This window comes from Microchirus variegatus, assembly GCF_963457635.1.
Source record: "Microchirus variegatus genome assembly, chromosome: 6".
Taxonomy (NCBI): domain Eukaryota; kingdom Metazoa; phylum Chordata; class Actinopteri; order Pleuronectiformes; family Soleidae; genus Microchirus; species Microchirus variegatus.
Window position 1 is genome coordinate 25,813,089 of NC_139807.1, and position 56,793 is coordinate 25,869,881.

General features: G+C 40.3%; 3 protein-coding genes across 3 annotated transcripts; 1 reads left to right on the forward strand and 2 right to left on the reverse strand.

Moving 5' to 3' along the window:
• Positions 1-1,440: 1,440 nt before the first annotated feature.
• galns (galactosamine (N-acetyl)-6-sulfatase) lies at positions 1,441-33,933 on the reverse strand (the record flags this gene model as incomplete). Its single annotated transcript, XM_083890932.1, has 14 exons — positions 1,441-1,527; positions 4,273-4,390; positions 14,394-14,515; positions 18,761-18,863; positions 20,204-20,346; positions 28,407-28,510; positions 28,583-28,722; positions 28,838-28,965; positions 29,876-29,942; positions 30,665-30,811; positions 31,723-31,825; positions 31,909-31,983; positions 33,445-33,568; positions 33,826-33,933. 14 exons carry the CDS (start codon positions 33,931-33,933, stop codon positions 1,441-1,443), a joined length of 1,569 nt encoding a protein of 522 aa, XP_083747058.1.
• A 504-nt stretch (positions 33,934-34,437) lies between these two features.
• trappc2l (trafficking protein particle complex subunit 2L) lies at positions 34,438-36,196 on the forward strand. The gene is made up of 5 exons (XM_083891644.1): positions 34,438-34,513; positions 34,785-34,957; positions 35,702-35,789; positions 35,915-35,994; positions 36,074-36,196. Exons 1-5 carry the CDS (start codon positions 34,481-34,483, stop codon positions 36,117-36,119), a joined length of 420 nt encoding a protein of 139 aa, XP_083747770.1. The 5' UTR covers positions 34,438-34,480; the 3' UTR covers positions 36,120-36,196.
• A 133-nt stretch (positions 36,197-36,329) lies between these two features.
• Positions 36,330-43,572, reverse strand: pabpn1l (PABPN1 like, cytoplasmic). The gene is made up of 6 exons (XM_083890779.1): positions 43,309-43,572; positions 41,535-41,661; positions 39,461-39,528; positions 39,263-39,369; positions 38,226-38,313; positions 36,330-36,989 (listed from the first exon to the last, which is right to left on the reverse strand). The coding sequence occupies exons 1-6, from the start codon at positions 43,381-43,383 to the stop codon at positions 36,645-36,647; spliced, it is 810 nt and encodes a 269-aa protein (XP_083746905.1). The 5' UTR covers positions 43,384-43,572; the 3' UTR covers positions 36,330-36,644.
• Positions 43,573-56,793: the final 13,221 nt, after the last annotated feature.

Here is a 56,793-nt window from a genome sequence, read left to right on the forward strand (position 1 = left end):
GTTACGTAAACACCGGTTCTCCTGAACAGCAGATCCTCCTGCTCTGGGCACTAGTTGTTAAAATTGTTAAAACAATGTTTTGATAATGAGTAGCAGTGCATCCACCGTTCCAGAGGGGGGAGCTGCGCTTCTGAGAGCAGGTGTGCTGAATATGTCACTTTCCGGGTATTGGCCAATCACAAGACAGTTGGGAAGGCTCTACGCTGGCTGGCCAATCACAACACACTCTGTCTTCTGGGTGTGAGATTTATGTCTGAAATATCGCGGCTCAGGCGTCAGAAAAGAGTCTTTCTATCGGCTCGTTTCCAGCAACTAGGAGGTTTTTGACCATAAAAACAAGTTAATGTATGTAAGAAGACCTCCATAACTAACATATTATGTGCAACAGGACCACTCTATGTGACTTTTAATTTATTGTTCTTTGTTGTCCTTGTTCTTTTGAGTTGAATGTTTATTATATTTTGTTATGTTTAATGTACGGCGTGCAAAGAGTCAAATTCCTTGTATGTGGGCTCATACTTGGCCGATAAAGCTGATTCTGATTCTGGTAAAGATGCTGCCTACACTTTACGGAAACAAGTTTCCTCAAGTAGTTTTTACGTATCTATTTTAAAGTCTGGAGCATTTTTGTCTTTCACTCATTCTCACTCTTTTTTCACTTGAGTCTATTTTTATTTCACATCAGTAAGACGAGAAATGAGAATTTGGCCGAATATTTCTGGAAATTTGTTGAACCAAATTTGGAAGAACTGCAATAAAGTCGTATGTCCTTGTTTACATTAACCATCTTAAAACAGAGGCTATAACAATGTGCAGTATAGAGAGTTAATCTAATGACATCATTTGTTGTCTCATTTTCACCAACTATATAAACACACCTAAGCGAAAAGTACTCAAATGTTTTCAAATCAGGCTGAATTTGTTACACAAAAACAGAATAGAAAAAAAAAAACAGTTTTCATTGCTTGAAATTGTGAAAAACATTTATTCTGATTCTGACAGTGGAAATAAAAACCATAAAAACCATAAATAACATTACATTTGAGAGACTTTTAAAGTCAACAGACTCTCAAAAAGTCTATGCATGCCACTGAAATAATAATAATAACAAAGGGGAAATGTCACCGGTGCACCTGCGGCACAGCTCCGTGCCACACGAGCAGGAAGAGGTAAACGAGAGAAAGCCCTCAGAGAGAGAGAGAGAGAGAGAACGTCCAGTTTCCAACAACACTCGATCTGTAACTTTTTACCCACATTTCAATCCAATGACACAGTAACATTGACCTGAATGATTATGTAACAAAAACTCACTGTTAAAAATCCAGATCTGACAACCTACAACACCCTCAGAAAACTTCATCTTTAGTCCAGTCCTTTAGTTTTTGAGTGAGGACAAAAACAACACCTTAGCAGAATAAAAGATCAGGGTGTTTGTATGCGTCAGTGTGGCCACGAGCACTTCCAGGGCGAGGACTTGGGCGCTTTGAGACACTTCCCTAACTTCTCACATCCGGCTGGAGCCCAGTTCTGCAACAGAGGAGCAGCCACACGGTCACAGTAAGCAAATATATATGTAAAACTTACAAAATGTGTACATTAGCATTGAAATAATCTCATAAAATTGAAATTAAAATATTTTGTTTCTTGCACTGATGAACCATTATTAGTAAAATGCTCAATGTTGATCAGTATCTCATTACTTAGAACACTTTTAGAAATTTACAAATAAACACAATAAATGTAAATGAAAAATAAAATGTGAATCATGTGTTATATTAGACCTTTTTTTTTTTTATAATATTAAATGTCTAAGGCTTTGTCTAATGTGGGTATGTAAATTAGAATATATTTACATAAGATGAGGTTCACCTGCAATACCACCTACACCCACTAGTGGGCATCAAAACACTGGGAGGCGCTGCCATTATTTGGCTTCATCTGCCCTGTTCTTAATGTACGACTGGTTTCCAAGTCTTCCCTTCTTCTTCTTTTTTTCAAAAAATAACAATAATTATCATCTAAAATAAAGTCATTTATTGATTAATGACCCATCTATTGAAGGGAAAATGGCATATTGAACAATATCTGTGCTTGTTTCACTATTAAAAAAGTAAACTCTCTTATTAGGTGGTGGTATTATAAAGATAACTTTGCTCCGTACAATATACAGTCTAATACATTGGTTCTCAAAGTGCGGCCCGGGGGCCAACAGCGGCCCGCAGAAACATTTCTGGCGGTCCGCAATGAATTAGAGTTAATCCAGGAGCTACTCAGCTTGTTAAATGTGTATTGGACATTAATGGATACAGACCAATAAGTGTAAACTGTAGAACTGCAATCTGGTCATTAAAATTATTACAAATGGGATTTCTTTCTGTTTTTTTTTTGTTTGTTTTTTTTTCCTTTGGCGGCCCTCAGTCCAACGTTGGGTTCCTAAATTGGCCCTCAGGTATCACAACTTTGAGAACCCCTGGTCTAATATATTTGAATATTGCATTTTATTTAAATGCCGATTATTTGGAAGGAAAAGTCACGAGATGTCAGACTGTTCTGAAAACCACAACAGCTGCCACATTCACAGACAACAACAATGCTCATTAATTCATTACATTAACTGCATGTTAATTGCACCCACCCCCACAAACTGATTAGATTGCTAACAGGCATTTCATGTTTGGGACTCACATTAACACAGAAGAAGACAAACAGGAGATTTTCTTTTCTTTTGGGTTTCAAATGAACTTTGACACAAGCTTTATTTATAGCTGCAGTTCACCTTTGAGCCACACGAGAACGCTCATTCAATAGACATAATATGTCCAAGAGCTGGTTTGTACATAAAAGTTTTTAACTCTATTGTATATTATACAATAGAGTTAAAAAAGGATAACTAACTTAAAACTGAATTGTGTGTTTATAAAACCAACTAATATTGTTGTGATAATGTGCTTAGTTTTCGTCTTTGTGAATTTTTTTGCACAAAATCCTTTTGGGTTCAGGAAGTGTTGAAAGGTTTTATTTAATTCATAAGGAAATGTTTTCAATTAGTTTGTGTTAACAATGTGGGACATACGGCTACAGTATGTAAGTTAAACACCACTTTATTTATCTAGTTAATTGGGTTGAGTTGGTTCATCTAAGTGCTCACAAACAATGTGATGTGTCTCACGAGGGTTATTTATTATTTTTATTATTATTATTATTATTATTATTATTATTATTATTATTATTATGTATTATGTTCATGTGTCTGTTGGCTGTTTGAATTTGACCTTCTTTACCTTTAAACTGCATCCAACCTCAGCACTGTGATGACATTTTGCACTTCTTTCTTCTGTCATCTGTCCTAATAAATGGCATCTACTCCATATTACAAAAAACAAAAACGAACAACTAAATCGCTCTTAAAACAAATAAAAACAAACTCATTTCAAAAACAAAGAGTCAAAACTAAACACAAACTAAAACTAATGAGAAGTCCCAAAAAAATGGGACTGATATTACAATATTGCAAACAGACTGATCATTATTTAAATGGCCTTAAAGATGTGTTTCCTGTGTTCGCCACAAGGGGGCAGTGCTGTGACACAAATAAACCCGGAGCTGTGACGCTCACAGGGCTCTGAGCACAGAGGAGACAAAGCCACTCAGTTCAATTCAGCTGTTTAAAATAATCCAGGAAAACAAGATCCATGAAATAATACAGTATGATTCACATGATGACGCACGTCGGTGATAAAAAAAAAATAGAAAAAATGGAGCATCACACAGGAGAGCTGAAACTACTTTAAAATTGTTTTTTTTTGTTTTGTTTTTCTTTCCCATTTATATAACACGTAAAATATTACACCCTAATGAAGCCATTTCCATTTCAGAGAACTGTAATTATTGTTTTTTTCTTTTTAGGTTTTATCAATAACATGGTTTTGGAGTACGGCTGAACAATTAATTGCTGCAATTTTATCGCAGGAGGCAAAATAATTTGTTAAAGGCAAAATGTGTGTGAAAATATCATTTCAGATTTAATTATCGTCTTCATCTGTTTAATTCTATTTCTACAGACTGAAGAGAACATCTTTGTTTCTCAAAGATCTGCACAAATATCACAAAATAACAAAAACATTTTCAATGTGTTTTTCGATTGAAAATGAGAATTTCCTGTCAAAATAATTGCAATTAGATATTCATTCAAACCCCTTCAGCCCTGTTTTGGATTTAACATATATATATATATATATATTTATGTGTGTGTTTATGGTCTGTAAATCTCACCATCACTGCCGTGTCACACATGTTGAGCTGTGGAACACCAGGCACCAGCGTGTTCTTATGTCGCTCCACGACGACAGAGATCCTGCTCAGCGCGTCGCTGTACTCCTCAGACAAAACTCTGCAACACAGACGCTCACTTTGATTATCTATTATCTGCCTTAATTAAAAAAAAAAAAAAACACATTTGAGATTGAATTCACGATTGAGGAGACATCCTTAGATGTCCTGGCTTTATCTGACCAACGTCCAAAAGCAATTACATTTTTATCTGACAGTGACAAAGAACAACAACGCAATCTCACACTTAATAACTGACATTGAAACAAGCCTGAAATAAAAGGAACCATCTATTTCTCTGTCAGTCAGACTCTCCACCGACTCACTCAATTCTTCAAAAACAGACGTCGCAATTTTAATAAACACCTGGATTAAACATTAGTAAAGTTGACTTTGATGACACTGAATGTACTGTTTTCACCACGTGTTACTACATATTAAAATATACCGTATTACTTCTATAGTTGGAAAAATATGTTTTAAATTTGTTTGTTTCTTTAAAATGTTGGTATAAATGAACGTATATAACATTCAATAAAATCTAATTTGTATAGCTCCAAAGGCAAGGGAAGCAAGGTAAAGACGTGGCGACCTGTCCAGGGTGAACCCCCATGAATGAATGAATGAACGTATGTGGGCACAACTGCCTGCATTCATGTGTATTTGAGCACATTGAGGCTATCAGAGGTGGAAAGTAACTAAATACATTTACTCAAGTTACTGTATTGAATACTTTTTTTTGTGTATTTTGTATTTTTTAAGTCATATTTCTACTACCCTCACACCCCACGCAAAGTAACTAAGTAACTTTTACTTAAAGTACATTTGAAATGAACTACTTTTTACTTCTACTTGAGTACATTTTCAGATGAGTACTTTTACTTCTACTTGAGTAATATTTCATCAAAGTATTGGTACTTTTACTTGAGTACAATAATTTAGTACTTTTTCCACCTCTGGAGGCTATTAGCAGTAGTATTATTGTCATTATTATTATGCTATAAATAAAGTTCATATCTGTATACTTTTTCTCTCTCCACCTCTCCTCTGTCCCCCATTTTTCTTTTCACCACAACCCGTCTAGGCAGATGGCCACGCCATCTTTTGAGTCTGGTCTCCACTGATGCTTAGTTTTTTTTGCTCATTTTGTGAAATGTTGGGTTTCTCTGCTCTCTATAATTGTTAAGGTTTCTGCCTTAATAAAGTGACTTTGTTACTTAATTAATTAAACTATTTAGCAGGTCTCAGCCTCTCTTCTAGATGTCACTATAAACTACTTACTTCCCCTTTAAATGAATCACTAATAAAGGTTAGTTTCAAAAAGTAAAAACGTAGAAAAGAATCAATCGTGAAGTACTGAATGAACACAAAATCACATTGACTACATGTCAGTGAGCTAGATTTTCAACTAATGTGGAATATAAATGGATAAATGGATGTCTCCCTTGAGTAAATTAAAAAAGAGTCCTGAGTCAGAGAAACTATGAAGCGTTAAAGGGATAGTTCGGAATTTTGGACATAAGACCTATTTTCCAACTCAGCCGGTGTGATGGAGACGTCTGGAGACGTTTTCAAGAAATTTCATTCAGTTCTTCTCGTTGCCGAGTTCGCTGGTGCTACGGCTAGCGCAAGTCAATGGTACCTGGTACCTAACCCTAGCATGGCATTAGATGCCATGCTAGCAGGTAGATATCTGTGTTGATAGAATAATATTTGAAACAAAACTAACCTCGCATCGCATGAATTTTTGAGGGACTACTTTCTCAGCAGCAGCGGAATCAGTCCGCCGCTGCCGGAAGTATCACGCTGCTGCTGCTGAGACATAACCTCTTCAAATTGCAAGGTTGGTTTTATTTCAAACATTCCATCAACACAGATATGTACATCGATAGTCTGCCGTTACAATTAATTTGCGTCGGCTGCGCTGTGGAGTCGGTATGAGTGTTTCTAATGCCATGCAAGCAGGTACCATTGACTTGCGCTAGCCATAGCACCAGCGAACTCTGCAACTAGAAGAAATGAATGATATTTCTTGAAAACGTCTCCAGACGTCTCCATCACACCGGCTGAGTTGGAAAATAGGTCTTATGTCCAAAATACCGAACTATCCCTTTAAGTTAACTTCAAACTCAAAACGAGTTGGTCCATGGAGTTAATGAAAAACATACATTCATACAATCAGGCGATTGCACACTGATATAGACAAGTACAAGTATGTTATTTTCAATTTCTGTCAAGTAAAATAATAAATAATCTCATCTAAGGATAAAGCAGTAGAAAGTGGATGGATGGTTACATACTGGACCTTTAATGTTTAAGGCTACATGGCTGCAGCTTTTCAACCATTCCAACAACAACAAACAGCGTGTCCAATCACTCGGTCACTCTTTGGTGAAGCGCACTCAGCAGCGTGAACCGTGCAACCTCCATCACATCCCCTGTCTCTCAATTACTGCTGTTGGACACCAGTGAGCACGAGCACCTCTGTGCATTATTATATTCAGTGTGTAAAACACTGGGGCCCTCAAGGCTTTCAAAGGAACGCTGCTCTCAATAGGACCTGTAGGGTTAATGGGCTGTGTGTCCAATGCCCGTGTGTGTGTGTGTGTGTGTGTGTGTGTGTGTGTGTGTGTGTTGTGGGAGCAGGCGTTTGGTGGCGTGACACACAGATAGACAAATATCAGCAGTGCAATTACACCCTTGATACACTCTCTGGCAGCACCTGTGCCAGCCTTCCGTCCTCCCTCCGCTGCAGAGTGGGCCCTCTGATTGGCCCCTCGGGAACATGTGCATGTGTGTGAGGTGAAGTGTCAATTAGAGTAATAACCCCAGGCTCTGTCCAGCTCACACCTACCCTCCCTCTGAGATCTCCCACAGGGCAGCAAGGCTTCCTCCATCAGCCAACACCTGCTCCTTTTTTTCCCCGATACTCTCACTCTTTACTCCCCCTCACCCCCCCTCACCCGCAATTACTCCATTGCCACTGCTACTGGCTGCAATTAAGATGGGTTTCAATCACGGTACGGTTGGGTTTGGTACAGTCTGGTAAAGACCTGCATCAGACTCATGTTTCAACTGAGAACAGCACCTTTACTTGGTAGACGGGATGTGGCCCGCGTAACATGATGTCAACAATGAACAAAGACAATAATGTGGCTGTTTTGGGTTGTATTGTATTCATTGGTCTGAAAAAGCCTGGAATCGCGACCTAAGGATCCCGTCTCCTGAACAACAGATCTTCCTGCTCCAGGTACTAGTCCGGTTGCGTACATTGAACCACAAAAGAAGAATAACGTCCGTTGTGGAGGTGTTTCACGAGCGACAGTGTCTTCTGACTCTGGGTCTGACTCCTGGTCAAAGTCATAAAAGGGACTGTGGCGGGGAGTCGTGAAGAAGCTATTTTTAAACACTATTAAAACAATGTTTTGATAATGAGGAGCAGTGCAGCCACCGTTCCAGAGGGGGGAGCTGCGCTTCTGAGAGCTGGTGTGCTGAATATGTCACTTCCGGGTACTGGCTAATCACAAGACAGTTGGGAAAGCTCTACGTTGGCTGGCCAATCACAACACAGTCTGTCTTCTGGGGGTGAGAGTTCAGTCTGAAACAGCGCGGCTGATGAGAGCTTCAGTGAGGAGAGATTTCTATCGGCTCGTTTCCAGCAACTAGGAGGTTTTTGACCATAAAACAAGTGAATGTATGTAAGTAGACCTCCATAACTCACATAATAATATTATATGAGTTATGGAGGTCAACTTACCATAGGACCACTCTATGGGAGCTTTAAAGTATAAGAACATGTTTATACCCAGTGTGTGATTATTCCATCTACAGTTAAAAAAAGAAAAAGTCCAGATTAAATTGCTTCCGCTATCTAAAATCTCAAACTCTGCTTTTGGCAACTTTTTTCATTTCCCCCTCCTCATTTATCTGTGCCCGCTGCGATTCATTTTATGATAAGTGATGAAGCATCTTAATGGAAGTAAATGTAAGGGGGACATTTATCAGCCCACGATACAGTAATAACTACATTTTATTCCACACAGGTCTGCAAGCAAAGCACGCCACGCACTGAGAAACTTGCCAAACGACACAAAAGTTTTCCATTGTTTTGTGTTTTTGCGCGGACCTCTAAATCAACAAACTAATAATATCATTTGTTTATGCCTCCTCTGCACAGTCAGCACACCTCATTATCATGATTATAACCCTTAGCTTACTGGTGTAGAGGCAAAAATCTGGAATAATAAGCAGGCTGTATGCAAATTGAGTCTTTTGATTTATAATGTATGGCACCCAAGGGGGATGGGGGCATTTCTCAGGTGTGTCACCACTCTGATTACTGATTCATAACACTATTGCTGGAACACACACACACACACACACACACACACACAGACACACACACACACACACACACACACACACACACACACACACACACACACACACACACACACACACACACACACACACACACACACAGAGCAGCAGAAGGTGGGGGAATTGAGGAGACAATCAAATACATCTGTCCCGCCTCCCCCTCCCCGCACCGTCTTCTCCACCCTGGTGGAAATTGAGCACTTCACTGAGGACTATTGATTGGGGACACAGGAGTGCGGTGGCAGTCAGCATATGAGGCCAGACTGTGTGTGTGTGTGTGTGTGTGCAGCGCTGCCTGCGGTGTCAGGGTCGGCGCTACACTCCGTTTGCTCTGGGGAGCGCGAGCCGAGGTGGGCGGCTGGTGAGAACCGAGGATGTGTTAACCTCGAGGCCTTAGGTCAGGCGGCGGAGGGCGAGTGGTGGGAGGCAGAGAAATGGTGAGTGCAGACCTGAGTGAGGTAGGTAGACACAGAAACCTCTGTGTTTCCTCTCAGACAGATGGACCACCAACACAACGCGGGCCTCACCGTCCTCTAAGGCTACAGCTACACAGTAGTCCATTTTCTTCTAAATGAGCATCATTTCTGCTGCATCCAGTGTTTCTGAGCCCCCAAAATCAGCCATAACTTGACTGAGCTGAATCAGCTGAGACATATTATATCCTATCCTTATATCATTTCTCCAAGTGAACCTAGTTCCCTGGTGTCCTAATGAACATGTCTGTAACATGCTTTGGTCAAAATACCTTAAGGATGAAGCACCATAGCAGTTCAAAACAGTGCCTGTCTCTTTAAATGCAAATGAGACACAGGAAACTACGTCAGCGGCACATTGACGTCATATATAAAATGTCAATCCTCTGAGGCTGGAAGTTTGTGTAGAACTCTGTGCTGCACTGTGCAGCCAAGAATAGAACATACTTCCGCTCTTCTTAAAATGATTAAAAAGTTGAATCTGAATGCATGTGGGCAGTGCAGTGAAAGTAAAAGCGTCTCCTGTGACCACATATGATTGGATTGGATTTCCTACCCCTTTAATCAAGCACACACTGACACAGTCATGACTGTTTTTTTAACAAGTCTGACCGTACAGAAGAGAGACGAGAGGAGCTTTTGTTCAACTCACACATATTTTAATTATCAGGAAAATCATAGGGTGAACAGTGTGGCTGCAATTTATAATAAATGAATGAATGAATGAGCTCTGATTAGTGTAAAAAAAAATAAAAATAAATAATGAAACCAGCAGCGGATTAGCAGACATCAGCTGAGGAGGCGGTCTCTAATCCGTCCTGAGGACAGATTCCAGCTCATTAATGTGGCCACATGTGTCCTATAGAGCTCCTCCAAATGTGGTTTCTGTGATCAGATCTGAGGACGTGTTCACAAGGGATTGGGAGTGTTGTTCACACCTGAACTTTTAAACACAATCTGCACACGATCAGATCACTGGAGATGGATATTAACACCAGGTCTGAACAGGGTAGAGGTTATACTTGGAGTTTCACCTCATAACAGAGATCCCTGCTCTCAATTTTGTCAAATTGTCATCTAGTGGGACAGTAACTTTAGGATTTTATTCAAAATTCATTGTTATTTCGAACATGGATCAAGACTGGGCTGTAATGACCTTTTGTAGTACCCCATAGGATCTGACAGAGGGCGCTCATAAGGTTTCCTACCATATCATCACAAGTGTACAAACTGAGAGACTTTGGCTGACAGAACCTCAGCAGCGACAGCGCCTTGGATAAGGATAAGGTCGACCCACTGCTTTAGTGGAGAGACATGAGGTGACTGCAGGTCATGTTGTCATGTGTGGCTAATATTGTAAATAAAAAGAGGAGCACATAGTTTGAGAGACTTGCGTTTCTAGCACGTAACATCAGAAATTATGTTGGGCCGTGAGAAGTTCAGTGTTTTAATATAGAACTATATAGAAACTCTGACCTCTTTTTTCCCCTTTTTCTCTATGGAGCTAACCCCTACAGTATTGGAATTTCCGTAAACATCCATCTATTCCTCACTGTCGTAACAATTCACAGCCTGTATAATAATCCTTTAACATAGAACCGATGTAGCATTACCACATTTTAGTGACAAAGCTGTCAGAGCTAGCTCCTGTTGTCACTTTATCCACCCCACTCCAATAACTGTATGTTATTGTTACCCTAATGCTAGCAGCATTGTAAACAAAGCATCAATTACTAAAAATTGTTAATAAAGTAATGAAAACTGGGACTTTTGTGGATTATTGCCTGGCCAGAAATTTATATGAAAAATGTTGTTTTCAAATGAAGTAGCAGTAGCAGTAGCAGTGTGGATGTAGCCAAACTGTACCAATCACATTTCGTCTGAAACCCTGGTGGCTCTGGGCCACTGGTCAATAAAAAACACAAAAGACAAAACAAAGTGAAAGTAAAAACAACCTTGTGTTTGTTGCCAAATGCTCCCTTACATAATATAATTATAAAATGCATCTACAGTGAGGGGGATGTATAGGTGTGCATGTGTGTGTGTGTGTGTGTGTGTGTGTGCTATATCACGGCCCGCGACAGTGGTGAAGGTATGTGTGCAGACAGGCCCTACATCATCTTAAGTGGCTCTTTAGGTGTCGACAGAGATTAATGACAGCCATGCAGCGAGTCCAGCTGGGGGACCGAGGAGCACACGGACAAAACGCACATATAAACGCATGTGTGTACTCACACAGACACACAGACACACACACACACACACACACACGCATACATAGAATCGTCCCAGTGGATGCAGAGGGACAGAGGCCGAGAAAGAAGAATGAATGGTTCAGATGTGAGTGGACAGAAGAAGAAGAGGAGTGACGAAGGTCAAGCAGCAGTGTGCTGAGGTGACCTTGGAGACAAACTCAATGACCCCTTGAGAAGGGAAGGGCAAAGAATAGCTGTCATTTTAATTCTCTCTCTCTGTGCACAGCACATGGCTGCATATCGATTGTTTTTCTCTTTTCTGTTTTTTTTCATCTTCCAAGTGAATAGCAAGGCTAAAAGGTGGGCAAATGAAAAACAACATTAATGTTTTATCATCCAATCTCACTCCTGGAGTAAAAAGCAGTTTGAGCAGCAGAGATGATGCCAGAGTAAAATATGAGCGACGCAGAGCTGTGGGGAGGGAGGTGGGGGGGGGGAGAAGAAGAGAAAGGTCAGACTCGAGAGGATTTTACAGCAGGAGGCAAAGACAAAGCGAAGACCGCGCAATATTCTCTCATCAAGGTGATTCTGAGAACAGCTTAATGTATTAGTCATGGTGTCTGCTTACATATTATAAATATTCTATATTGATTGCTTTTAATAAAGGAGATGGTGATCTATCTTTACTATTTGTGAACAATACAAGTCAAAAAAGTTAAGAACTAGTTTGTATGGTCAAAGGAAAGAATTATTAAAGCAGAACTATGCAGGATTTTTACCTGAATTTAACAGCTTCAGAGTCACTGTGATGGTTAAATGTCTTGCTGCAGGGAGCTGTTTCCACTGCCCCGACTGTCTGTTAGCAGAAAACCACACACACACCCTCCATAAGATCAAGGATTGCGTTATTTTAGACGTTCGTCATGGTGGAGGCGGCAAAAAAGAAGTAGAGAAAACAGTTGTTGGAGGAAGCGAGGAAGAGGAAACGAGTGTCTGACCGAGAGAGTAAACATTAGACCGGATTTTCTCAATGCCAAAAAGGTAAAAACACAGAAGCATGTAAAACTGATGCCGAACCAAAGCATTCTTGCTGATGCACCAATAAGTATCTTTGGGAAAAACTCTATTTTCTCTTATGCATTTATGTTCACCTGTACTAAGGACTGAAGAGATTCAAAGCATTTGTCAGATGTTGTGATAAATGTATGTATGTACACTTTTACTATTATAGCATCGTGCACTTTGTCATAAATGTCTTTCCCCCAAGTGTAATTGTTGTAATGTGCATTATTGTGACATTTTTAGGGCTGTAATCAACCAAAGAAACTCTTGGTCGACTAAAGCCCTGAAATTTCGACTAAAAATCGACTAATCAGGGGTGCTTTACGGGTGCGGCTCTTTTTAAATTAAAAGAGGCTCTTATTTTGAAAACACCTGCAGCCGCGGCTGGAGTTCAACAGAGTCTGACAGCTCTGACAGCATTACGTGCAGCTGCGCAATACCATAGCCCGTGACATCCGAAAATAAGTAGTAATATCAGCACAATAACATTGAAATATGCTCATAATTCTGATATATTCATACTCAAAACGGACGGAGCAACCTTAGCTTACCGTTTTTAAATGATATGCCATGTTTGTAGTAGAGCTGTTTTGTAGTAAAGCAAACTGCAAAGTTTGCGTTTCACTTTTCTTTTTTTTTTTTCATCTACTTTTGAAAAATGCTGCCATACTGCTGATGTCTTTGACATGGATGCGACTGGAGGACTGACTGTAGCCTAACATGAAAAGCTCAAAATTCACGTCTAATTAAACGCTTATCTGTCTGTCGCATGGATGTATAATATGAACTGGATAGAGCTCCGTCCCCTCTGCCTTGAAGACAATTTTTACATGGTGGCCACTGTGGGTACTGCAACCCCATAAAAGCCCAAAAGCAATTTTCCCATTGACCGCAATAGTAAAAGAGACGCCTGTAAAAGTGTCCACAGGACACCTCAAGACATGGACACAGGCTTTTATAGATCTTTATATGGTAGTGACACTACTGCGCATGCTCTATGGGCCCCATAACCTGGAAATAAACGCAGAAGTCAAAAAAAGCGCTGGGTGAGCAGCTTCATAGGAATGAACGGAAGCGAAGGGGCGGTGCTCTATCCAGTTCATGTGATATATCCATGGTCTGTCGCTCATGAGCCACGGAGCTACAACAACCCAAGTAGGACTAAACCAAAATAGTGGAAAACAAGGGGGGTGTTCTCTGAAGACACGATGTTACCTGTGAAACACGGGTGCCCTAAAACACCCCCATTAGCACTTGGTACTTTCCTCCTTATGAAATTCACCATAAAAAAAAAAAAAAAAAAAAAAATGAGTCGACCAATCATAATTTTGGTCGATCCAGAGCGTGTCAACCAATTAGTCGACCAGTCGACTTTGACTTTACAGCCCTAGACATTTTATTATGCAAACATAGGGAAGAAATTACCGGCCTCCAAAAAATTGACATCAACATCAGCTATAGAAAAACCCACATTGGTGTCGACCTCGATAACTAAAAACTTCTGTTTGTACGTCGTCTCTTGTTTAACAGTGTTCTCAGTCCAGCCTTTGCTGTCTGCATCTTCTGCCACCTCTCTCCACACAGAGCTCCATTAAACAGCACCCGCTCTCAATTTAGACATGGACAATTCATCTTGCAATTATAAGCTGTAGTGGTGCAGCGCAGGGCTGGGGGCCAGATAGTAATCTTTAAGGAGCTGTTTGCAATCACAAAAGAGAAGGGTGTAATCAGGCGCGCGCCGCTTGAGCCGATCAATCCGCCGCTGCCTTCGTTCTTTTTTTCATGCCACTGAATCAGCATTGATCTGATCCACCGTCTGTGTTAGCAGCAGGCAAACAACCTTCCCACTCTCACACCTCACCTATTCATTTTCTAACATCTCCTCTCTTGCTCCTGCTCGATTCCCCTCGCTCCTCTGACCTTCTCTGGAACTTTTAGTTCTCAGGAAACTGACCTGATTGGATGTTTCTCTCCGGGATCCTCTCCCAGATGGAAGATGATTGGCTGCAGCGTGTGCTCCGTCTGATTGTGAGTGGTCACACCTGGGACTTCTTCACCAGGACAGAAGTTGATTCCCTGGAAGAGACGACAGACACGATAATGTAAGGCCAAAAATTTGGGGTCACCTATGCGATGTTTTTTGTGTTTTCCATTTTCCGGCAGCTAACAGCAGTTAGCATTTGGAAAAGCCATCACTTGCCCACTCTTACTGGCATATTTGCCGTCATATATAAAATGTAAATCCTCTGAGGCTGGAAGTTTGTGTAGAACTCTGTGATGCACTGTGCAGCCAAGAATAGAACACTTCGCGGACTTCCGCTCATCCGGATATTATTGCCCTCGCCTGCACTCAGTGGAGCTCCACGAGACAACAATTCCAGGAAATGTCTCATTGTTACGTCACAATGAGACATCTTTTTTCACACTTTGCCTACTCATAGGGCCTCGTGAGTCCCAAATATAAGTATTAAAATGATTAAAAAGTTGACTTTGCATAATATGTCTCCTTTAAAGTCAACCAAAAAGGAGTCAAATCCTTACACATCACATAGTTGAAGCAGAGGAACTGAGAAAACTGAACATCGCATGTTCTGATTCATGCTAATATTTAGCTCCCGGTCAGTTTTTATTCTGTATAACTTCCTGCTTTTGTCGTGAAAAGATTAAGGCTTGCATAACACGCTGCTCCAAGCTGAATTTATTTGTATTTATGGACGCTCTCTCATGTTATTTATGTTGCTCCTGTTGCCTCCCTTCATCTCTCTCCACACCTCCTCCCTCACCCCTGCAGATCTGCTCCCTATTTTCAACAAACGCATGCACTTGTGCACACACACACACGCACACGCACACACACACACACACACACACACACACACACACACACACACACACACACACACACACACGTTATGATGAACACGAGTCATATTTGAGAGAGCATTCATCTGTAAGGCTGCTGCTGGTGCCGTCCCCCCCACCGAGATCGCTCAAAAGTGCATCTCAAAATACATATAGAAGAGAGAGAGAGACATAGAAAAAAAAGAAGTGACAGACCTCTGATCCAGACATGTACTTTTATTTTTAAAGCTAAGCTAAAAAAAAAAAAAAACACAACACCACCCCAGAGGAAGAGCAAGAAAGGCCTCGCCGCGAGCACCGTATCTCTGCGACTCTGTCACTTACACCCAAGACATAACAGCGAGAACTCCATATCTGCGCTGACATTAATGCTATAGATACAACAAGGCTGCTTTTCAAACTGGAGCAGAGCAGAGCCACAACCAGCAGATAAGAAGCAAGAGCATCAGGGATAGATTTTTTTGGGGGGGAAAAGGCAATTTCTGTCTATTTTAGAAGAGGAAGAAAAAAAAGAAACAACAACTGTAGGATCTGTAAACTCAGGCTCATTTAAGAATATGCAACTTCCCAACTACACACAACTTTGAATATATTCTCTCACACATTTTGTGATATTCTTTTCTATGTTATGGGTGTGAAATATCCCTTTGACAACTTTCATTGATTCATTAACATATGGACATATGGACCGAGTTTGACACGTGTAGACATTTTTGTTTTCCCAAAATGGCTGACTTCTGGGTGGGTGGAGCTAATAGAAGTACACCGGGAATTTGTTTGGAATCATGAGAGCAACAAGTGTACCAAGTTTGGTTAAAATCGGTGAAAAAACGATGTGCGACTTATTCATAATCGAAAAAAATACAACATTTTGAAGTAAACCTGACAAACTCACCAAATTAGCCCCAATCTGACCATGACCTGACTTCTGGTGGCGCTATAGAGCCCTGGGACTACAAACGGATTCGTGCCCTATTCCATTATCGCATTTTTCAGCAATCCGACCTCCGTGCCAAATTTCAAGAGTTTTTATTCACGTTAACCCCCTCAAAAATGAGCTGGAACAATAGGTTCCCCGCACTTCGTGGCAGGAGCCGTTGGCCCTGGCACATTCATGCTCCAGCCCTGATTAGAGGCACCTTATCCCTCACTCCATCTTAATCTAATGTCACTATAGCAGTGTGTGACATGTACAGTATGTAAAGAAGAGGAAGAGGACGAGAGAGCGAATGATCTGTGTTTTAACGTTTGTGATCATGGTTTTACTTCAAGGGCTGAATATTTTCTCAGGTGGTTCTTTCTCTGGCTCATAAAGCAATAACATATCTACGTGGAACAGCCCCACTTCCTGTACGTAACCACAGTAGGACTAATGGACATCTGCGAAACGAGTCATTTTTCAGTTTCCATTCATTTCCGTGTAAAGCGTTGACAAAGGTCAAAATGTAAAGCTGTTATTGAGCTCCGACTATAACGCCGGTTACTCAGCAATCCCCGACACAAAGCAGCCGCACTCCTGCCAAACTGCGTTTTGCGGTATTAACATCACTACACTGCCTGAAGAGAGTTTGATAAGAGCCATTTAAGCCTGTGATATTTCTCATTTTCCTCATGGCTGAGCTGCACGAACACGGCTGCACAGAGCAATATGTCTTCCACCTGTTAACCTGTAATTTCATTCTTCTTCACAGACACACGCACATCTCGCCCTGTTTATTTTTCATCAAGGTTCACATTGTTTTTTTTTATTACCAAAACTGCACAGCAATGAGGTAAATCACTTTTGATTTCAGCAGGTTTGATTGTGGAGGATTAAGACAGACTTTAAAGCTTCAGTGCGTAACTTTTGTTGTTGTTGTTGATTCTTGTTATTATTCTGTTTGATTTAATGAACAGAAACGATGTAACGCGTTAATGGTGGTTAACGGCATCAACGTTAACGCACATTAACGCATGACGCTTTTCCATGACGACTGACAGTACGCTGGTTATTTGTAGCGCTGCTCTTTTCGTTTAATAAACAGACCGCTCCAGTTCGACTGTAGGGGCGCTAACGGCGCTAAAGGAGCTAACGCAGTTGACAGAGCTAACGGAGCTAACATCTTTTTCCGGTCAGTATCATTGAAACGCACCATGCGTTATCATGCATTAAGGTGCCCAGCATTATTTTATATTTAAAAGTTACACACTGCAGCTTTAAACCATTGGTTCTCAAAGTGCGGCCCGGGGGCCAATGGCGGCCTGCAAAAACATTTCTGGCGGCCCGCAATGAATTACATTTGATAGTTTTAATCCAGGAGGTACTAAGTTTGTTAAATATTTATTGGGCATTACTGGATACAGACCAATAAGTATAAACTGTAGAACTGCAATCTGGTCATTAAAATTATTACAAATGGCATTTCTTTCTGGGTTTTTTTCCTTTTTTTTTCCTTTGGCGGCCCTCAGTCCAACCTTGGGCTCCTTAATTGGCCCTCAGGTATCAAAACTTTGAGAACCCCTGCTTTAAACCCACAACGTTTAGGTTCAATGTAAGTGGATAAAAGATCTTGAATCCTATTTTTGTTAAATTAATTCAGTGTGATTTTGTATCAGGGTAAAAACAGTTAGTCAGTTTTAAAGATTCAACCTTAATGGTTAGTTTTAACAATGCCTCGCTCCCTGCAACATAAACCGAGACACGCAAGCATTATTAACTGTGTGGAGAACCAAACATACATGTCCACGTTCACTCTCTCTCTCTCTCTGTGTGTCTCCCATCCCTTTCATGTACTCACACCAAATCAATAGGCAACTCACAGGCAATCAGATGCCATTATTTGTGAAGTTCCACTTCAGTTCACATGAGTTGATAAAGGAGGCTGCTATTGATTCAGCGGCCCTGAAGGAGAGAGCAATTTAAGCGACTGCTGGGGCATAAAACAAACTGGATCACAGGAAAAAGCAGAGCCACAGAGGGAGGACAGGAGAATAATGTCGAATACAGACAAAGCAGAGAAAAGACAGACAAAACTATCCTGTCTCTCATGGATTCACATTCCTCCCGATGCATTTAATCAGCACCAAAGTCGACGCCATTGTGGTCGAGTGATACTGCCGGCTTCCACCTCTCTTTCAAAATGATACATGACGCCAGATGAATGAGCTGACAGCAGGGAGGGACGCATTGAAAATGGAGAGGAAGAAAATCTCCACTGGAGTTCGAACAAACAAGTCAACTGACTGATGAATGATGTAAGTCGGCTGATGTGGGGGCTCTTCATTAATATTCATTACGCTCTGATGTACACAGCAGTCGACTGATGAGCCACTTTCAAGATAACACCAACAGTGAAAGTGTTTGTGTGTTCGAGTGAGATTAGAGGAATCACAGAGGGCGGATGTGTCGGCACGAATCCACAGCTGAGGAAAAAGAGACGGGACAGAGTTTCCTTGGTAAAAGAAAAAAAAGACACTTACTGATTTGAACTCATTCCAAGAGTTGGTCCAGGTCCAGTAGTGTGCCTTGTATTGTCCAAGCCTCACAGCCATCATCTCATTCCCACGGTAGTAGAAGATAGGCCTGTGGAGGATGAGAGGAAGATGGTATGCTCCGAATGTAGAAATAATGTAAGTGAGTGGAATTTCTAACATTTGACACACTTGGACTATGTGGCCCTTATCGAGAACTCACATGAGGCACAGAAAGGCCTTCAGTCAGGATTCAAACAAGTGACCTTCTTCCTGCGAGGCAACAATGCTAACCGATTACACTTGTCATTAGCAGGCTTATTTTAATTTATTTGCAGTCATAATATTGTCTCCTCATTTCTCTGTATAACCACAGTCAGACATCATTTTGTTCTTGCAAACAGACGTGACATCAATGTGTATTTGTCTACAGATTGTTGTGGGATGCACGGTCCGGTTTCATGTTGTTACCAGGATCCATTTTACTGTCAGGTGTGGGCAGTCATACTTAGTGCTATCAACATGCAAGCTGATCACTGAGGATGGCTATTAAAGGGGACATATTATGCAACTTTTTAATCATGTTAATACTTATATTTGGGACTCTGGAGGACGTATGAGTAGGCAAAGTGTGAAAAAAGATGACTTGAAAAACAAGATGAAGTCATGTTTTTGTGGTCCTCCTCAGTCTAAGTACATGAGATAAAACACACAATGTTGACTTCTGCACTCATTGTTGCGTCACAATGAGACATTCCTGGAATTGTTGTCTTCCAGAGCTCCACGTTGTCCCTAAAAGAACGTGAGAGTGCAGACGAGGGCAATAGTATCCGAAAGAGCGTAAGTCTGCAAAGTGTTCTATTCTTGGCTGCACAGTGCAGCACAGAGTTCTACACAAACTTCCAGCCTCAGAGGATTTATATTTTATATACGACGGCAATGTGCCGGTTCGAGATGGCTTATCCAAATGCTAACTGCTGTTAGCTGCCAGAGCCTCAGTGGCACTGACGTAGTTTCCTGTGTCTCAAACTCCTAAGGTCATCCATCCTTCTTGAACACAATTCAACCGCTCCAATCTTTACTCGTGTGTGGCCCTAACCCCAAGCCTAACCCTAACCCTCGGTCAGACAGACGTTTCCTCTTCCTCGCTTACTCCGACAAAGGCTGCTTCTGCCATGATGAACATTTAAATAATGAAGCTATCACTGCCTTGATCTTATAGCCACTACCTGGTTAGGATGTCTCCAACTCTGGGTCGGCGGCCCTGATCTTGCTAAGGAGACACTGGCACCATCACAGGGTAAAAAAAAATCCTGCATAGTTCTGCTTTAGGGGTATTGGTCCCAAAGTAAAGTATATATTATATCACAAATCTTGAGTAAAATTGTGTGTGTGTGTGTGTGTGTGTGTGTGTGTGTGTGTGTGTGTGTGTGTGTGTGTGTGTGTACCCACCTGTCTAAGACTGTGTGGGAGCTGCTCAGCAGGACTGGTGTGAGGTCCAATCCATCCAAGGTTCTGTTTTCAGGAGGACTGATGTCAGCCAGAGCCAAACTGGTGGTGAACAGGTCCATCACATTGGCCAACTGGAAGCTCACCTGCAAAAACACAAAACACAGGCACCATCTGCAGCATGAGAAACACACACACACACACACACACACACACACACACAAAATAAACCTCTCAAGGAAGGTGTTCATACACGATATAAGACATCCTCCTCTTGTACACTTGACAAACTGATCTCACGTTTATCTTGATGCTTTTTCAACAAATCAAGATTGGACTCTTATACGCTGCATGAATACCACACGGCTCGCTCCTTCACGCTGGATTTCCTTCATGAACAAGGCAACAAGGCACAGTCACGATAGGACGCATGCATGCGTGCACACATGTAGTGGCAGGAGCTGCATTTCTCCACACTCTGTTGTCTAATCTCTGCCTGCAGGTTTATTATAAAACCAAAATGCCTCTATTTCCAAAATGAGTTTTTGGTGAGGAAAGGAAAAAAAAAAAAGAGGAGAGGAAGTGAGGAGAGGATGAGGCCCAGGCAGGCGGCTGGAGCTGGAGCAAGCTGGTGTTTTATCTCCTTCTTCCAGTCCCGCTGAAAAGCTTTATTTTATTTATAAACTTTGAACTATTTTCAGATAAAATGCCATTTTTTCGCTGTCATCCTTGATCTTCCGTTCCATTCTCTCCTGAGCGAGCCTTAGAGGACGACGGCGCGCTCACAATCAGATATCAGCTATCAGGCCTGTGCAGCTGTACCGCCATGTGCTGCTGTGCTCCTATCGGCAGCCAGCACACACACACACACACACACACACACACACAAAATCACATACACAAGCTCTAAAGCAATGAAATGAATTCCATTTTTTTTCTCAGCCGTATCCACAGAACTAGCCACAGAAAAGGCGCTGCAACGCATTCCATGATCTATCTGCACACGCACACATACACTAACAGATTTAGTCCTTCACTTCATTTTATTTAAGTCTCCTTTAGATCGACAGATACACATGCAGGTTTGCACAGCTATTCTTGTTAGGACTGTGCATTAGGACTTCCATAACCGAACCGAACCTAACCTAACCAAAAGTAACAATTAAAATCTTAGCCCTAAACGCAAGTTTATTTGTATAGCACCTTTCAACAACAAGGTAATTCAAAGTGCTTTCCATAAAACATTAAAAAGCATAGAAAGGGGACGTTTATAAGAGCAGGCATAAAACAAGCAGGTAAAATATATATGAAAAACAATAAAAACAATAAAAAAAAATACAAATGCAATAAAAAGATAAAAAAGTCTTGCAGAATTGCAGCAGACCTGCAGTGTTTTGTTTGCAGAGTTTCTGCCTCATTAGGACCAGGTTTTAGTCTCCATGAGGACTTTTTTCCTTACAAGGTCAGTCGTTATGCCAGAAAAAAAGTGTATACACACACATTGTTAAAGAAGGAAGAACAAAAGCACAAACTGACATTTAGTAGTTTAAACAACTCGCACGACCAAGCGCCGAACCTTTCAAACTCTATCTTAAGAGTCGTCGTCTTTTCATTTCCTTCCCTTTATTAGCTCTGCAGTCTAAACTGAACTTCATTGTTTTGCCAACGCTTTGTTCCTCTTCCATTTTTTCGTCTGACTCATCACTCTCTGTTAATGTCACACAGTCTCTCTCTCTCTCTCTCTCTCTCTGTATTGTGAGTGGTGATGCTGGTTATCAGAGGAGGCAGCGCTTCTATCCCTGTCCCTGCCACTCCTGCCCTGTGTGTCTGTTGCCTGATAAAAAGGCAACAAAAGGCACCGTGACACTCGACAACATTGCAGGGGCCGACGAACCCCACCCACCTCGGCGTCTTTGTTCCTCACCCTCATCATCTTCCTCCTCCTCGCCCCTCGGGCAGTGGAGGAATGCTGAATCCGCACCTGTGCTAAGACCACCCATGCTCCTTCATTCCAGTACACAATCCTATTAAAGAGGAGTACTTCACATGGGTCATTTACACTCATCACTGGTCACTTTATAAGGTACACAGGACAACCAATAAAGTGGCAGGAGGTGGTGCACCTGGTGTGGTCTTCTACTTGCATCCTTGAAAAGGATGGTGCCATGGTGGCATCTACTGATGTCAATCTGGTTTGTTTTTTTACTTTTTCCTGACATTTGTCACTAATAAATGTCTATTTTGTAGTGGTGTATAATCTCCAAATGCTTAAAGGAGACATATTATGCAAAATTTTGCACCAGAGATAGCTTAGAAGTTTCCCCTTAAAGAGGCTTTACAGGTGCATTTACCACGGCGACAGGAGAAGGGAACATAGGTTTTTCTGTCCATCATGATCAAACTCTACTATATGCTTGGCAGAGAGATTAGCCTATTTCTCCAAGTTAAGCTAGTTCCCTGGTGTCCTAGTGTCAAAATACCTTAAGGATGAAGCACCACAGCAGTTCAATCACTCTGCCAAAACAGCCCTGTTCAGAACGCTCGCTTTTGAGTGCCTGTCTCTTTAAATATGCAAATGAGACACAGGAAACTACGTCAGCGTCACTGAGGCTCCGGCAGCTAACAGCAGTTAGCATTTGGAAAAGCCGTCATTTGCCGACTCTAGCCGGCACAATGAGTAAATCCTCTGAGGCTGGACGTTTGTGGAGAACTCTGTGCTGCACTGTGCACCGTTTTTTTAGGGACAGAGTGGAGCTCTCCGAGACAACAATTCCAGGAACGTCTCATTAATATATATTAATATAATATATAATATAATATATAAATATATATATTTAAAATGATTAAACGTTGATTATGCATCATATGTCCCCTTTAACATCAATGTCATATTCAAAGTCGCTGAAATCAACTTTCTTCCACATTCTGATACTCAGTTTGATCCTCAGCTAGGTTTCATTGCACAGATGTCCTCAATAAACAGTGAAATTGTCCTTCTTTCACCAACTCCCACCACCCAAATATGCCCCCCCCCCCCCCCCATCTCAATACCAATGGCATTGTTATTTTCTCAGTTGGTATGATAAACCTGCTCAACAAAGGCCTGCATGGCTGTTTTATTGTCTCCATTATTTCACTGCAAAAGCTTACGGACTTTCCAATGCACAGATCAACACAGATTTCAGAGGACTACAAAATAAGGGCGTCCTCCCGACCACAAAGCAGCACAGGGCTGTGACAAATCCACAGCTGCACAGTACAGTAGCTCCAACTAAGCAGCTTTGTCATTACAACCCCAGAGATGCTCGAGGGGAGGATCTGAAGATCGTTGTCCTCACAGCCGATGCCACAACTGTATTCACAAACACACACACACACACAACTATTCTGTGGTTTTCCTGGCACTGGCATTTATTTGCCACTGAGCTTGAAAGTCATTTGGTTGGTTGGTGAAGAATCTGTGTTTTTATGGCAGTTTCCATCCACACAATACAATATACTCATAAAGTCACCATCAGGCATTAAGGAATTGGTTCTGCACGTGTGAAGTGCGATTACTTCATGTTCAGTTATGGAATGATGACTAAAACCATACACAACATAAAAACGTGTAACTAAAACAAACAATAATAATGAGAACATGCATTTTGTTTAATAAGAATAATGACTGCATAAAGCATGTCTCTTATTTTGAAAGCCAGGTTTGAAAGGAAGTGGTGCTGTGTACAGGTGAACTGCTTGGTTACAGATAAAACATAGATAACATAAACATGTGTATTTTATTTGATAAGCAGTACTGTACTACTAAAATGGAAGAACATGAAAAAGTTTAGAAAAGTTTATTTTACAAGAATAACTGCTAGAAACTTAAATGTGCATTATGTAATAAATCTAAAGCAACTGGCCATAAAATCCTCCTTATATGTCACAGAGACTCAGGAATAATGTTCATATAACAAACTGAACTCACCAACAACAACAGTACAGACAAAATATTTGCATTAAAAAAAATATTTTGCAGACTGCGAATCATGTTTATATTTTGAAATCATGTTTTGGCATGTGGCGCTACCTACCGCCGTCTACCAATCATTGCAGTCAGTAGAGTCTCAGCTGCCGAGCAACCACGGGTTGCCAGTTACGTTAGAAAACGAAACCTTAAAAGACCTTGGTATTTTGAATTTGAATGTAGTAACTGTTTTTGGCCACATTCTTACATATGGCACCTTTAATATAACATTTGATGTTAAATCCCTGAACCTGCCATGAATTGCTTTATGAGGAAGTCAATTTCAGCTTTCCGGTACAGATCAAGTTGTGACTGTCACCTAGTTGCTGCCCTCAAACAGACACATTTTCACTTTCAAACTCAGCCTGTTGCTGACATGAAAAAAAACAATTACACTACCGTTCAAAGGTTTGGGGTCACTTAGAAATGTCCTTATTATTGAAGTAAAAAGGAAAAAATTAAATGAATCAGAAATCCACTCTATACATTGTTAATGTGATAAACGACTATTCTAGCTGCAAATGTCTGGTTTTTAATGGAATATGTACATAGGTGTATAGGGGCCCATTTCCAATGTTCTACTGGTACATTGTGTTTGCTAATTGTGTTAGAAGGCTATTGGATGATTAGAAAACCCTTGAAAACCCTTGTGCAATGATGTTAGCACAGCTGAAAACAGTTTTGCTGGTTCTTTGATGAAAGCAAAAATATTATTTTGAATAACTCGACTATATTTTATATTCATTTTGCAACTCTTTGGATGAATAAAAGTGTGATTTTTAATGGAAAACACAAAAAAAATTGTATAGGTGACCCCAAACTTATGAACGGTGTACACAGTTTCAATGTTTATAAAAACAGGTTGTGTTTGTGTGTGTGTGTGCGTGAGCATGAAGACAGTGTAATGCTGGATTTAAGAGCGGATCCGTGTGTGTGTGTGTGTTCATGCTCCACAAATATTGCCAATAACATTATGCTCTTCAATGTTGTGAATGTTATGTGAAACCGTGAAAATGCTCACGGTTTCTGTTGTCCACATTTTACATACATTATAATAGCCCCAACCCCCCCCCCCCCCCCCTTTTTTAAAAAGCATACATCTATGTGGGGGACGTAGGATCAAAAACTCATGTTCGACACACTTTCACATCGACACTGGCTCGTCAAAATGTGGCACAGGTGCAGCAAAGCCTGCAAACTCAACAGCGTTCATGCCAGTGCCAGCGTCTTCAACACTCCTCCTCCTTTTTTCCCTCCCTCTTCTATACCCTCGCATCCCCCTTTTACTTCTTTCCTGCACCCCCCCCCCCCACACCTCCCCTCCACTCTCCTCCCCGCTCCTTTATCCAGAGCGCCTGGCATATTCAGATACTGAAGTCCTCATTACAGCTCAATCCAACCTAAGCAAACACACAAACAGATTAGCCGCTTAAGACGCTCCCAATCCCCCTCTCCCGCGTTATTCTGCTGTGCTATCAGGCCCCAGCACACGCCTGTGAGATGAGCCAGGGGCAAGGCTTACTGCAGACTGCAGCCTCCGCTCGCTCCTCCACCAAATCCCTCTGCGTCACAGCCCCGTGTCACAGCTGCCCCTAATACAATTAAAAGTCATTTGCAGAACGCATGGGCTTAGGGGATCACGTTGTGGGTGGGTGGGGGTGTGTGGGGGGGTTAAATTGGGGTGGGAGAGGGGAAAAATAAAATAGAGAGAGAGACGGAGAGTTGGGGTATTATTAATTCCAGCCCAAAAATATTTGAGGAAACTGGGGAAAAAGACGACGACCTCACACACTGTGTGGCCAAGGTTTATCTTGTTTCAGGAGTTCAGTCTCAGAAACGGAACAAACTGCACCCGTTAACGGGTCACAATAAACTAGAGCTGCAACTAACGATTATTTTTGTAATCTATTAATCTGTAGATTATTTTCTTGATCAATCGTTTGGTCAAGAAAATGTCAGAAAAAAACACCTCGAAATGATGTTCTTGAATGTCTCGATTTGTCCACAAACCAAAATGATTCAGTTTGAATGATTTCTTTGTTATGTGGAGAAAAGAAACGAAGAAATATTCACATTGATCGATAAATAATCGATTAATTCTTTCAGCTCTACAATAAACAATATATATATATATTTTTTTAAATAATCATCAGATTTTTTTAAAGTTTTTGTTGTCAGAAACTTGATTAGTACTGCAAAGATACCTCACCATTGTTAGGTTATCCAAAAAGTTTGTTTGAAAAAGTTTTTTGATGAAATGAAGTTTATACAACACTGCAGTGCAGATTAGTGTCATTCATTTGCCCCTCCCATTTCCAATTTACCACACTCACACGTGTGCATTTTCACCACGACTGAAGTGTATTCTGGCATGTTTAAGCCCTCAAATTGGCTATTTATTTTTAGGAACAACAATAATTATAACTGGGACTGCGCGTAGTCATGATAGAGCCCTCGCATCCAGACGCAAGAGTCCCCACACAAGGTGAGGAGTGCAGTAGTTCCCTGACCGGACTTGTGAATCTGTGAATCCAAAAATGGGCGCAAAAATTCAAAAAGGTCGACTTCCTATTGAGTTGAGGCCATGGTTACAGTCGACTTTTGTGTCTTCCCACCAAGTTTCGGGAAATTCTGTGGAACTCAATGTTTGCCGAAGTCATAGGGCACTTCCTGTTTTGTGGGCGAATGCTTGAAATTCGCCAAAACGGCAAGGGTTGCCATGGCCACACCGTTTTGAATCCACCAAACAGTTCAACAACATTTCATTTTCATTTTTTTATGTCGGTGCGACAAATCGACGAGTTTGTTGATTTATGTAAGGTGCAAATCGCCAAAATGGACGGCAAAATTCTAAATGACTGACTTCCTGTTGAGTTGAGGCCATGGTTACGGTCGACTTTTTTGTTCGTCTTGGTCTATAACATTTTCCCGCCAAGTTTTGTGAAATTCAGTGACATTTTCATCCTTAGGGGGCGCTACAGATCCCTTGAGCAACGCACGGGTTCGGGACCTATGCCATCCTAACCCCCTCAAAAATAACCAGAAAACCACAGATATAATAATAATAATCTGAAGGATAACAATAAGATCCTCGCAAGAACTGCAGCTGTTACGGCCCCAATAAGAAGAATCAATTACAATAGGCTCCATCACACTTGTCTGTTCAGACTCTAATAAACTTTATTTACACTGTAGTTTTTCTAACAAATGTTACAATGCGAGTCAAATCAAACCTAATTAAATATTTCAAGAATGTTTTGCCTGAAGGTTAAGCACTTTTGTAAAACATCTGTTATTAAGCTTGTTGTTAATAAACTGAGAACTCAGATGGAGGGGGGAAAAAAAGAAAATTGGTCAAATATATTGCCCCCTCCCTCCTAAAAATTGCCATCATATATCAGCCATCGCCTGCGCTCCATTCTAAAGGTCGACAGTGGAACTGCAACCCTTATCAGTCGACCTCTACAATTATTTCTTTACTCTCAGTCTGATCCCCCGGAATTGTACATTGCCTTTTAGAGAATATTTCATCTTCTGGTAGCTGCTGATAAGCATTTGAAATGAAAAACATTTTCACACATCTATTTTTTTTTTTTTTTTACACACTGCTCTTCCTTGGCATCACAATTCAGGGGAGAGACAATAATACAAACCTGGCTCTCGAAGACGTTAGGGATTCAGTAAGTGATTATTTTGCATATTTTTGGAAGATGTACAGTACTGTTCAAAGGTTTGGGCTCACCTTAACAATTTTTTGTTAAGGTGTTTTCCATTAAAAGTCACACTTTTAATCATCAAAAGAGTTGCAAAATGAATAGAAAATATAGTCAAGACTTTGACAAGATTAGAAATAATGATTTTTATTCAAAATAATAATTTTGCCCTTTCGTCAAAGAACCAGCAAAACTGTTTTCAGCTGTGCTAACATCATTGCACAAGGGTTTTCAAGGGTTTTCTAATCATCCAATAGCCTTCTAACGCCATTAGCAAACACAATGTATCATTAGAACACTGAAAATGGGCCTCTATATACATAGTCGTTTATCACATTAACAATGTATAGAGTGTATTTCTGATTCATTTAATGTTATATTCGTCGAAAAACAAGTGTTCTTACTTCAAAAATAAGGACAAGTGACCCCGAACCTTTGAACAGTGTTACCACAACCTTTGAAACACTGAGTTATTCTAACTTACCGTGCCCTTTCTTATGTGTCCAGGCCACCAGGCGATGGCCGGCTCCCTCATTCCCCCCTCAAAAGTGGTCTCCTTCCCGCAGAGGAACGGCCCATTGCTGCCACCTGAGGAATAAGCAGCAAATATGACTGTAAAGTGCTTTATTATTATTATTTATTATGCGTGAATTGACATACTTTCACGAGGGCCAGACATTACGGCCGCTCCGTTGTCTGACGTGAAGAAGACAAAGGTATTATTGTCAATTCCCAGAGTCCGCAGCGAGGACAGGATCTGACCCACGCTGTCGTCCAGCTCCATCACCGCATCTCCATATCTGCAGGGAGAAGTCAATCACAGCCGATGGAAAATAATATTCAATAATGTATAACCTCATCAGGGTGAACTGTGTGTGTATAAAAGAGTCGTCAGTAAGGCAGGATGTAGTTTACCGGCCTCGCTGGCTTTTTCCTAGGAAGTCTTTGGAGGCGTAGACAGGGGCGTGAGTGGAGTCGGCTGCCCAGTAGAGGAAGAAGGGTCGCTGAGCCTTAGTCTGACGCTCTATGAATTCAAGACCTTCCTGCAAGAGGTGAGACACTTTAAACACAGATGTCAGGGTGATGCTGACTATTATTATAGAACATTTCAAGTCATTTCAAGATAATCTTTGTTTTTTTGAATAAAGTCACCTCACTGTCAAAGTGCATCAGGGCAAATGGATAATTTCCTCAATTTCAAAATTTCATTAAAATTTTTCCTTAAGAGGTTTGCATAGATTTTCAATGAATCCTTGTTCAGGGTGATGCTGACAAAATCACACTTTCATTTTGTTACTTGATGTTTTGAATGTTTCTTTTACTGGACAATACAATAATAATATTAATAATATTTCTTAGTTTTTTTGATTTATGGAAGGAAATGTTGAAAATATACTGGGTGTAACAAATGTTGTAGTACTGCAAGACCAAGACTCAGACTGAAGCTCCAGTTTCTAGTACTTCGATTCGAGCACTGGCAGCATTTGGACGTTTATTTTTTATTATTTTTTTAAATATGAAATGAAATTATTTGGCATAAGATCCTCTGAAGCTGGAAGTTTGTGTAGAACTCTGTGCTACACTGTGCAGCCAAGAAGAGAACACTTTGTAGACGTCCGCTCTTCCAGATATTATTGCCCTCGCCTGCACTCTCGCGTTTTTTATGGACAAAGTGGAGCTCCACGAGAGAACAATTCCAGAAATGTCTCATTGTGACGTAGCAATGAGTGCGGAAGTCAACATCGTGTGTTTTATCTCCTGTACTTAGACTGAGTAGGACCACAAAAACATGAGTGAGTCATATTTTTCACACTTTTCATAGGGCCTCCAGAGTCCCAAATACAAATATTGTCTTACTCTGACTAAAATCAGACTTTTTAAATGCGTGTAAAGATCTTCTATCATCTTCTATGCAAAGAGCCCTGGAAAAAAAGATGGTGAGCCTCAACTTACCTTCAAAAGCATCTGCGTGAAGTTGGACTCTCCCGTACTCCTGTTAATCGCAAACTCCTCATAGTATCTGAAAAACAAGTGCGTTGACATGATTCAATAAATGGACCTTGGTCTGAATGCCTGCTGTCTGTGCCCTGTTCTTTCTCCTCGACTTCTTCTTCCACAATGACATCAATTGCATCATCGGGGCTTTACAATGTCGCTCCACATTGATCAAAACTACGACTGCAGACAATATCATTAGGACAATGAGAGCAGACGTCTCTCTCCCCGTGGATTGTATTTGTAGAAGCTGTTTGGTGAGAGACATATTTCGGTGGAAGTCTCAGCAGAGCTGAGCAGAGGGAACTTTTATGAGGTGCTGCTGAAGCGTGACACGGCAAACACAGAAGCGGTGACAGGCGTCTCTCTTTTATATGCTTCACTGCCTCCAGGTGTCCTCGCACACAGCCAACGCAACCTGCCGTCTCTAGAGGGCGTACGTATGCCTGTGTGTATATGTGTGTGTGCGCGTGTGTGTCCAGGGCCCAGGTATGCAGCGCTGATTAAACCCATGGCTAAGCGAAAAACACGCCCGGCTGCCAGTTTCAATGACCCTGAATACACATATGGCAGTTTTGGGGAAAAACAAATGGGCGGAAAATGGAATACACAAGCACAGCTGGTACAGAGAGAGGAAGAGGAGGGAAGACACTTGAACAGACAGCCAAAGTATTCCACTGAGTCACAGCGAGAGAAGATGTTTTTTTTCTTTTGTGTCTTTCTGTGAGGGCTTGAGTGTGATACTACCTGCCGACCATCTCTGAATTGTTGTAGACGGGGATGTTGGGTCGCGACTGCTTGCTGTTGTAAGGGCCAAAGTGGCAGTTTGGTGCACCGAACCATTCATCAAAACCTTTTTCCAGAGGAAGGTGCTGTGGTCTGTGGCCCAAATGCCTTTGGGTGACAAAGGAAGAGTATTCATACACTGCAAGAAGGCTTTTAGCCAGCAGGGCGTTCGGGCGTCCTGTACTGAAAATAATAAGAAATTGGGCGCCCTACTTTTAGGCAGGACGCCCTAAAGATGCTATTTTTCCCCCGGTAACCACCGAAATGATGTTGTGATGACACGCGGATATAGCTGGCCGTAGATTTTTGCCAGCTGGCCTGTCTATACCCGCTTAGAGTCTGTCAAAGATCACAGTGGAACAGCACCTATCCCCTGTATTTATCGCGACTGTACTCGATCCTCGTCACAAAGATCATTATGTATGTCATATATGGATGTGGAGATATAACTGCGCATAGAGAAATTATCCATTCTGCGCTTGATACGAAAGGTCCGCTTCCCTCTAAAAAAAATCCTAAAAATCTAAAAGCCTGACTGCAAGGTAACGTAGTCAGGATCTAGTGGTAATTGGGAGGAATTAGGAAATGGCAGAGACACCACAACATGATATTATCACGTTATTGCAATATACGGAATATCTGCAAAATCATATATTGCAATATACTCATACCCTAACCCGACAGCTATAGTGAGAGTGAATACTTGGCATCATCTATTCTAGTGGAATTATATTTTTCTATGCAAATCCACAAAACTAACGTTAATGATCTGTTAAAAAATTATATGCTGAAAAAAATAATTTGAACGAGTCATTTATTGTCGTTAATGAATTGGCTGCCAATGGCGTCTATAGACGTCAATTCAAATACAACCGTTCACTGCCAATGACGTCTGATGAAAGAAGAGAGTCTACTCTTTCTTTTGGTTTTTCTGTGTTTAAAATGAGTTAAGAAGTCAATATTTTCTCAGGTCACGATGAGATGAGAAATGGAATAAAGATCAAAGATAAAGAGCTCACCACTTGCCAACTATCTTGCTGACATAGCCCCTTTTTTTCAGCATCTGGGGTAACAGAATCTCATCCTTAGAGATCCCTCCGACTATCTCCTGGGGTGTGTATGCTATTTAAAAAAAAGTAAACATAATTAGTTATTTAATAACTATTGGTGTAATATCACTGTTTGTATGTGTACTGAGGCAGTACCATTGCGGGCGTGGGCGTTGGTGGTGTAGAACCCGTTTCTGACAGGCAGCCTGCCGGTGAGAAGTGAAGCTCTGGCTGTGGGTGACCCAGGGTGACGCAGGGTGAAACATGACAAAACAAACAAACACACTCATAAAATAAACTAAAACCAATATTTGAAACGATTAAGCAGTCATAGGATACAAAGGTTGTGCAACTGAAAATATGCAAATGTTGCCAGACAATATGATTCTATATCAATTATTATTATTGAAGTCCCGGAATTTCAGTCATTTGCTTTTATTTCAACCAAAAGTAAATTATACAAGGATAGGATATAGAAATTATATTGACGCAAAGTCGCAAACTGCTGCATTTCTGATTCATTGGGGTTTATGTGTATACTTTTTAAAAGATAATTTTGTCATTCTCTGCTTTTTTTAAAGGTCACATAGAGTGGTCCTGTTGCACATATATGTGAGTTATGGAGGTCTACTTACATATATTAAGTTGTTTTTATGGTCAAAATCCTCCTAGTTGATGTAAACGAGCCGATTGAAATCTGTCCTTTCCGAAGCGCTTGTCAGTCGCGCTATTTTTAGCCATAAATCTCGCCCGAGAAGACAGAGTGTGTTGTGATTGGCCAGCCAGCGTAGAGCCTTCCCACCTGTGTTGTGATTGGCCAGGTATCTGGAAGTGACGTAATCTATCACGTCAGCTCTCAGAAGCGCAGCTCCCTCTCTGGAGCGGTGGATGCATTGCTACTCATTATCAAAACATTGTTTTAACAATGTTTAAAAATAGCTTCGTCATGACTCTCCGCCGCAGTCCCTTTATGACTTTAAACCGGAGTCAGACCCAGAGTCAGAAGACACTGTTGCTCGTGAAACACCTCCACAACGGACGTTATTCTTCTTCTGCGGTTCAATGTACGCAACCGGATGTGCCCGGACTACCGCCCGGAGCAGGACGATCGGTTGTTCAGGAGAACCGCTGCTTACGTAACGTTAACGGGATTTTCAGTGATCTCGTTGAGCCCCGAGATTACAATAAAACACAACGTTCTCAGCAATGGCTGAACTGTTTGTTTCGAACCGTCAGGCTTCATAAACAAGGTAATGACGCAGATACACACCAAAAAAAACAGCGATAATAGGAACTTCCGGTCTAGTTCTGCTTTAAATAAATAAATATGAATATTATGGGTAACAGTGTTGCTTTGTGACTGAGAAATGTTGTTCATTTTGAGATTTACATGAAAGGTTGTTTCAGTGAAGTTTGTTGGTGAGATTTATTATTTTGGAAAACCAGCTTCAGTGTTGACTTAAAGTTTCTCTGATGATGTTAGAATTGAATCTAAACAACGATGGCAGAGGTAAAACTCATTTTTGATTCTTTGATTATGGACCTTTTGCATGGTTTTTGCGATTTATACACTGTTTTTTCACCGTTATGCACCTGCGCTCTTCTTTTGGTTACATATTATAGAATTGTAATGTAATCTGTAATTGTTTAATTTCAATAAAAGTTGTCTATAAGGGATTATTACTGACTCACATGGGGAACAGAGAGGGTTGGCAGTGTAGAAATTTGGAAACAGCATTCCCCCAGCAGCCATGGCGTCCAGGTTAGGGGTCTCTTTAGAGGGCTGGCCAAACACCCCCAAGTCCCCCCAACCCATCTGTAGAGCAAAGGCCAGATTATTAACTAATCCAGCATACATATTATGTGCAGGTCCACATACACACTATACAGCCTCACACTTAAATGTTAAATGCTTAGTTAGAGTTACAGCTACTACTCCAAAGACACAGACATGATGATAATATAAGTACTGTTTCAGGAGGGAGAAAATATTAATATTCATAACTCACAACTGAATCAGTGCACTCTTTTCTTTTCCTGTGTTGGACTAAAAAGAAGAAGTAAATGACTCACGTCGTCCATGAGCATGATGATGATGTTTGGAGACGAAACATTTGATGGGTTTTCTGTCAAAGAACCACATATTAGTGTAGTCAACAGGAGCAAAGTTAGAGCAGCCATCCCTCGCAGCAGAGATCCACTTCACTCGATCATATGAGATGAGCCACTACTTATAGGAAGTGGTTTGTTTGTCTTCGTGCGATCCTCAGGCTCAATGTTTGCGCATAAACAGTAGAGCAGGTTTTGCGTTATGCCCGCTTGACTCAATTCGGAATTTATTTTCTTTAACTGTTGTTATTTTGTCAAAATATTATTACCGAACAATTACAAAGCACGACTACATCGTTCAAGTGAAAACACACTTAAGTTTGTCCCTCGACTTTTGGTGCATTCACGAACTTCTGTTAGCTTTTACTTCGCGCTAAACACAATTAAAGTTTGTTAATTAAAAGTAACCATATCGACACTTTAACAGATAAACAATTGAAGCCAAAAGGTTAGCAACGTATAACCACAATGGATTTAGCGGATAATATACATTAAACGGTTTTAATTACGTACAGTTCTATAGCGAAACCAGAAACTGAACTCTATTTTGACTTTTCCAACTGTCTTTGAATGCAACGCGTCACGTGATCGCGTCTGACAGCTCAGAGGAGGAACTAACATGGCGGTGTGCATAGCAGTAATCGCGAAAGAGGTAATGGATGTTGCTTTGAAATGTCTGAGGTTTAATCTGCACTATGTTTTGTCACGTCAAACGTATTTAACACCTTCTTAGAACGGAATCGGTAACAGTTGTCATGTTTGCCTGGCTGTCAGAGAGTTCAGCAGCATGAAATGCACCAAGGCAGCTAACAGCGTTAGCATCTATTGAGGACAGGCTGCTGCCAACATTCGCTGTATTTATGACGATTTAATGGACGTGTTTCGTTGTAACTGAGCTTTCTGCACTCTTTCCCAACCCTCAGAATTACCCGCTGTACATTCGCAGCGTGCCCACTCAAAACGAGCTGAAGTTTCACTACACAGTACACACTTCTCTGGATGTGGTGGAGGAGAAGATCTCAGCTGTGGGCAAATCACTAGGAGACCAGAGAGAGCTGTACCTGGGTCTGCTCTATCCTACTGAAGACTATAAAGTGTATCCTTTGCTTCTGTGTTTATTTATGAGTTAAGTCAGTGAGAGGTGGCAAAATCCCCTTATACCTGTTGTTTTTTGTTAGTTTTTTTGTTAATGAATATTGGAATGCCATTCAAAAGCATTTATTTCTCCATTTCCTCACTCTTACTCCCATATTTTGACAAATGTGCATGAAGAGAATATGAAAATGTGCAACACCATAACAATACCTGGAAATAGGAGTTACAAGAGTCGTTATAATAATAAATAAGGAATTATCTGAATGGATTCAACTTATTTTAGCCAGGACAATCGGTCAGAAGACGAGTCGATTTCATCTATCGTTCAAAATTAGAACAGATATTAATGTTATGAAGAAACCAGGTTCATTACAATATGACAGGAATTGACAAAACTTTCTTAATTTGAGTCAAGTCTTGTCTTAATTTAAGTACTTGACTTGCATTTTTATGAGTCGATCTTAATTTAGAATGTGATCTAAAGTTATCTTATGTCAGTAACTATACATGTGTATATGCATATGTATGTATATATATATATATATATATATACACACATCTATATATATACACTTTTTTTTTTAAGGGTCCGGAATTTCATGCGTAGTTCTATGTTTTTATATATGAAGTGATTTGACCATTACAATAATTCTTTATTTGTGATACTGCCTTCAAGTATCAAATGTGTGAACTAACAGACAGGAAATGACTAACTACCCTCTTCCATCCTTGACTGGTGAACTAGATACGGGTATGTAACAAACTCCAAAGTGAAATTCGTCATTGTGGTGGACTCTTCAAACACATCACTGAGGGACAATGAAATAAGAAGTGTAAGTTACGTCTGTTCACAACAGATGAACAGTTTAACTGTCAGTTTAAACCAGTTGTAAAACCGTTTGCACCGATTGTTGATTCACAGTAATTCACCATTTAACCTGTGATCGTTCTTTTCCAGATGTTCAGAAAATTACACAACTCGTTCACTGACGTGATGTGCAACCCCTTCCACAATCCTGGGGACACCATTCAGTCCAAGTGAGTAAAGTCTTTTTTTTTTAAATCTTTTTAAAGGGTTGTTTTAATCACGGTTATTTAATCATTGTTTGTTCTTCAGGGTCTTTGATGGAATAGTTACGGGGATGATGGTGCAAACTGGATGATGTCCGTTTCTACTCGTTCTCCGCTGTACATAATACTGAACTTTTGTTTACTTGTTGCCTTTAATTGTGAAATGCATAACTAATAAAAATGTATCTGTTGCACATTGCCGCGTGTCATTTCACTACAATGGAATACCAGATATTTGTTTTATTTATTCACTTAACATAGCCCAAAAAAAAAAGTTATACATACGGAGGCATGATACTTAACATTGCAAGCAGCGACACTAAACATTCAGTTTGTAAAAACATCAAGAAATGCGACTGCATCGTGATTTGAGGTCTGTCCATGCATCCACAGCAACTTAACTTCTAATGCCAACAATCTGTGCTCCCAAGCCCTTGTTCTTTACATTGTGTCCAACTCAAGACTGATGCATGGGTAAAACTTCTCCATTCTGTACATACACACACACGCGCGCGCACACACACACACACACACACACACTCCACTCAGTAATGCCTAGAAACAATTGTTAAAATTATTTCCATTAACCCACTCGGGGATGTAGACTGTGGGTAGTGTTAGCGCTGTTGGGGGTAGTGTTGTCCACTCGAAGCTTCCCCCAACTCGTCGGACGGCGGCGTGATGAGCAGAAGACACGGATAACGTTTAGGCATCTGTTCGTGGTAGTCCATGTGTCCCCACTGTCTCTTCGCAACTGAAGGGCCTCCGTAATAAGGGTGGGGTGTTTGATGTTGGGGCCTGGTCGACTGGTACCGGAATCGGCCTCGCGAGCTGTTCTGATACCTGGGGGGACGATAACCTCGGCCTCTTCCTCTGGAGTGTCCTCCTCCCCCTCCTCCTCTGGAGTGTCCTCCCCTGTCTGTGGTGCTGATGCCTGGCATATTGGTCCTTTTTGGCATTACCTGCAAGCCACAGGAAACATGGGTTTTAAGAAAAAGGTCCACTGTGTAACACTTAGGAGGGTTTATTGGCCCGAAATGCAACAAGCCATTGTATTTATATTTGTTAAAGTGTATAATCATTTGGTTTTTGTAGCATAATGCTGCAAGCAAACATGATGACCACCGTGTTGAGATTCTCCAGATGACGTCACGTACTTGCCTGCAGCTGGACTCTGCTCATAATGGAGGAGAAACTTATTTGAGGGTGTGCCCCAGGGTTATTATAGTTAACGAAAATGAAATGAAATCTTTTTTTTTTTTCTCAAAACTTCATTCTGAAATACAGACCACTTAAATTTTACCAGGTGTTAAAGGTTAAAGAATGAAATGAAAGGATTTGATCATCCATATTTGGTGTCACACATTCTTTCATACTTTTCAGTGTCTGCAAGTTATGCACCAGCAATACTGTCTCATGACGAGCAGCTAATCCTGCTAACCCAGGCTCAAGACTGATGCAGGCCAGGCCAGGAATGATGATCCAAATACAAGCATTTTGATTTAGTCTACTCTGCTCGTCATGCTTAAGTATGAAAGTATACACGGTGAAGCTCAAAGTTAAGTCCAGCTTCAGATGGTGTTGTGAAACAACATGACAGGGGTTTCTTCTCTGCAGAGATCCACTCCATAAGAGATAGAGTGCAACAATGTGTCCGATATTATCCATGGTTGATGGTTTGGTGTGAACGCAGCACAAGATGTTGTCACTGTGTTTCTACAGCAGCCTGAAAGGATAAACCAGCCAGAGTGTGCATTTTCTTTTAAAAAGCTTACTGCACAACACTACATTACTGTGGTTAACTGATGTCACTAATTATTAGAGACTGGTCTTTTAGAGAAGCGGATTGAGACGAACATGGCAGACAGAAAAAGGTGCTGGGACTCATTTGTTTTTTTCAAATGATAAAATGATTTACTGGTGAAGTTTCATTTTGTAGCTGAATATCCCTCACCCTTCTCTTGTATACATTAATATGCTTTGTCCATTGGGGGCTACTGTAAAGACATGACCCAGCTCCTGATAAAACTTCAAAGGTGCCCAACTGGTTACTTATGGGCAACCTTTTTAACCACGAGCAGTCAATATTACAGCCTTTACCCGACCATCTCCATGTAACCTCTAGTCTGGTATTAGTGATGATGCTGATGGTCAGTGAGAATCTGACGTTTTAAATCATGTATCGTGATGTGACTCACCTTCAGGACTCTCCCTCTGAACAAGGTCTCATGCAAACCAATGGCACTCTGCACAGAGTCTCTGTCTGAGAACTCGATGTAAGCAAAGCTGTGAAAAGAGGAAGGAGAGAGAAAAAATAAATTCCAACATGTTAACATTATTTTATTCCAACATTGTCCAGTATGGGGTTGGGCAGGGGTTCTCAAAGTTTTGATACCCGAGGGCCAATTTAGGAACCCAACGTTGGACTGAGGGCCACCAAAGGAAAAAAAAAACTGAAAGAAATCCCATTTGTGATCATTTTAATGACCAGATTGCAGTTGTACAGTTTACACCTATTGGTCTGTATCCAGTAATGTCCACTAAACATTTAACAAGCTTAGTACCTCCTGGATTAAAACTATCAACTGTAATTCATTGTGGGCCGTCAGAAATGTTTCTGCGGGCCGCCATTGGCCCCCGGGCCGCTCTTTGAGAACCACTAAGGTTGGGTATAATATCACCAATTTGTGTATGATCGATATTTAGGGGTGTCACGATTCTCCAAATCCTTGATTCAATTTTAAAGGTCACAATCTTTTTTTCCCTCTTTCAGCACCGATGGCTCTGCCACTTTTAGACTCGCCTACTTTGGTCTAGGATCATTGGTTTTATGTCATGATAATAATTTTGAATTTCAATTTTCCACATGGTTGAATAATGTCCATCATTTGATTTGCATCAGTTTAATGATTTATTTGTTATGTGGAGCAGAAACAAGGAAACATTCACATTTAAGAAGCTAAAACAATCAGAAATCTTGTTTAAATCGATTAATCAATTATCAAAATAAGTGACGATTAATTTAGTAATCGAATAATTGTTTCAGCTCTAAGTTAAACCATCACTGTGTTTGTAATGGCTGAAGTAGCTGACATTTTAAAGCTGTAATACAGTGATATTTTTTATTTCAGGCACAATTTAGGGAACCAGCACAGTTCTGAAAGTATCAGTAAACGCATAAATGGCTTTACAGTAAACAATTTAGACAGAAACGTGATGCACAAGCTTAACTCACCCCTTGGGATGGCCAGAGAATCGGTCACACAGGATAGTGACTCTGTTCACGGGTCCACAGCCGTTGAAATGGATTTCCAGCTCATCCGCAGTCGCTCCATAGTCTACCTGGGATTTGTTGGGAGAGCATGTTTAGGTCAGAGCCGTGAAAAACATGCTCAATACGTGTTTGAAGAATATGCATTCAGACACGTCTTACATTTCCTACATAGACTGATCTGTTGTCTGCATCTATTCTCTCTTCAGGAGTCATGTTGTAGAAAGGGCCTGGGGAAAAAAAGAATGTACACAGAGGTTAGTCCAGGTCAAACGAACAGTTTGTTTCTACAGACACCATGTTCAGTTTTCTCAGTTTGTCAATTATGTTTCGTTGTATTTAAACTGAGCTACGGTTGTAGACCATGTTGACTTTCAATCACCGTTTTCTGATTAGGTTTAACAGCTTCTTCTACGATTTCTGGGTCAAAATCGAGGGCTTGAACTATGGGACATGCGTAGAAAACACCTCCTTTACACCTGGCATTAAAATGTGTTGTCTGTAATCAGATGGCACCTGACCACTTAAACATAAATACAGGTGTAAATTAGGGCTGGGCGATACGCCGTCAAATCTATATCACGATATATTGAGCAGCTCACCTCAATAACGATCAATGAAGGAAGTTACCGGAGGAAATGGGAGGAAAAATAGGGCGTCCTGCCTAAAAGTGGAGCGTTTTAAAAAAGGGACATGAACATACCGTTCTAGCTACACACAGCAAAAATGTTTTGTTTTTTTTACATTTTTCTTTAAAACCCAGACTATACAGACATGGGCAAAATGAAGTCTGTTATCGTTGTAAATTTCGGTATCGGTAAATTTTCGGTTTATTGCCCAGGCCTAGTGTACATTATCTGATCTGCCAAACCACTTCAGGAGGTGGTCGGGAGACGCACTGTGACCAGACTGAACAGAAGTGTAAATGTCTCCACTCCACCCAACAACAACTGAGCAGAGGTACTTGGTGGCTCAGAGCACAGCTAGCGTGCACACATCCTTGTTCAGGGTGATGCTGTCTATTATTATTATTATAGAACATTTCAAGTACTTTCAAGATACTTTTGTTGTTTTGAAAAAAAGCACCTCACCGTCATAGTGCATCAGGGCAAATGGACCATTTCCTCAATTTCAAAAAAAGCAATCAGATCTTGATGTGGACACCGGAGACACGTGTTATACCAGGTGTAAATGCATGTGGTGAAGCGTTCAACAACTATCTCATCGCAGAAAACACATTCTAATGCCAGGTGTAAAAGGGGTCCATAGACCAGTTTGGGTCCAGTTGAAGTTGGGTCCAGTTACTTAGTTATTCAACTCTCAACTAATAAATTACACTACCGTTGAAAAGTTTGGGGCCACCTATACAATTTTTGTGTTTTTCATTAAATGTCACACTTTTATTCATCAAAAGAGTTGCAAAATGAATAGAAAATATAGTCAAGACATTGACAAGATTATAAATTATTATTATTATTGTTCAAAATAATCATTTTGCCCTTTGGTCAAAGAACCAGCAAAACTGTTTTCAGCTGTGCCAACATCATTGCACAAGGGTTTTCTAATCATCCAATAGCCTTCTAACGCCATTAGCAAACACAATGTACCACTAGAACACTGGAAATGGGCCGCTATACACCTATGTACATATTCCATTAAAAACCATACGTTTGCAGCTAGAACAGTCGTTTACCACATTAACAATGTATAGAGTGTATTTATGATTCATTTAATGTTATATTCATTGAAAAAAGTGCTTTTCCTTCAAAAATAAGGACATTTCTAAGTGATCCCAAACTTTTGAACGGTACTGTACATTATTTACAATTTAAAGTACAACTAAAACGACTACTTGTGTTGTAAATGTCTGGTTTTAGTGTTTCTTTGTCATGTCAACATACTGGGTGTTTATTTTTTGCATCATTATTGACAGTGCATCTCAAAACTGAGGAGGAACCCAAACATATGGGAAAGGAAGAGTACAATGGAGGAAGAGGAGGAGACGCACAAAGGCAGAAAATGGCCACAGGCAGTAAAGGAGGACCCTTCTGCTTGACCTCACTGAGCAGTGATGAGGCACATGTGAACACTGCTTTGACCACAGGTGTTGACCAGATGGATGCAGTTATCACACCTGCCTATAGGCTCAGTTGCCGCACACTGCTTGGGTTCAGAATCTGTATTTACCCAAACACTGACGCGACACAAGAACAAAAAAACAATGGCGGTGTCTCACCAGGACGAGGGGTACTGGTCATTAGCTGCATCTCCGACACGTCACATCGGTCATCGTCGTCGTGTAATCTCCCCGACTCGTCTTCCATCTCCAGCTCGTGAACCCGGGCTTTAATTGCCGCCAGCTCCTGACACACACAGAGAAAAATCAGAATGAATACAGATTCATTCCAAATAAGATCATCATCATCATCATCTTCACATATACTTCAGACACTGGTATAATTTAATTAGATGAAGATGAAGCGAGAGATTTAGTCATTTCATTTTCTACAAACTCTGGTCAAAATTCCACTCCGATCGTGTACCCTGGTATAATAGAGCTGAAACTAAATTTGTCGTCAACTATTTTGATAATCGATGAATCGGTTTGAAGCTTTTTTCATTCAAAAAAAACAAGATTTCTGATTGTTTTAGCTTCTTAAATGTGAAGATTTTCTTTGTTTCTTTGCTTCACATAACAAAAAAAATCATTAAATTTAATCATTTTGGTTTGTGGACTGTGGAAGATATTCTAGAACACTTAACATTTTATAACATTTAAAAGACCAAATGATTAATTGAGAAAATAACGTACAAATTAACCGAAAATGAAAATAACCATTAGCTGCAGCTCGAGTATAAACAGTATTTCTGATTTTCCTCCAAGTGCCACCAGAGGAAGCTCAGGTACCAAGTCTGCCGCTAACTCCGCACGTTAGCCATTTCTTTGTTAATTTGCCGTCTGTGGCGTAAAACACCAAATACTTTAACACACTGGTCAAGAGAAGTTTAGATTTGTGACCTCCATCGTTTTCTTCTGATGCATAGTTGAAGGCCAATCTGGGCTCAACAGCGCCATCTGCTGGACTTGGTACCTACGTCAAACAGTCTGCTAGGCTTTTAGACTGGTCTCAAACAGGTTTCAAGGTTATTTGAGTTGTGGATTATTTTGAGTACAAAATAATGAGAGGACTATCAAAACAGTCGTTATGCTGCGTTCAGAGAAGTCGAAACAGGGAGGGGAAACGTAGCCTGGGCTAGCGAGTCGATAACGCTCTCCAGGTTTGTTTTTGCACACAGAATCAGTGTAGCAACATTTAAACGAAATGCAGCAGTACGGTGTGTACAACTGTGAAACAAATACAACAGTAATGTCATTAGTGGTGAAAGTAGCAGTGTTTGTACAGAGGCAGCCATCTTGGAATTCCATGTCAGGTTGCTCCTAGTTGGACATTCCGACTACAAATGGAGCACACCATTATTTGCAGCCCCCATTATAGACAGTTTAATATCAATAAGGTGGTCATTTATCAGCCAGGAGTGGTGAATTAGTGTAGTAGGAAACACCGTTTGTGTTTTTATATAAAAACACACAGGCTGTGGTGATGCTTTTAAGGTACAGACACCATGTTCCCATCTTACCGTGGGAAGCACAATGGTTAGCGCCGGCCCTGTGACTACATTCATGGCAGAAGGAGGATTTTATATCTGTTGTTACTGTGCACACAACACGATATCACCATAAACTCGCAGCAACGAGCTCGGTATTCAACCGCGAAGGAGCGGACGTGGAGGGAGCCGGACAGCGTCCATGTTGAACATGTCACTGCGGGACGAGGCTCAGCGACGACGTCGTCGTTTATCTTCTCCACACACGGTTGTTTCCTTACGTTTTGTTGCAGGCAGCGTGACAAACCTCACCTCGACACGCGTGCTAACAAACGACGACAAGGGCAAACGCAACGGCATCTTTAGCCGCTCCTGCTGCACCGACCACGTCCAAAGAGACTCACCGGGTCCTCGGTGAAATGCTCCCCGACACACTCGCCCTCCTCCAGGTAGCCGTACTCCAGATGATTGTCCGCCATGCTCACTGCTCCAACATGGCATCTGCAGAGCGAACGCTGCAGCTCGGCGGAAAAAAAAACCCTCCCCCTCACAAATACCTCCAAAACAGTACGGAAACGGGTTTAATGGTCCACAGACGCGACACCTGATGGGATGCGCGGTAAGCTAATAGATATCACCTGTGAATGCGTGTCATGGCGCGGGGGGTTTGATTGACAGTGCGGGCGCACGTGATGGACGCTGCTGGCGAAAGAGGAGGAGAACAAGGAGGAGGGTGTGTGCGCGCCAGTGCCGCATCTGCTGCATCAAGGGTCCCAGACTGGGCCCCCTTTGTGTCTACCATGTCCCCTCACCTTGCCTTAATCACAGGATTCAGCTATTCAATATGGCACATCATTAATAAAAACAATAAAAACACTCATGTTGACTGGAAAAGCTTCTGAAAAAAATCCTGTTTCACACTTAAAGAGTTCAATGTGCACAAAACAACAATCACAGAATCTGACAGACTAAATATATCTGATCCTTATGGAAAAAAACAAAACAACCCGTGGGTGTATGGAATTATTTTATTATTTGTGTCAATATTTTCAAACAACACATAAAATATATGGTTTAATCATTCAAAATATTTTGTGTTTTATTGTCACAACATACAAAACAATATATAAAATGCACTTGTTCTTTGCGCTCCCTGATTTGTTCTTTTCTCCGTGGAACAAGTGAGAGAGCACAAACAACAACTGAGAGAGAACATTTTTTCAATGATTATGAGAGCTCACTACATTTTGAGGGTTGATTATAAGGGCAAAAATCACATTTCCCCTTGCTCCCCCCTTAGGTCCAGGTACTAAAGTATAATCCGTTTTTTTGACAATACCAACAAACGAGAGCACGGAAACAGTGCCGCTCTTTCCTTGTTTCGTATTGAACCAAAATATGAAAAAATGGAAACAGCGCCACTTTTTTCGTATTCTGCCAAAATACCGAAAAACGAAAGAAACAAAACAAAATAACGGCCCAAATGTGTTTTTTGCAAATTCCTTTTTTTGTTTTTCGTTTCTTAATTCTCGGGATGGGGACTGACAGACCGGAAGCGGAAGTGAAGTGAAAAACTTCAAAATAAAAGCGTGCTAATTTATTTTCATACAGATTATATACCGTTCTCTTTATACACTGTAATGTAGTACATTTATTTTTGTGAAAGGGGAAACTATAACAGCTGGTTGTTTGGCAGGAGGACATGTAGGCTATAATTATTATTATTTATTATTATTATTATTATACAGCAATCAGAATGAGAAAATGTCTTCTTTTTTTTGGGTGAATTTTTTTAATATTTAATTTCATACTGTTTCACAATAATGGCACATATCAACATATAAACCCTGCCTGTAGTAAGTAGCTGTCTACCATTGGCAACTACTACAGCAATTAGAATGGGAAAATGTCTATTTGTTGATTGAGAAAATGTCTGCACGTTCTAGTAGCGTTGTGAACATTTTCATATAGACTCCATACCACATGGTGGCGGTAGTGCACCAAATGGTTGATTGCCAACAGTGCACGCTCATCCTCACGCAGGTGAACCAATCAGCTGATGGCCGCTGATTGGTTCCTGCTCCTATTTAACTTCCTCCAGCAGCATCCCCGCTATTGTTACCGTGGAGTTTAATTTGAAGAGGAGTACACACGAGCTGCTGCAACTCGAGAAAGACGCGAAGAAAGTCTTGAAAAACAAACCAACAACAACATCTAAAGAAGAAAAGAACTTGAACTCGAATTACAGAAACAAAGAAAGTTCCAGGAGGAGGGAACTTGTTGCGGCAACAATGCACAAAATCGTTGTTTGTTTGCCAACCGCCATTAACCGGTTGGCAAAGAAGACCACCTGGCGTGACGTCAGACGCCGAAAAGGTGGCCTTCAGGTGCATTAGCTCGTGTATGCAGAAGGAGCTCCGAGATGGCGTGTTCTGACCTGGTCCAGTCTTGTGACACGTTCAGAATGGTGAGTTACTCTTGTTAAATTAGCTTAATGGTGACTCTGTGGATTTAATTATATTCTCTTTTAACTTTTATCCGTTCACTGTCTGCTCAATTCTGACCTAATCTTAGCTAGTTGCTCCGTTTCAGCTTTGGTTCAAGCTAGGTGTCAATGTAAGTTAAATGTTTGCCGTACTGTTAGCTTAATTATTTAGCCTTAGCTCAATGTTGGCCAAGCAGTAGGGCTTGGCTATTAATAATAGCCTATTATTATTATTATTATTATTATTATTATTATTATTATTATTATTATTATCAATAATAATCATTAACTACTAATCACGCTTTATACACATACACACCCAAACGAGTGAATCGCGAACCAGACTCTCCTGTTAAATACTGAGATTTTAGACTTTTCACTGGTATTTGACGGAGATTACGCCACATTATTTAGGATAGTTGAGTCTTTTTAAGTGATCTACTGTTCGGTTTTATCCTTGTGTCGATCCTTTTAGTCTGATAGAGTCACATGCAGGCGGCAGGGTTTATGCAGCTCGCCGCTCGATCAGCGGAGCTGTCCCTGAACGCACCGCGGTGCTATGTTAATTCAATGTTGCGTTCATGGTCATAAATATTGAGTTTTTACACCGGAAAGATGAATTTGTTTTTTAATTATGTTAAATGTTTACAGCCAGATTCAGGGTTACACGTGTGTATGTGTTTACATATATATATATATATATATATATATATATATATATATATATATATATATATACACATACATACATACATACATATATATATATATATATATATATATATATATATATATATATATATATATACACATACATACATACATACATACATACATACATACATACATACACGCACACACACAAACTTTTAATGTTATTAAAATACAAACTTTTTTCTTTTTTTTTTTTAAAGGAACAACCTTCTGCTTCATGCTCACGGAGACCTGGTCGGACCCATCATTTGCAAAAGCCACTATGGAAGAAGGTGAGTGACAACTTTTTTTAGAAACAATTCACTACCCCAATGCAAACGTTATGGCTCAACAACATAATGTAATAGCTGAAGGCAATATATCATATTAATTCAATCACAAATGTATAAAATATAAAGGTTTAGGTATTTAAAATCTAGTGTGGCTGTATGAGCTACTGACTGTTTTACATTTGAACTTTGAAGGCATTCCTTAAGCCTTAATCATCTTAATTCTACAATCAATTCTGACTATGTACGTACCTTATATTCAAGGTTGGCTACTGGACTAAAACTTTTTTTTTTCTCCCCAGATTGATCGTCATGAAGACATTCAATTTGTAGGTGTCATGACTTAATCCTGGGTGTCCGCCGTGTACCCATTCTCTTGGCCACTAGGCCTACATCTATGTGCATTGTTACTTGGCCACGATCTTTCTCTTCTCCAGCTTTCCATCTGTCAATAACTTAAATGGAGCATTTGCCACAGGTTGGCTTTGCATGTCCCTTGTTAATCTGGTCCTCCTTGGTTAAATTTGTCGAACTGCTGAACGAGTGATTTGAACGAACGAGGTGACAGATGTGTTGTATGAAGTTCTCTCTTGTCTGAAAGATGCTGAGTGTTGAATGGTGAGTATGTGTGTGAGTGAGACTTTGACTGACGTTAACCTGACCTTTACACCAAGACAAGACTAACTAGTAGAGATTCTGTTCAGCAGTTCAGGTTAAAGTAGATATGTTGTGAAGATAGGTTGTAAACGCTAACATTTCCTTTTTTAGGTTCCGTCGACAAGTGGTGAGTCATATTTTCTTCTTTGGGGAGCTACCTTGTTGGCCTCCATGTGTGGTAGGGTTTGCAGAGTAGGGAAATGTAATTTTTTGTTGTTTTTCATACCTTGAGGGCCAAACCACTTTCTTTCCAACTTTCGGACTTTCCGTCAAAGTAACACCAGGCCTACGGGCTCATCGCTCTTCCGGCCGCCGTGCCGATCTGTCGTGTCCTGGCCCTCTTGCTCATTTTAATGAAAGCGTTTCTAAAAATAATGTCGTTTGAGGGATAGTGATGGAGGACCAGATCTTAAATTAGGTTTAAGTAGATAGTTTAACGTAAAATAAATTAATGTTCTCCCTTGTACACTATGTCGCAAGGTTAAGGCTTCTTTGCCACTGTGCTTTTTTTATTTTCCATCGTGGCCATTAATCAACTGTTAGCCCTAGTACGCACAAATAAATCCTTGTGATCTACAAACATAGTCTGCCGTCCCGCAATACAAGTGGGCAATGACAGCCGTCTACCCTCACGGCCCATTTGTATTATTGGACTGGCCTTGCACGTTTAGGAACTGTACATGGATGCCAAGCGCATGTATGTTGGTAAGTAACTAACCCTAACATACTTTCCTTTGACAGCGCATCTAGAAGAGGAGCACCGACATCCGTGAATGTCCAACTTAATTAGATTGCGTTTTAGTTTAGTTAAAACTTGATGGTAAGAGCAGTTTGTCTTTTTGCTTGGCTGCTGTGCCAATACTATACCTCCTCTGATCTTTTTCACAGCTGTCTATTGGTTCTTCATGGCTATGAAATCTGTACGGTCATGACTGTATTTGCCAGTTTCTCATCTGTTTCCTAATATGTTTTCCTGGTTACTGGATGGAGTGTGAGTGATGACTGACGTTAATCTGACCTTTGAACCAAGAACAACACTCTTAATTGACTTTACTGGACTGACTGTCTGTCTCTCTGGTCTCGTGTGTCTGTCCTGTTTGGCTGTCTTGTTTCTGTCTCTGTCCTCCGTTTGTCTGTTTGTCTTGTGTCTGGTTCTGTCTTATCGTCTTGTGTCTGTTTGTCCTGTGTTGGGTTTAGTCAGGGTCTCCACTTAAATGCCTGGTTTTAAAGTTGATTTAAGAGTTGATTATGAAGCTAAACTTTGATTTATATGCAAGTGTAGTCACATTAGATTTTAGGTGTTATCAGCCCATGGATAATGTTATGAAATACTTATAGTCTGGCTCTTGTTGGCACACTTTTGTTGTCAGTTTTTAGTTTTAAACGTGCACTGCCGTCAGCCTTTATAGTCACTAACTGATAATACTAATAATTAATTTTATTTATAAAGCACTTTACATTTCTTTTAAAAGAATCTCAAAGTGCAACTAAACTATAACATTGATGCTGACTTGTCTCACTGTCTAGTTTATTTCCTTCTAAAGTCTGGGGTTGAACCTTTCTGTGTTCATAGTCTTTTTGCGCGTTATGTTGGGAGGCCTCCCAGCAGGGGATTTATGTTCCCCTGCAAAACCAGCCGTTACTCGTCTTAGGGATGCAGGCCTATCCTGCATAGTTTATTTCCTAAATGGGATTGTAGGGTTGCAGGTTTAGAGCGCGTTTCATTTCTTTAGAAGGACACAAGCCTGGCAGCGAGACAACTCGGATTATTTAACTGAAGGCTACGCCAAATATCTTTTGCTATTACAAATTGTAATAAAACATTTTATTATGTGGGCTGAATTCCAGGAGTCATGATGTTTAGAGAATCAGACAGAATTAGTTAAGTGTACCCTCTTGTAGCAGGAGTGAGCAGCTGCTAAAATTTGTTTTTCATTGATTTGTTTCTAGGATTGACTTGGTGTCTGGAGCTTTGTGGTTAACCCTGATGTAAACACAAGTGGTCTTTTGCCTCTTATTTACCTCCCATTTCCAGCACAACTGGTGATAGGACTTTATGGCTTGCCCAACATGAGGGTTTTGATGGGACATAGGGTTAACGTAGTAGCTTGTAGAGTCATTAGGACGATGCTTAATTCTCATGTTTTGGTTGGTTGCAAGAGAAACTGCTATCTCCACTGTCTGTGTAGAACAGGAAAGGCAGGTGTAGTTTAGGGAGGGCATCCATAGGTTGACCCTGACTGGATGTGAGGACCTGCCGCACTTGACCAGGTGAGCTACCCGAAAATGTTGTCATTTGTATTTTTTTTCTTGTGACTTATCAAATTCTGCTTTGTTTTGTAGAGATGATGAAGGCTGCAGCAGATTTCTGGATCGTGGGACTCCATGGTTGACACCACGACCTGGAGAAGTCCTGTCCTGGATGACTGCCCCAGATGAGCCAACCCTTCTATGATGAGGCCTCTTTTCCACAGGATGTCTTCAGGTACGTTCTTTCAGATAGTACTCTAGTTGTTTAATCCATTTTTTTCTTGTGACTTATCAAATTCTGCCTCGCTTTGTAGAGACAATGAAGGCTGCAGCAGATTTCTGGATCGTGGGACTCCATGGTGAACACCACGACCTGGAGAAGTCCCATCCTGGATCGCTGCAAAGAGGACTTCGTCCCAGATGAGCCAACCCTTCTACGGTGACTCCTCTTTTCCACAGGATGTCTTCAGGTATGTTTTTTCAGATGGTTCTTAATTTGTTTAATCCATATTTACGTAATACTAAATTTGCTCTGACTCCCTTTTATTTATTTTTAGATATTGGACCAAACTGAACACATGACTCAATGGCTGCTACATCACTCTGCCCAACAGGACATGGACACTGAGATTTTTTTTTTTTTTTCTCAATGGACTTTACCATCTAAAGCCAGAAACCCTGTGCAAATTGAAGTCTTAAACTTTATGCACTGCCACCAGCCTTTGAAGTCTCTAACTAAATTGTAATTCAATTGATGCCGACTTGTCTCACTGTCGAGTTTATTTCCCTCTAAAGTCTGGGGTTGAACCTTTCTGTGTTCATAGTCTTTTTGCGCGTCATGTTGGGAGGCCTCCCAGCAAGGGACTTCTGTTCCCCTGCAAAACCATCCGTTGCTCGTCTTAGGGATGCAGGCCTATCCTGCATAGTTTATTTCTAAAATGGGATTGTAGGTTGCAGGATTAGAGCACGTTTAGTTTCTTTAGGAGGACACAAACCTGGCAGAGAGACAACTCCGATTATTTAACTGAATGTTATGCCAAATGTTACAACTTTAATCTTTTGACATGACAAATTGAAATAAAACCTTTTTATTCTGATGACTGAATTCCAGGAGTCATGTTTACAAAATCATACAGAATGTGTTAAATTGTTGAGACTTTTGTGCAAGTAATCTCTTGTAGCAGGAGCGAGCAGCTGCAAACTGAAAACAAATAAAAAAAATAAAAAAAATTACGAAAATGATTTGGTTTGAATGGTTTGTTTACAAGAAATTTAAAGATAAAATGTCACAAGAAGCTGAAAAAACAGATACTAAAGATTATCGAAATAGTCGGAAATTAAATTTGGTAAATGTTACAGCCCAGAAAGAAAATGTTGCTCGTGTTCCCTTAACTTGGAAAAGCTCATCTTCGAATGGGTTTTGTCCACAAACCAAAATGTATTTTTAAATTTGTCACACGGTGCAAAGAAACCAGAAAATATACACTTAAGAAGCTGCAAAATCAGACCTTGTTTTAATTATAAGTGATTTAGGATGCAAAACTTGGTGGTGAACTTAAATGTAAATGTAGTGTATAAAATATTTCAGCACAATCTAATAGTAACAAAATGGAGTCTTTATGAGCAGAGGTGGAAAGTAATTAATTACATTTACTCATGTTACTGTAGGTTTTTGTGTTACTACTGAAGTATTTTTTTTTAAGTACTTTGCTATGTTAAGTTACATCTGAGTAAATTTTTGGCATAACATAAAAAATTAAATAATGTACAGTAATAACCAGCTCCCTGAAATGTTACACAGTAGGTTTTGTGCCTATTTATGTTTTTGTGCTGTGTAATGCTACATTTAAAGAAACACTAACGCGCCATAAGGTTAAATTAAATGTGAATTATTTTTTTATTACATTTAAAAAAAAAAAAAAATCTCAATGTGGAGTACATTGAGGAAAAACTTTTTATTATAAAAAAACAAAAAAAAAAACACACACTGAGAATTTGTCTTAATTTACGAGTCCATCCAGTTCTTATAATGCATCCATGAATAAATCTCATAACGGAAGACGACAACGAAGAAGAAAACTAACCAACAGTAGGCAAACTGTGTTTTGAAGTTTGTTTCTAAGGATCGTTCTGAATCAAAGACCGCATGTTATTTTTGTGCTTCGCCAATAATATTTTTTTGTGATCTGCTCTTGGGGCTGCCATGGTCACCACGGACGCTGGAGTCGCCCTGGACGCTGGAGTAAATAACTTTCTTTTGAAAAAGTAACTTAAACACTGGGTACTAAGGTCATTTGAAACATAAAGAAAACTAAAGGCCTGTACATGACACATATAACCACAGTGATAATGTGTTCTCTCTCCCAGGGCATCGAGAAAAGAATGAGTCATTATTTTCTCGCAGCTTGTTCTTGACGCGTCATCAGAGCAGAACGTGTCGCTACACTTGTGGTGTCCGACAACTATTGTGTTTGGCGATAAATTTGAAGTGGGTGTGGTTAATGCAGAAATGTTGTCATTCCCTATAATGACTACCCATGAGTTCTGCACTTGAGTTTCTCGTAAATAACTTTATTCTTCTTTAATTTAGTAAACATATTGGTTGATAAGAAGCAACAAAAATTTGCCACTGTCTTTTGCTAGTTTCTTAAAACGTCTTCAGTCGGAGACAAAAACCCACATTTGCTACCGAAAGCCAACAATAACATACATACATGCATACTAATAACATACCATACGTATATTGTAATAATGTGGATTTTGTCTTTAATCACAAACTTGTTATAAAATAATCTACTAAGACACAACCTATATTGTCTATGGTTTTGTCAATTTCGAGAATGACTTCTTTGAGGCGAACGTATGCTCATAGTTATTTTACGGACTTTTACCCTGAAATTGGATATCTATTTCAACAGCAGTGTTTTATTTTTATTTTCCAAACCAAACATATGTCAGTTAATTGTTGTCATTCTAGCAATTGAGTCTTTTTGGGTCAGTTAATTTTTTTTTTATTTATAACCGTTTTTGCAAAGATAAGCAAATCTTTTAAAAATTTATATTATGTTATAGTATACTATATAAATTGGTGTAAAAATAAAAAGCCAATATTTTAAACCAATATCATACCATATCTGTCAAAATAGGGAAAACAATGGTTCTACTCATGATTGCTCTATTAAGTAGAAGCAATGACAGTGTGATAGAGAACCACCATACACTATATCTTCATTATAGAGTATTATGGATCCTGACCCATGAAGAGTTTAAGTAACTCTGACTGGAGAAGTCACATTATAGCATAATATAACCAATTGATTTTCTTTTTACTATAATGGAAAAAAAAAAAAAAAAGTTACCAAAGGCAAATTTTAGTTGCAGAGCTTAAACTGTGTTCAAGTGTTCCTTGAAAGTTGTATGTGTAAGGAGATGTTTTACCCTAGACCAGGGGTTCTCAAAGTTTTGATACCCGAGGGCCAATTTAGGAACCCAACATTGGACTGAGGGCTGCCAAAGGAAAAAACAAGAATAAAAACCAGTAAGAAAACCCATTTGTAATAATTTAATGACCAGATTGCAGTTCTACAGTTTACAGTTATTGGTCTGTATCCAGTAGGGGTGGGGGAAAAAATAGATTCACATAGGAATCGCGGTTCTAATCGTCCACGATTCTGAATCGATTCATAAACTTGAAAAAGATTTAAAAAAAAAAAAAGGTATATTTTTTAAAAACCACACAAAATAAAAGTTTGTGTTATTTGTGTACAGTTTATTGTAACTTCTGGGAGAAAAAGGCAGCTAGTCTCAGCTTTTATTTATTTAAAAGCTCCTAGACGGACAAGGAACCATAATATGGTAACTTCATTGATCTTGATTTTCCAGACGAAGCTTGCGTACCTCTGCTGGTCCACAGACCACAGTTTGTGACACTAGAAACACGTCACATAGTGCAACTTTGGGAAATGATGGAATGAACATTGTCTTTCTAGGCATTTCCAAAATGCTGTGATTGTGTGGACAACTGGCAAATCCTACTTGCGGGTTAGGATTAGGGTTAACCTGAACCCTTAACTTAAAACCTAATCACGTGGTTGTAGCCGAACCTTAAGAATAAAAGCAACAAGGGTGATGAATACTTAATTTCATGTTTTAATTACACTGTTACATTGTTCAACACAGACAATAACCTGAATTAGAATGTTTTACAGCTTCACACATCCAACAGAGCGAACAGTTAAAGAGCGGTATTAGCAACAGGGAGGAAAGCATGCAAGAAATAAATACAAATCAGAATTGAATTCTTCTGGCACAGTTTTACTTCATCTAAAAAAAAAAACGGCAACAGGACTTTCTGAAGAGGAGAAATGAAGTCAAAAAGGAGAAAGATCTTCAAAGCGCCAACCTTTTCCGACAGAAACCTCTTTTCTTCTGTAATAACGTATTGCACAATACAGTATAGAATGATTCCCTACACATAAAAAAACCATAAACCTTTTTTTTTTTTCCTGTTCATGTAAAGGTTTAAAAACAAGACCATCCTGAGCCATGGCTTTTGGGAAACTAGTGCTAAATCCACTGTAGCTTTCGCCTGTAGCTGTTCTTCAGTGCCTGTTTCACAGGGACGGACGTGTCACTACCAGCGCATCATTAGAGGCTTCAGACTTCATTGGTAGAGTTTCTGGTTCAGGGCTGGGGGAAAAAGGGACAAATGCCAAAACCTGCTAATATTTTTGCCTTTTTTTTTTTCTTCTAAAACATGCGTTTTGCCCACATCATGTACATAAAAATTCAAACAAACAAAAGTGGCCGACGAGGAGTGTCTGGAGACCATTACGTGGTACGAACAACAGCGGAGCCCTTGTGAGTTTGCCATCAATAATATCTTCACAGCTGAACTGAAACATTGACGGAGGGAGAATCTTAGTGAAGGACAGTTTTTCTACTACTTTGACTGTTGTACAACTGCAGCATCGAGTCCCACACATCACACAGAAAAGCTTTAAGGCGAAGTTCTTTCACCCACCCGGGCCCAGTGGATCAGTTCGGTTGCCAGGTTGAGTGTATATAGGTGAAGCCCAGGAAGTATGATGAAAGTAGCACTTGGGTATCCACCATGGGACATATCTACTGGTTTCAAAAGGATGAATTAAAGTCAACTGGAGGACTTGCATAACAAGTCAATGATGTCAATTATGCTTCAATTTAGATGACAATATAAGGATATAAGTGGACACCAGTGTGATCGACAACTGGTACGGTCCAATAATATGTGTCAGTTTGGGAACTCCTCAGAATAGCAGATCTTGAGGCTTAAAAATGGGAGTTTGTTTAGTAAACAGAGGACTTGCATCAATCTACACTACTGTTCAAAAGTTTGGAGTCACATAGACATGTCCGTATTTTTGAAGGAAAAACCCCTTTTTCAATGAATATAACATTAAATGAATCAGAAATACACTCTATACATTGTTAATGTGGTAAACGACTATTCTAGCTGCAAACGTCTGGTTTTTAATGGAATATGTACATAGGTGTATAGAGGCCCATCTCCAGTGTTCTAATGGTAGATTGTGTTTGCTAATGGTGTTAGAAGGATATTGGATGATTAGAAAACCCTTGTGCAATGATGTTAGCACAGCTGAAAACAGCTGTTTTGCTGGTTCTTTGACCAAAGGGCAAAATTATTATTTTGAATAAAAATCAATGTTTCTAATCTTGTCGATTAACAAAAGTGTGACTTTTAATGGAAAACACAAAAAAGTTGTATAGGTGACCCCAAACGGTAGTGTGTACGTATACAATGTCTGAATTCTCTCAAGACTTAACTTCAGCCATTTATTGGCATAAACCTAGCATTTTTAGCGGACCTAACATACAAAGTTGCTATTGCACCATAGCAATAGGGCACACCCAGATTTTGAAACACAGGGCCCAGGTGGAAAAGAAATCACCCAATGTCCCTTTGACGTGATCTCTGAAGGAGGAAGTTGTGGCTTTTGGTTATATTTTGGTCATTTACGTGTGGTTTATTGGGTTTGGCTTAGTGAAGGTTAGTCTGGGGGCTGACGTGCAGACAAGGAGGCTCATGCAAAAAAGTCTCTGAAGAGAAACTGTCACTAAAAACGTGCGCGGCGCAACAAAAGCCGACGCTACATACCGTGAATCGATCTGGGATGTTTTCATTAAAGCTCTGAAGGTTTCAAGTAGTTTGTACAGAGACACAAAGAAAAAAGGATTTTTTTTTTTTTTTTTTTACAAAATCACACACCAAAATTCAAACACACACACAAACACTCACACCATGCATTCATTTTTTTTTTTTTTTTTTTTTATCTCTGCAAGGCTTTGTAATTGTAAGAACACGCAATCAGTAGGCTTTTCTGAGGGAGAGAGGCCTCCATTGTTTTTACAGAGGCTCCATTCAATACGTAGACAACAAGCGCTTTGATTGCTTGAATAGGATTTCTACACATTTCAAACTCAGCCCAGTTCACTGAGCGTGCTCTTCACTCTTGTGCTCTGAGTGCGAGTATTCCAGACGTTTTGGTTAACTGCGGTCGCCGAGGTCTAACCTTATTATTTCTGGTCTGTGAATACACACTGAGTCAAAGCCTACTATGGCGATGCAGGAGTACTTTGGTCTGTGCTTTTTGTATTGGTTTTGGACAACAAATGGCATGTTATGTTTGAGTCAATGTGTCGGTTTGGTAAGATGCAGGTTTTTAGACGTGATGTTTTGGGTATCGCATTCACGATTAGTGACAGTTCCTTATTTGTTATTTTTCAGGCTTTTTTTTTTTTTTTTTAAATAACTGCACGTCCTTGTCTGCTTTCAGTCCAACTTTTTCAAAGTCCAGGTCAACCTCTCCCGGTGGTTAGCTGTATGGTCACAGGAGGTAGCTAGTGTGAGCGGAGGGGGGGTGTGTGGTAGTCGTGGGGGGGGCAGAATATGACACAGAAAAAGACAATAATTATGACATTGTACATACAGACGCAGGAGTACTTTTCAGCTTATATCCAATTTGAAGAGTAAAAAAAAAAAAAAAAAAAAAAAAAATCATACTTTATCCATTTCCTTTTTTTTATGTCTAACAAGTTTGGTCCGTGTTTATGAACCCAGGGTTTACCATGATCAGTAAGTGTGAGCAGTCATGCACACGCACAAAAAAAACAACAAAACATACATATCATTGCAAGTGATATCTGCCGGGGCATGTGGGCGGGGCTGGAAAACAAACGTGATGCATCCAGTTCTGTGACTTTAAAAATATGTGATAAACTGATTTAGCAATGGAATTAAATCACTTGAAGTAGTGCTGGGCACGTTAATGTGTTAACGGCGATTAGCGGCTAGGTACGCTGGTTATTTGTAGCGCTGCTCTATTCTTTTAATAAACAGACCGCTCCAGTTCCACTGTAGGCGCGCTAAAGGAGCTAACACAGCTAATGGTGCGAACCGGTAAAGGCCACATTATACTTCTCCGACTGCATAATGCGTTATCCGACTGCGTCAC

Bases quoted from the DNA above. Each gene is read 5' to 3' on its own strand.
- pabpn1l (XM_083890779.1), bottom strand. From the start codon at position 43,383: ATGGCGGACAATCATCTGGAGTACGGCTACCTGGAGGAGGGCGAGTGT. The intron at 39,529-41,534 runs GTGAGACACCGC...TTTTTTCCCCAG, and splicing joins GACCAGTACCCCTCGTCCTG to GCCCTTTCTACAACATGACT. The intron at 39,370-39,460 runs GTAAGACGTGTC...AACAAATCCCAG, and splicing joins GATCAGTCTATGTAGGAAAT to GTAGACTATGGAGCGACTGC.
- trappc2l (XM_083891644.1), top strand. From the start codon at position 34,481: ATGGCGGTGTGCATAGCAGTAATCGCGAAAGAG. The intron at 34,514-34,784 runs GTAATGGATGTT...CCCAACCCTCAG, and splicing joins TAGCAGTAATCGCGAAAGAG to AATTACCCGCTGTACATTCG. The intron at 35,995-36,073 runs GTGAGTAAAGTC...TTTGTTCTTCAG, and splicing joins GGGGACACCATTCAGTCCAA to GGTCTTTGATGGAATAGTTA.